Source organism: Salmo trutta, chromosome 29 (assembly GCF_901001165.1).
Source record: "Salmo trutta chromosome 29, fSalTru1.1, whole genome shotgun sequence".
Classification (NCBI taxonomy): domain Eukaryota; kingdom Metazoa; phylum Chordata; class Actinopteri; order Salmoniformes; family Salmonidae; genus Salmo; species Salmo trutta.
Genome location: NC_042985.1, coordinates 13,061,121 through 13,133,209, shown reverse-complemented (window position 1 = coordinate 13,133,209; position 72,089 = coordinate 13,061,121). Strand labels below are relative to the sequence as shown.

General features: G+C 43.1%; 2 protein-coding genes and 1 pseudogene across 3 annotated transcripts; 1 reads left to right on the top strand and 2 right to left on the bottom strand.

Annotated features, from left to right (window-relative positions):
* Window positions 1-1,346, bottom strand: part of LOC115166954 (E3 ubiquitin-protein ligase RNF128 pseudogene) — a 2,010-nt pseudogene extending 664 nt beyond the window's left edge.
* A 19,404-nt stretch (window positions 1,347-20,750) lies between these two features.
* Window positions 20,751-39,865, top strand: LOC115166953 (sodium/potassium/calcium exchanger 5-like). The gene is made up of 9 exons (XM_029720925.1): window positions 20,751-21,197; window positions 21,540-21,719; window positions 21,858-21,941; window positions 22,181-22,284; window positions 25,443-25,543; window positions 26,607-26,878; window positions 27,326-27,532; window positions 37,197-37,298; window positions 38,814-39,865. Exons 1-9 carry the CDS (start codon window positions 21,038-21,040, stop codon window positions 39,134-39,136), a joined length of 1,533 nt encoding a protein of 510 aa, XP_029576785.1. The 5' UTR covers window positions 20,751-21,037; the 3' UTR covers window positions 39,137-39,865.
* A 1,065-nt stretch (window positions 39,866-40,930) lies between these two features.
* On the bottom strand, window positions 40,931-53,279 carry LOC115166952 (myelin expression factor 2). Of its 2 annotated transcripts, XM_029720923.1 has the most exons (17): window positions 53,107-53,192; window positions 51,357-51,751; window positions 50,478-50,530; window positions 49,510-49,517; window positions 48,143-48,236; window positions 47,626-47,823; window positions 47,135-47,288; window positions 44,511-44,560; window positions 44,118-44,178; window positions 43,814-43,915; window positions 43,445-43,489; window positions 43,279-43,338; window positions 42,621-42,725; window positions 42,181-42,240; window positions 41,812-41,960; window positions 41,492-41,543; window positions 40,931-41,322 (listed from the first exon to the last, which is right to left on the bottom strand). In XM_029720923.1, exons 1-17 carry the CDS (start codon window positions 53,190-53,192, stop codon window positions 41,159-41,161), a joined length of 1,836 nt encoding a protein of 611 aa, XP_029576783.1. In that variant the 3' UTR covers window positions 40,931-41,158. The 2 variants fall into 2 exon arrangements, with proteins under 2 accessions (XP_029576783.1, XP_029576784.1); XM_029720924.1 differs by lacking the exon at window positions 42,181-42,240 and having other exon boundaries at window positions 53,107-53,279.
* Window positions 53,280-72,089: the final 18,810 nt, after the last annotated feature.

The following is a 72,089-nucleotide window of genomic DNA, read 5'->3' as shown; positions in this document are numbered from 1 at the left end:
ATTATCCAGTGGTGTTGTTGTCGTTTATCCTCTGGTGGCCACGTTCCCCTGAGGGTGTGTCTCTCGCTGGAAGGCCATATTGTCATAGTGATGTGGTTGCCAGTCCTCGGTGGGGGGTTGGGGAGTCAGGGTGGGGGTCGGAAGGTGTTTGTCATTGAGAGGGACCTCATACAGCAGCTCTCTATCTGATCCTCCAGACACTGTGACGATAGGGACATCTGGTGGTGGGACAGAGGAACTACTGCTCTCCTCCTCCCCAGGCCCCTCCACTCCTAAGGCCTTCAGGATGTCAGCCTTACACATGGGGCAGGTCCTCTTGTCCAGCAGCCAGGGCTCGATACAGGCCTTGTGGAACAGATGACCACAGGTCAGGACGGTCACTACATCTCCTGGGCGGTATGACTCGATACACACGGCACAGGTGTGGCTGTCCAACTTCGTCTCCTCGTCCCCGCGCTTCAGTGTACGCACCTCCAGCCGACCAATCGCTTTCTTGGCCTGATTCCTCAGCCGCCTATCGGTGAGACGGATCACCCTGAGACTGTGCAGCCGGTGGGCGGAGACAAATCCGAAGTAGACAATGGAGGCGCCCGTCACAATGAAGAAGGCAATAGACAGGAAGTAGAGCCAATAGGTGTCTATCCAGGGCCCATGGGCTTTGCCCACCTCGATCACCATGGAGACGGCCACACCACTCCGCACAATGTTGGCGATCTCTACCCCCTGGAGGTTACCGATCATGATGGCCACGGTGCCAGTGGTGTCGTTGTGCGTCATGTAATCTGAGCTGTTACCGGTTCCATCCAGGTTATAGACCACTACGGCCGCCGCCCCCCTGGCCCACGCTGCCTTGATCTTCTCACTGAAGGTACAGTTTCCCCTCTTGACCAGAGCGATCCAGGACCCCTGGGTGGTGGTGTTGTGGTTGGAGGGGTAGGGGTCCAGGCTGCAGCCCTGGGGGTCTGAGACAGGGAGGACCACCATCCCGGCAGCGCTCTCCAGAGGGGAGGAACGCCCGTACACCCCACACTCACAGAACCTGGTCTCTGACTGGCTAGTGCTGCTGTCGTAGAAATGTACCCCCACGTACGCTGTCCAGAATATCATCGCTGTCGTAGACTGGACCAGCCCGGACAGACAGACAAAGAACAGGACAAACATCTCTGTCTGTTTAGCCATGGTCGCTCACTAACACCACCTCTTCGACCAGTCTCTCTTTGTTAGGACTTCTTCAGTCTTCTGTTTGTCTGCTGTTCTGTTCAGTTCCACAGTTGTTAGTTAGTTAGTTGTTCTCACTGCGTTCAGCGTCTCTCTACCTGTCTGTTTCTGCCTCTGCCTCTCTCTCTCTCTCTCTCTCTCTCTCTCTCTCTCTCTCTCTCTCTCTCTCTCTCTCTCTCTCTCTCTCTCGCTCTCTCGCTCTCTCTCTCTCTCTCTACCTGAGTTTGTGTGTTGATAGTAATCAGATAGTAGCCTGCTGTAACCCTGCCTCTCTCTGCGTCAGCTCTTCAGACTTATTATCTAAATGGACATTGGACTGTTGGGTAGAGACCAGCTATACAGCCAGGCAGAAGGGCTTGCGGTCTACATAGTACAAGTCAAAGGCCACAGGTTCCAGGTACCAGCTACGGTAAGGAACAGCACAGCACACAGCCATAAGGACATAAGCAAACAAAGAGATAACAACGCCATTAAGGAGAATTCCAAGGGAACTGTGACAAAGGGCGGTTGTGAAACTGTTAGTTTTAGATGTGTCACGCTGCTGAGAGGATACGCCCACAGTTAGAACAGAGGTTTTTATAACTAACTGTGGCACTTTATCCTCTTACTTCTCAGAATATATCATGTTGTTTCCATGAGTCACACAAACCAGGTGACAACACACTGAGTTTACTAAACATGCTCTTTCCATGACGTAGACTGACCAGGTGAATCCAGGTGAAAGCTGTGATCCAATATTAATGTCACTTGTTAAATCCACTTCAATCAGTGTAGATGAATGGGAGGAGACAGGTTAAAGAATGATTTTTAAGCCTTGAGACAATTCAGACATGGATTGTGTACGTTTGGGTCACGAACTGCAATGTTGCTGGATTTTTCACGCTCAACAGTTTCCCGTGTGTATCAAGAATGGTCCACCACCCAAAGGACATCCAGCCAACTGTGGTAAGCATTAGAGTCAACATGGGCCAGCATCCATGTGGAACGCTTACGACACCTTGTAGAGTCCATTCCCCGACAAATTAAGGCTTTTCTGAGGGCAAAACATGGGGGGTGTAACTCAGTATTAGGAATGTGTTCCTAATGTTTGGTATAGTCAGTGTATATGGCCATGTTTGTTTCTGTTTTTTTTCTCCCACAGTGTCACACACACAGACACACACACAAACACACACAAACACATAAACACACACCAGGGCTCAATGGAAGTTTACCCTATTACTTCTCAAAACCCAAGATTTGTTTACACACACACACACACACACACACACACACACACACACACACACACACACACACACACACACACACACACACACACACACACACACACACACACACACACACACACACACACACACAGGCATGAAGACAGTTTTGAATGCAGTTTCCATGAGTCAAACAAAAACGTAAGTGATAATAATAAATATGGTATGTTTTTAAACATGCTCAATGGGTGACATGTCTGGTGAGTATGCAGACCATGGAAGAACTGGGACATTTCCAACTTCCAGGAATTGTGTACAGATCCTTGCGACATTGGGCTGTGCATTATCATGCTGAAACATGAGGTGATGGTGGAGGATGAATGGCACGACAATGGGCCTCAGGATCTCGTTACAGTATCTCTGTGCATTCAAATTGCCATTGATAAAATGCAATTGTGTCCGTAGTTTATCCCTGCCCATACCATAAACCCACCGCCACTATGGGGCACTCTGTTCACAACAATGACATCAGCAAACAGCTCGCCCACACGATGCCATCTGCCCGGTACAGTTGAAACTGGGATTCATCAGATGAGCTTCCCTGAGACAGTTTCTGACAGTTTGTGCAGAAATTCTTTGGTTGTGTAAACACACAGTTTCATCAGCTGTCCGGGTGGCTGGTCTCAGACAATCCTGCAGGTGAAGATGCCGGATGTGGAGGTCCTGGGCTGGTGTGGTTACATGTGGTCTGCGGTTGTGAGGCCGGTTGGTCATACTGCCAAATTCTCTAAAATAACATTGGAGGCGGCTTATGGTAGAGAAATTAACATTACATTCTCTGGCAACAGCTCTGTTGGACATTCCTGCAGTCAGCCGCCAACTGCACACTCCCTCAAAACTTGAGACATCTGTGGCATTGTTGTGTGACACAACTGCACATTTTAGAGTGCCCTTTAATTGTCCCCAGCACAAGGTGCACCTGTGTAATGATCATGCTATTTAATCAGCTTCTTGATATGCCACACCTGTCAGGTGGATGAATTATCTTGGAGAAATAATATTTTTTGTGCGTATGGAACATTTCTGGGATGTTTTATTTCTATCAGGACTCAGGATATGACCCAGATGCAGACACGGGAGGCGGACGGTTCAGTTCTCAGATCATTTATTATAACACGGGGCGCAGGCAAAGGGCAGGTCGAGGACAGGCAGAGGTTCGTAACCAGATCCGAGTCCGACAGGTACTGGACGGCAGACAGGCTCAGGGTCACGGGCAGGCAGAAAGGTCAGAACCAGAAAAGCTAGAAACAAAAAACAAGAGAGCAGGGAAAACCAGGAAAAACGCTGCGATGACCTGACAATACAAGATGAACTGGCAACAAACAAACAGAAAGGGGGTGACAATTTCAGCTCATGAAACATGGGATCAAACTTTTTTGCATTTATATTTTTGTTCAGTTTAAAATATTTTTCTCCCAGAATTCGACACTATGAAGCACACGCACACACACAAGGTAGTATAAGTGGAGTATCTGTCTGTATGTAGTAGATGAACCTTTAGAGCTGAAAAGGTCTGAGGAACTGCCTGCATTCACACAAGCACCCTCTGTCTCAGTCACTTTGCGTGTGTGTGTGTGTGTGTGTGTGTGTGTGTGTGTGTGTGTGTGTGTGTGTGTGTGTGTGTGTGTGTGTGTGTGTGTGTGTGTGTGTGTGTGTGGCTTTAAATCTACTGATAATTAAAAAGGTTATAGGATTATACTCAGCTCCCTACATCCAATAAGAGGCTTCCATCTAGATGTTCTAAAAGACCTGAGATAGATGACCAGCTCATAGAGATGTCCACAGTGTCAGAATAAAACACTGTTCTGCATCTCTCTCTATCCATCTATCCATCTATCTACCTATCATCCCTCCCTTCCTCCATCCCTCCCTCTATCCAGCCCTCCATCTATCCCTCCCTTCCTCCATCTATACCTCCCTCCCTCCCTCCATCTATCCCTCCATCTATCCCTTCCTCCATCCATCCCTCCCTCAATCTATCCATTCCTCTATCCATCCTTGATAGTCATACTGGCTCCTGTTGCCTCTAACTCTAATGAATGACATATTAGCTTAATTGCGGTGAGCTAAGGGGCTGGAGGGAGTGGAGGGGAAGAGAGGAAAAGGGCAGGGGGCTGGAGAGAGTGGAGGGAAGAGAGGAAAAGGTCAGGGGGCTGGAGAGAGTGGAGGGGAAGAGAGGAAAAGGGCAGGGGGCTGGAGAGAGTGGAGGGAAGAGAGGGAAAGGGCAGGGGGCTGGAGAGAGTGGAGGGGAAGAGAGGGAAAGGGCAGGGGGCTGGAGAGAGTGGAGGGAAGAGAGGGAAAGGGCAGGGGGCTGGAGAGAGTGGAGGGAAGAGAGGGAAAGGGCAGGGGGCTGGAGAGAGTGGAGGGGAAGAGAGGGAAAGGGCAGGGGGCTGGAGAGAGTGGAGGGAAGAGAGGAAAAGGGCAGGGGGCTGGAGAGAGTGGAGGGAAGAGAGGGAAAGGGCAGGGGGCTGGAGAGAGTGGAGGGAAGAGAGGGAAGGGCAGGGGGCTGGAGAGAGTGGAGGGAAGAGAGGAAAAGGGCAGGGGGCTGGAGAGAGTGGAGGGGAAGAGAGGGAAAGGGCAGGGGGCTGGAGAGAGTGGAGGGGAAGAGAGGAAAAGGTCAGGGGGCTGGAGAGAGTGGAGGGAAGAGAGGGAAAGGGCAGGGGGCTGGAGAGAGTGGAGGGAAGAGAGGAAAAGGTCAGGGGCTGGAGAGAGTGGAGGGAAGAGAGGGAAAGGGCAGGGGGCTGGAGAGAGTGGAGGGGAAGAGAGGGAAAGGGCAGGGGGCTGGAGAGAGTGGAGGGAAGAGAGGAAAAGGTCAGGGGGCTGGAGAGAGTGGAGGGGAGAGAGGGAAAGGGCAGGGGGCTGGAGAGAGTGGAGGGAAGAGAGGGAAAGGGCAGGGGGCTGGAGAGAGTGGAGGGAAGAGAGGGAAAGGGCAGGGGGCTGGAGAGAGTGGAGGGGAAGAGAGGGAAAGGGCAGGGGGCTGGAGAGAGTGGAGGGAAGAGAGGGAAAGGGCAGGGGGCTGGAGAGAGTGGAGGGGAAGAGAGGGAAAGGGCAGGGGGCTGGAGAGAGTGGAGGGAAGAGAGGGAAAGGGCAGGGGGCTGGAGAGAGTGGAGGGAAGAGAGGGAAAGGGCAGGGGGCTGGAGAGAGTGGAGGGAAGAGAGGGAAAGGGCAGGGGGCTGGAGAGAGTGGAGGGAAGAGAGGAAAAGGGCAGGGGGCTGGAGAGAGTGGAGGGGAAGAGAGGGAAAGGGCAGGGGGCTGGAGAGAGTGGAGGGGAAGAGAGGGAAAGGGCAGGGGGCTGGAGAGAGTGGAGGGAAGAGAGGGAAAGGGCAGGGGGCTGGAGAGAGTGGAGGGAAGAGAGGGAAAGGGCAGGGGGCTGGAGAGAGTGGAGGGAAGAGAGGGAAAAGGGCAGGGGGCTGGAGAGAGTGGAGGGGAAGAGAGGGAAAGGGCAGGGGGCTGGAGAGAGTGGAGGGGAAGAGAGGGAAAGGGCAGGGGGCTGGAGAGAGTGGAGGGAAGAGAGGGAAAGGGCAGGGGCTGGAGAGAGTGGAGGGGAAGAGAGGAAAAGGGCAGGGGGCTGGAGAGAGTGGAGGGAAGAGAGGGAAAGGGCAGGGGGCTGGAGAGAGTGGAGGGGAAGAGAGGGAAAGGGCAGGGGGCTGGAGAGAGTGGAGGGAAGAGAGGGAAAGGGCAGGGGGCTGGAGAGAGTGGAGGGGAAGAGAGGGAAAGGGCAGGGGGCTGGAGAGAGTGGAGGGAAGAGAGGGAAAGGGCAGGGGGCTGGAGAGAGTGGAGGGAAGAGAGGAAAAGGGCAGGGGGCTGGAGAGAGTGGAGGGAAGAGAGGAAAAGGTCAGGGGGCTGGAGAGAGTGGAGGGAAGAGAGGGAAAGGGCAGGGGGCTGGAGAGAGTGGAGGGGAAGAGAGGGAAAGGGCAGGGGGCTGGAGAGAGTGGAGGGGAAGAGAGGGAAAGGGCAGGGGGCTGGAGAGAGTGGAGGGAAGAGAGGGAAAGGGCAGGGGGCTGGAGAGAGTGGAGGGAAGAGAGGGAAAGGGCAGGGGGCTGGAGAGAGTGGAGGGAAGAGAGGGAAAGGGCAGGGGGCTGGAGAGAGTGGAGGGAAGAGAGGAAAAGGGCAGGGGGCTGGAGAGAGTGGAGGGAAGAGAGGAAAAGGTCAGGGGGCTGGAGAGAGTGGAGGGGAAGAGAGGGAAAGGGCAGGGGGCTGGAGAGAGTGGAGGGAAGAGAGGGAAAGGGCAGGGGGCTGGAGAGAGTGGAGGGAAGAGAGGAAAAGGGCAGGGGGCTGGAGAGAGTGGAGGGGAAGAGAGGGAAAGGGCAGGGGGCTGGAGAGAGTGGAGGGAAGAGAGGGAAAGGGTTTCTTTCTGAAACCATCACATGGGGGCGCCACAACCCAAGATGGTGATAGCCTACCACAGCTGTAGAACCAACGTGCAGAACTGTTAGTAACCTGCAACAGGTATGTATGCCTGACGTCATTTTCCACCCAATTCTGATGTCGTAACGTAGGCCTACGGACCCAGTGTGGATCCGCATTAAATGACGTGCAGCTTATAAAGAGTTCATAAAGCCTTAGTAAACACTACATAAATGTGTTACAAATAATCTATAACCGTATGTCATGCTTTATAAAGGGTTCATAAATGTGGCATAACTGTGTGACATAATCACCAATGTCAAATGTGACATAATCCACAACGTCAAATATGACATAAACCTGTGCTTTGTAAAGGGTGGCATAAGCACTGCCTAATAAAGGCCTTATAAATCATATTAAATTGAGGCATTTACATTTTAGTCATTTAGCAGACACTCTTATCCAGAGCGACTTACAGTAGTGAATGCATACATTTCATTTCATGCATTTTTTTTTTGTACTGGCCCCCGTGGGAATCAAACCCACAACCCTGGCGTTGCACACACCATGCTGGTGTTGCAAACACCATGCTCTACCAACTGAGCCACAGGGAAGCCAAGCTTCACAAAGCATTTATTACCCTGTCATGCATCTTGGTAGAGCATTTAAACACCCATACGTAAAAATGCATTTTTGGATCTGACCTCAACTTCCCCCACAATGCTGTGCTGGAGGATGACACACACTCTAAAGTGCAGTCATGCACAGCAAAATAACATTGGTAGGGCCTTTTAAAATCTGTTTTTATTTTTTGCCTACTTCTGTTATTTTCCCAAATTCCATTTTCTTGGTTTTGTTTTTGCAGGTTTCACAATTTTTTCTGGTTTATCCCAGTTTTTTCACACTTTTTTATTAGAAAAGCAATCAAATTAAAGTTAGATTTTCTGTGTTCACAACAATGCTTAAACCACATCAGGGGATGACTTTTGAGGTCTGGCAAAAATCTAAGAGACGTAATTTTTTTTGTGTAGTCCTTCAGTGGGCATGCCCTGCACTGTTGTTTAGTTAGCAGGTTATCTGTAGTGCAGTAATCACAAGTGATGTGATTCGGCCGCCAATGGAATGGGTGGAATAAAAGGCCAGCAACACTGTATTATTCAGAGCCCCATGAAATGACACAATATATGCATTGTACAGATCCTACTGAGTATTCCCATCAATACATTTACTGCGCCACTCAGAATAGATCTTGCTCTAAACCACCATGTATTGGCTTAGAGCAAGTGATTCGCATTGGGGGCAATTATTTGACCTTGGAACATGTTTTAAAAGCCTATTTAATGCAAATGTCACTTAAATATGAACAAATATGAATCATTGTTAATGTTTAGACAATTATTTTGCTATATATATAATGAATGGTTGACACTTTTCTACTATTACTTGGGGCCTTTTATTTTGACATTTTCGAAATTCCGTAACCCGGAAGTACACACAGCACATATAAGCCTGGGATACCAACCATTGAAAGTTGACCTTGGTGGGAGTGACCATAGAATTCTATAGGAGTGACCTTACTGAGTAAAGTATTTGTCATGGTCACCACTTAACAGTCAAAAAGTCATAATTATGGCTAAACCCTGCCCATTTTCACAATGTATCTTGTTAAAATGTGCTATTAAACCTAACCCTAACTAATGATGGCCTAGTTTGATGTGTTGGTACACCAGACCTTCCAGCATTTAGGCAGAAGTGTCTTGAAATGAGATTAGGTGTCATGTGACTAACATGACATCACTTTAAAGCTTATATCATCCTTCAGCACAACATGTCACTCTTTATAAAGCACATGTTTATATCATATTCCACCACGTCACCCTTTATAAAGCACATGTTTATGTCATATTCCACCACGTCACCCTTTATAAAGCACATGTTTATGTCATATTCCACCACGTCACCCTTTATAAAGCACATGTTTATGTCATATTCCACCACATGTCACCCTTTATAAAGCACATGTTTATATCATATTCCACTACTTGTCACCCTTTATAAAGCACATGTTTATATCATATTCCACCACGTCACCCTTTATAAAGCACATGTTTATATCATATTCCACTACATGTCACCCTTTATAAAGCACATGTTTATATCATATTCCACCACGTCACCCTTTATAAAGCACATGTTTATATCATATTCCACTACATGTCACCCTTTATAAAGCACATGTTTATATCATATTCCACCACATGTCACCCTTTATAAAGCACATGTTTATATCATATTCCACCACATGTCACCCTTTATAAAGCACATGTTTATATCATATTCCACCACGTCACCCTTTATAAAGCACATGTTTATGTCATATTCCACCACGTCACCCTTTATAAAGCACATGTTTATGTCATATTCCACCACATGTCACCCTTTATAAAGCACATGTTTATATCATATTCCACCACATGTCACCCTTTATAAAGCACATGTTTATATCATATTCCACCACATGTCACCCTTTATAAAGCACATGTTTATATCATATTCCACCACGTCACCCTTTATAAAGCACATGTTTATATCATATTCCACCACATGTCACCCTTTATAAAGCACATGTTTATATCATATTCCACCACGTCACCCTTTATAAAGCACATGTTTATATCATATTCCACCACGTCACCCTTTATAAAGCACATGTTTATATCATATTCCACCACATGTCACCCTTTATAAAGCACATGTTTATATCATATTCCACTACATGTCACCCTTTATAAAGCACATGTTTATATCATATTCCACCACGTCACCCTTTATAAAGCACATGTTTATATCATATTCCACCACGTCACCCTTTATAAAGCACATGTTTATATCATATTCCACTACATGTCACCCTTTATAAAGCACATGTTTATATCATATTCCACCACGTCACCCTTTATAAAGCACATGTTTATATCATATTCCACTACATGTCACCCTTTATAAAGCACATGTTTATATCATATTCCACCACGTCACCCTTTATAAAGCACATGTTTATATCATATTCCACCACGTCACCCTTTATAAAGCACATGTTTATATCATATTCCACTACATGTCACCCTTTATAAAGCACATGTTTATATCATATTCCACCACGTCACCCTTTATAAAGCACATGTTTATATCATATTCCACCACGTCACCCTTTATAAAGCACATGTTTATATCATATTCCACCACGTCACCCTTTATAAAGCACATGTTTATATCATATTCCACCACGTCACCCTTTATAAAGCACATGTTTATATCATATTCCACTACATGTCACCCTTTATAAAGCACATGTTTATATCATATTCCACCACGTCACCCTTTATAAAGCACATGTTTATGTCATATTCCACCACGTCACCCTTTATAAAGCACATGTTTATATCATATTCCACTACATGTCACCCTTTATAAAGCACATGTTTATATCATATTCCACCACATGTCACCCTTTATAAAGCACATGTTTATATCATATTCCACCACGTCACCCTTTATAAAGCACATGTTTATATCATATTCCACCACAATTTCACCCTTTATAAAGCACATGTTTATATCATATTCGACCACGTCACCCTTTATAAAGCACATGTTTATATCATATTCCACTACATGTCACCCTTTATAAAGCACATGTTTATATCATATTCCACTACATGTCACCCTTTATAAAGCACATGTTTATATCATATTCCACTACATGTCACCCTTTATAAAGCACATGTTTATATCATATTCCACCACATGTCACCCTTTATAAAGCACATGTTTATATCATATTCCACCACGTCACCCTTTATAAAGCACATGTTTATATCATATTCCACTACATGTCACCCTTTATAAAGCACATGTTTATATCATATTCCACCACATGTCACCCTTTATAAAGCACATGTTTATATCATATTCCACCACATGTCACCCTTTATAAAGCACATGTTTATATCATATTCCACCACATGTCACCCTTTATAAAGCACATGTTTATATCATATTCCACTACTTGTCACCCTTTATAAAGCACATGTTTATATCATATTCCACCACGTCACCCTTTATAAAGCACATGTTTATATCATATTCCACCACGTCACCCTTTATAAAGCACATGTTTATATCATATTCCACTACATGTCACCCTTTATAAAGCACATGTTTATATCATATTCCACTACTTGTCACCCTTTATAAAGCACATGTTTATATCATATTCCACCACGTCACCCTTTATAAAGCACATGTTTATATCATATTCGACCACATGTCACCCTTTATAAAGCACATGTTTATATCATATTCGACCACATGTCACCCTTTATAAAGCACATGTTTATATCATATTCCACTACATGTCACCCTTTATAAAGCACATGTTTATATCATATTCGACCACAGGCAATTGGTAGCACCTTAATTGGGGGGAAAGGGCTGGAGCAGAATCAGTGGAATGTTATCAAATACATCCAACACATGGCTTCCATGTTTGATGCCATTCCATTTACTCAGTTCCAGCCATTATTATGCCGGCCTCCCCTCAGCTGCCTCCGCTGTTTCCACATAGTGGGTTACATCACATTTGACATTGGTGATTATGTCACACAGTTATGCCACATTTATGAACCCTTTAATAAAGCATGACATATGATTATAGAAGCTTTGTAACACATGTATGTAGCGCTTATGAAGGCATTGTGAAGGCTTTCTGTAGCCTTTATAAGCTGAACTTCATTTAAAGCCGGGCACTGTCGATGGAAGTTTACCTTCTTCCTTCTCAGAGCCCAAGATGTGTTTACACACACCATCACACCCACCCACCCCACCCACCCACCCACACACAGTGTTCAGCTATATTGTGGGTTAGAAATTAGACAGTGTAGTTTGTGGTCAAGAAAATAACAGAAACATTGCAAAGGCCTATATAAATAGTTTTTATAAATGGGTATGTTATTGTTCTGCCAACCAGTGAGTTAAATCATGACTACTTTGACTTGAGTAGAGCTTTATTCACAGGGACACAAATCTGTAAATTACATCAACACTGAAATGAAACAAAATGCCATCTCCATCTTACCATTTGAACACCACTTCTCTCTGGTGTGCGAGGCGTTCATTCTTTCATCTAGCGCACAATGCTCACACAGGCTTTGCATCACATGGAACGAAAGCGCATAAGGGGGAACTTTACCTAGCAGAGTCGTGTAGATGACCTGGAGCCAGTGGGTTTGGCGACGAGTATGAAGCGAGGGCCAGCCAACGAGAGCGTACAGGTTGCAGTGGTGGGTAGTATATGGGGCTTTGGTGACAAAATGGATGGCACTGTGATAGACTGCATCCAATTGTTTGAGTAGGGTATTGGAGGCTATTTTGTAAATGACATCGCCGAAGTCGAGGATCGGTAGGATGGTCAGTTTTACGAGGGTACGTTTGGCAGGATGAGTGAAAGATGCTTTGTTGCGAAATAGGAAGCCAATTCTAGATTTAACTTTGGATTGGAGATGTTTGATGTGAGTCTGGAAGGAGAGTTTACAGTCTAACCAGACTCCTAGGTATTTGTAGTTGTCCACATATTCTAAGTCAGAACCGTCCAGATGCTGGACGGGCGGGCAGGTGCAGGCAGCGATCGGTTGAAGAGCATGCATTTAGTTTTACTTGTATTTAAGAGCAGTTGGAGGCCAAGGAAGGAGAGTTGTGTGGCATTGAAGCTCGTCTGGAGGTTAGTTAACACAGTGTCCAAAGAAGGGCCAGAAGTATACAGAATGGTGTCGTCTGCGTAGAGGTGGATCAGAGAATCACCAGCAGCGAGAGCGACATCATTGATGTATACAGAGAAGAAAGTCGGCCCAAGAATTGAACCCTGTGGCACCCCCATAGAGACTGCCAGAGGCCCGGACAACAGGCCCTCCGATTTGACACACTGAACTCTATCAGAGAAGTAGTTGGTGAACCAGGCGAGGCAATCATTTGAGAAACCAAGGCTATTGAGTCTGCCGATGAGGATGTGGTGATTGACAGAGTCGAAAGCCTTGGCCAGGTCAATGAATACGGCTGCACAGTATTGTTTCTTATCGATGGCGGTTAAGATATCATTTAGGACCTTGAGAGTGGCTGAGGTGCACCCATGACAAGCTCTGAAACCAGATTGCATAGCGGAGAAGGTGCGGTGGGATTTGAAATGGTCGGTAATCTGTTTGTTGACTTGGCTTTCGAAGACTTGGCTTTACAGAGGCAGGGTAGGATAGATATAGGTCTGTAGCAGTTTGGGTGAAGAGTGTCCCCCCCTTTGAAGAGGGGGATGACCGCAGCTGCTTTCCAATCTTTGGGAATCTCAGACGACACTAAAGAGAGGTTGAACAGGCTAGTAATAGGGGTTGCAACAATTTCGGCAGATAATTTTAGAAAGAAAGGTTCCAGATTGTCTAGCCCGGCTGATTTGTAGGGGTCCAGATTTTTCAGCTCTTTCAGAACATCAGCTGACTGGATTTGGGAGAAGGAGAAATGGGGAAGGCTTGGACGAGTTGCTGTAGGGGGTGCAGTGCTGTTGACCGGGGAAGGGGTAGCCAGGTGGAAAGCATGGCCAGCCGTAGAAAAATGCTTATTGAAATTCTCAATTAAAGTGGATTTATCGGTGGTGATAGAGTTTCCTATCCTCAGTGCAGTGGGCAGTTGGGAGGTGGTGCTCTTATTCTCCATGGACTTTACAGTGTCCCAGAACTTTTTTGAGTTTGTGTTGCAGGAAGCAAATTTCTGCTTGAAAAAGCTAGCCTTGGCTTTTCTAACTGCCTGTGTATATTGGTTTCTAACTTCCCTGAAAAGTTGCATATCACGGGGGCTGTTCGATGCTAATACAGAACGCCACAGGATGTTTTTGTGTTGGTTAAGGGCAGTCAGGTCTGGAGAAAACCAAGGGCTATATCTGTTCCTGGTTCTACATTTTTTAAATGGGGCATGCTTATTTAAGATGGTGAGGAAGGCATTTTAAAAAATAACCTGGCATCCTCTACTAAAGGGATTAGGTCAATATCCTTCCAGGATACCCAGGCCAGGTCGATTAGAATGGCCTGCTCGCTGAAGTGTTTCAGGGAGCTTTTGACAGGGATGAGTGGAGGTCATTTGACCGCTGACCCATTACGGATGCAGGCAATGAGGCAGTGATCGCTGAGATCTTGGTTGAAAACAGCAGAGGTGCATTTACAGGGCAAGTTGGTTAGGATGATATCTATGAGGGTGCCCGTGTTTACGGCTTTGGGGTTGTACCTGGTAGGTTCATTGATAATTTGTGTGAGATTGAGGGCATCAAGCTTAGATTGTAGGATGGCTGGGGTGTTAAGCATGTCCCAGTTTAGGTCACCTAGCAGCACGAGCTCTGAAGATAGATGGGGGGCAATCAGTTCACATATGGTGTCCAGAGCACAGCTGGGGGCAGAGGGTTGTCTATAGCAAGCGGCAACGGTGAGAGACTTGTTTTTAGAGAGGTGGATTTTTAAAGTAGAAGTTCAAATTGTTTGGGTACAGACCTGGATAGTAGGACATTACTCTGCAGCCTATCTCTGCAGTAGATTGCAACACCACCACCTTTGGCCATTCTATCTTTTCTGAAAATGTTGTAGTTAGGGATGGAGATTTCTGAGTTTTTGGTGGTCTTCCTAAGCCAGGATTCAGACACGGCTAGGACATCCGGGTTGGCGGAGTGAAGTAGTGAATAAAACAAACTTAGGGAGGAGGCTTCTAATGTTACCATGCATGATACCAAGGCTATTACAGTTACATAAGTCATCAAAAGAGAGCGCCTGGGGAATAGGAGTGGAGCAAGGCACTGCAGGGCCTGGATTCACATCTACATCGCCAGAGGAACAGAGGAGGAGTAGGATAAGGGTACGGCTAAAAGCTATGAGAATTGGTCTTCTAGGACGTCCGGAACAGAGAGTAAAAGGAGCAGGTTTCTGGGGGCAATAAAATAGCTTCAAGGTATAATGTACAGACAAAGGTATGGTAGGATGTGAATACAGTGGAGGTAAACCTAGGCATTGAGTGATGATGAGAGAGATATTGTCTCTAGAAACATCATTGAAACCAGGGGATGTCATCGCATGTGTGGGTGGTGGAACTGAAAGGTTGGATAAGGTATAATGAGCAGGGCTCAAGGTTCTACAGTGAAATAAGCCAATAAACACAAACTAGACCAGCAATGGACAAGGCATATTGACATTAAGGAGAGGCATGCTTAGCCGAGTGATCATAAGGGTCCAGTGACATACAGTGCCTTCGGAAAGAATTCAGACCCCTTGACTTTTTCTACATTTTGTTATGTTAAAACCTTATTCTAAAATGGATTAAATAAATAAAAAATCCTCACCAATCTACACACAATACCCCATAATGACAAAGCAAAAAAAGGTTTTAGAAATGCTTGCAAATTTATTACAAATAAAAACATAAATACCTTATAAGTATTCAGACCCTTTGCTATGAGACTCGAAAATGAGCTCAGGTGCATCCTGTTTCCATTGATCATCCTTGAGATATTTCTACAACTTGATTGGAGTCCACCTGTGGTAAATTCAATTAATTGGACATGATTTTAGACAGGCACACACCTGTCTATATAAGGTCCCAGAGTTGACAGTGCATGTCAGAGCAAAAATCAAGCCATGAAGTTGAAGGAATTGTCAGTGGAACTCTGAGACAGGATTGTGTTGAGGCACAGATCTGGGGAAGGGTACCAAAACATTTCTGCAGCATTGAAGGTCCCCAATAACACAGAGGCCTCCATCATTCTTAAATGGTGAAGTTTGGAACCACCAAGACTCTTCTTAGAGCTGGCCACCTGGCCAAACTGATCAATTGGGGAGAAGGGCCTTGGTCAGGGAGGTGACCAAGAACCCGATGGTCACTCTGCCAGAGCTCTAGAGTTCTTCTGTGGAGATGGAAAAACCTTCCAGAAGGACAACCATCTCTGCAGCACTCCACCAATTGGGCCTTTATGGTAGAGTGGCCAGACAGAAGCCACTCCTCAATAAAAGGCACATGACATGTTTTTCAGCGGCAGGGACTGGGAGACTAGTCAGGATCGAGGCAAAGATGAATGGAGAAAAGTACAGAGATCCTTGATGAAAACCTGCTCCAGAGCGCTCAGGACCTCAGACTGGGGCAAAGATTCACCTTCCAACAGGACAACGACCCTAAGCACACAGCCAAGACAATGCAGGAGTGGCTTCGGGACAAGTCTCTGAATGTCCTTGAGTGGCCCAGCCAGAGCCCGGACTTGATCCCGATCGAACATCTCTGGAAAGACCTGAAAATAGCTGTGCAGCATCGCTCCCCATCCAACCTGACAGAGCTTGAGAGGATCTGCAGAGAAGAATGGGAGAAACTCCCCAAATACAGGTGTACCATGCTTGTAGTGTCATACGCCAAGAAGACTCGAGGCTGTAATCGCTGTCAAAGGTGCTTCAACAAAGTACTGAGTAAAGGGTCTGAATACTTACATAAATGTGATATTCATTTTTTATTTTTTTATACATTTGTAAAACTTAAAAAAAATAGTTTTTGCTTTGTCATTATGGCGTAGTGTGTGTAGAGGCAACAAAAACAATTTAATCCGTTTTAGAATAAGGCTGTAACGTAACAAATTGTGGAAAGTCAATGGGTCTGATTACTTTCCGAATGCACTGTAGAAACTAGCTCCCTGGTATACAGAAAATACACGAGCTCTGAAGCAAGCTTCCAGAAAATTGGAACGGAAATGGCGCCACACCAAACTGGAAGTCTTCCGACTAGCTTGGAAAGACAGTACCGTGCAGTATCGAAGAGCCCTCACTGCTGCACGATCATCCTATTTTTCCAACTTAATTGAGGAAAATAAGAACAATCCGAAATGTATTTTTGATACTGTCGCAAAGCTAACTAAAAAGCAGCATTCGCAAATGGAGGATGGCTTTCACTTCAGCAATAATACATTTATGAACTTCTTTGAGGAAAAGATCATGATCATTAGAAAGCAAATTACGGACTCCTCTTTAAATCTGCGTATTCCTCCAAAGCTCCATTGTCCTGAGTCTGCACAACTCTGCCAGGACCTAGGATCAAGGGAGATACTAAAGTGTTTTAGTACTATATCTCTTGACACAATGATGAAAATAATCATGGCCTCTAAACCCTCAAGCTGCATACTGGACCCTATTCCAACTAAACTACTGAAAGAGCTGCTTCCTGTGCTCGGCCCTCCTATGTTGAACATAATAAACGGCTCTCTATCCACCGGATGTGTACCAAGCTCACTAAAAGTGGCAGTAATAAAGCCTCTCTTGAAAAAGCCGAATCTTGACCCAGAAATTATAAAAAACTATCGGCCTATATCGAATCTTCCATTCCTCTCAAAAAAAATTGAAAAGACTGTTGCGCAGCAACTCACTGTCTTCCTGAAGACAAACAATGTATACGAAACGCTTCAGTCTGGTTTTAGACCCCATCATAGCACTGAGACTGCACTTGTGAAGGTGGTAAATGACCTTTTAATGACGTCAGACCGAGGCTCTGCATCTGTCCTCGTGCTCCTAGATCTTAGTGCTGCTTTTGATACCATCGACCACCACATTCTTTTGGAGAGATTGGAAACCCAAATTGGTCTACATGGACAAGTTCTGGCCTGGTTTGTCTCTGTGAATGGTTTGTCCTCTGACAAATCAATTGTAAATTTCGGTGTTCCTCAAGGTTCCGTTTTAGGACCACTATTGTTTTCACTATATATTTTACCTCTTGGGGATGTCATTCGAAAACATAATGTTAAATTTCACTGCTATGCGGATGACACACAGCTGTACATTTCAATGAAACATGGTGAAGCCCCAAAACTGCCCTCGCTAGAAGCCTGTGTTCCAGACATAAAGAAGTGGATGGCTGCAAACTTTCTACTTTTAAACTCGGACAAAACAGAGATGCTTGTTCTAGGTCCCAAGAAACAAAGAGATCTTCTGTTGAATCTGACAATTCATCTGGATGGTTGTACAGTCGTCTCAAATAAAACTGTGAAGGACCTCGGCGTTACTCTGGACCCTGATCTCTCTTTTGAAGAACATATCAAGACTGTTTCAAGGACAGCTTTTTTCCATCTACGTAACATTGCTTTTGTTACTTCTAGGCTGGACTACTGCAATGCTCTACTTTCCGGCTACCCGGATAAAGCACTAAACAAACTTCAGTTAGTGCTAAATACGGCTGCTAGAATCCTGACTAGAACCAAAAAATGTGATCATATTACTCCAGTGCTAGCCTCCCTACACTGGCTTCCTGTTAAGGCAAGGGCTGATTTCAAGGTTTTACTGCTAACCTACAAAGCATTACATGGGCTTGCTCCTACCTATCTTTCCGATTTGGTCCTGCCGTACATACCTACACGTACGCTACGGTCACAAGACGCAGGCTTCCTAATTGTCCCTAGAATTTCTAAGCAAACGGCTGGTGGTAGGGCTTTCTCCTATAGAGCTCAATTTTTATGGAATGGTCTGCCTACCCATGTGAGAGACACAGACTCAGTCTCAACCTTTAAGTCTTTACTGAAGACTTATCTCTTCAGTAGGTCCTATGATTAAGTATAGTCTGGCCCAGGAGTGTGAAGGTGAAGGTTCCCCTCTCTCCACTGGGATTCTCTGCCTCTAACCCTGTTACAGGGGCTGAGTCACTGGCTTACTGGTGTTCTTCCATGCCGTCCATGGGAGGGGTGCGTCACTTGAGTGGGTTGAGTCACTGACGTGGTCTTCCTGTCTGGGTTGGCGCCCCCCCTTGGGTGCCATGGTCATTTATGAACATTTTAACATCTTGACCATGTTCTGTTATAATATCCACCCGGCACAGCCAGAAGAGGACTGGCCACCCCTCATAGCCTGGTTCCTCTCTAGGTTTCTTCCTAGGGTTTTGGCCTTTTGAGGGAGTTTTTCCTAGGGAGTTTATCCTAGCCACCGTGCTTCTTTCACATGCATTGCTTGCTGTTTGGGGTTTTAGGCTGGGTTTCTGTACAGCACTTTGAGATATCAGCTGATGTACGAAGGGCTATATAAATCAATTTGATTTGATTTGATTTGACTGTATTACAAAATTGGCCATTTTCATATATTTCCACATATGTCTATATATTTAAATATATGGTGTGGAAATACATTTTGACGATATGCTGTGGTAGCTAGTAAAACATATTGCAAAATATACTTGAGAAATATATGTTACCATGTATTTTAATGAATGGAAAATGTTACTTTTACTTTAGATACTGTAGCTAGGCTACATTAAAATTCAACGCATACAACTACAAAGTTCAGCAGTAAATCGCAATAGCAGGCTGTGGTATACTTTGACAAGTTTGAAATGACAACTGAGAGTTTTCAACCATCTTTATTTTGTTCTCAAATAACTTGGCCCATTGTTGAATAGTGGCATCGGAATCACTGGAAGGTCGCATCTGAAACACAAAATATAATGTGACTTTCACATCTGTATTTGAAATTGATGTCTTTGAACATCAAATGTATACTTACAATGCAGATTCCTTCACCTCCAGTTCACAAGATGAACGTTATCATGTGGATAATGCAGAGACAGAGAGTTAGTGAAACAATTCCACACAAGATGATTAATAAATAAGGGGTAAATGTTCATTGAAGACGTTTTAATTGAATTGGGAACTAGCTAGCTAAATGATACAAAAGACTATTTCCATTGGCTGGGGTCTGTCCATAGGCAGCTAAGACTCAAGACCAGAAGGATCCACTGCAGCAGGGAAAGATATTATTATTTTTTGCCAGAAATAATCTAGTTCTATCAGACACCCAACCCTCACTAATGCTAGCTAAATTAGCTAGCCAACAAGCAACACATAACGTGGCTTGCCAATAACATTTAACAATAGCTTTGGCAATTAAATTATATCTAATACATACATGACATTAACTCTACTGAACTTAATTTTTCATAACAATTCTTACCTTGGTCAGTCACACTGCATGTTGTTGGTAATCTAAAGGAGCTAACGTTAGCTAGCTAGCTAGCTTTGTTAGCAATCTCGATGAAAACCCTTGCATGCAATTGAAGAAATTATCACCCACCAGGTTTAAAACATATTTAATTCAATGTTATGAATGTATAAATCAAATAAAATGCCAATATCCACTAGAAAGCTCTGTGGCGGTGACAACTGCTCTCTTCTTCTGAATAATAAAATAAAAAATTGTAATGGCTGCTGGGGCCAGCCTGGGGTGAGGGCTCGCGAACATTTGAAATTGTGATTGACAGCTCAGAAGAAAAATATATTTTAATACATTTTAAAATATTTGTACAGATATGTTCTACGTTCCAGTGTCTTTTTTAAATAAACACCTAATTTATTTGTACTATGTTTGATAAGTGGCAGGTAGGCTATACCTCAATAGCTGCAGAATGCATTGTCAACTATAACTCAATGATCCATGCAAACTACCACTTTGGGAACCTAATGCTAAGTTACTAGAGGTCAATAGAGACTCAACATTATCATCGGGGTAGAGAAGATTATGAGGTGTGTGTATTTTACACATATATAAAAAATATATATTTACATATATTTAATTTATTTATTTATATATTGTAAGAATACATGATAAAAACATTTCCCTAATATATTTCAATTTTATTGAAATACATTCCAATATATAATTGTTCTGTATGGGAGCCTAGGCCTATATGTGCACCATGAGTGAGGCCTTTCTAATAATATTAAATGACTAAATGTTTATTTCCAGGAAATCTCTTTCCTATCCTGAGACTTTTCTATGGTGGTCGAATCGAATGGGGGGGAGGAGGGAGAGAGTTACAGGAGGCTGGGGTGCCTTCAGCTAGAATAACTTCATCCCGTGATCTCTCTCTCTTTCTCTCTCTCGCTCTCTCTCTCTATCTCTCTCTCTCTGAACACAGGCCTTAAAATATGCTTTTCTCTCCCATGATCTCTCTTCAGCCCTAATAGAGTAGGGTAGTGGTAGTAGTGGTATATGTGAGTTAGGTTAGTTAGTTAGTAAGAGGCTTGTATGTTTACTGGCTTATTAGTGAACTCATGACGCACTGCAGCAGTAGTCAATGAAACTGTATTTTTTTTTACCGCTTTCTATTCTAAAACCATGTATAGAGACGGAGTGCTCCACAAGAAGAACAGAAAAGACTTTATACCTTATTTTCTAGGACTAGTTTTAGTTTTATATTGCACGGTCCATCTTGTGTCTTTCACTGCAGCAGCAGCTCAGGAGGACTCCCATTCCAACAGAGTGCGCCGGGCGCTGGGTGAGTGTTAATATCTCCCCATCAAGCCTGATAATTAATTATATCAAGCCAATAAATGGTGACAATGTTTTCGCAGCTAATGGCGGTGACTAATTGAGAACGAATCCCCATAACGTTCCTATGAAGAATAGACACAATGTTGCCACTGTGGTCACTCTGTAATGTTACAGACATTTATTCAAAAAGTCTAGAATTATGTTATTGTAGACTGTTACTTTCTTTTTTCACTTCAAAGGGTTAATTTTATTTTCTGACTTTCATACCTACATATGTATATTTTTTTACTGAGTTTGTAGTCTGTTACTTTCTGTAACTTAGACAACTCTGTGTGTGTTGTTTCAGAGAATGAGACAGAGTGTATTACAACGCAGTCATCTGAGTTTCCAGAGGGGTTCTTCACACTACAGGAGAGGAAGGATGGAGGACTCCTCATACACTTTATGATCATATTTTACATGCTGCTGGCAGTTGCTATAGTCTGTGACGACTACTTTCTACCTTCTCTAGAACTTATCAGTGACCGTAAGTCACTCTCTCTCTGTCTGTGTGTGTGTGTGTGTGTGTGTGTGTGTGTGTGCGTGCGTGCGTGTGTGCTTGTGTGTGTGTGTGTGAGCGTTTGTCTGTGTGTGAAATGGCAACATCTCTTGGTCTCCTTTCCAGGTCTGGGTCTATCTCAGGACGTAGCAGGAGCCACCTTTATGGCAGCAGGCAGCTCTGCTCCTGAAATGGTCACTGCCTTTCTGGGTACGTAAGGCATCTGAAACATATGCACAACATATAATTACTATGGTTTGCTGAGAATAACTGCAACTCACTACAATCATCATCATCATGTGTTAACAACTGTCTGTGTGTCTGTGTCTGTGTCTGTGTCTGTGTGTGTGTGTGTGTGTGTGTGTGTGTGTGTGTGTGTGTGTGTGTGTGTGTGTGTGTGTGTGTGTGTGTGTGTGTGTGTGTGTGTGTGTGTGTGTTGTCTTACCCAGGTGTGTTTGTGACAAAGGGAGACATTGGTGTGAGCACCATCGTAGGATCAGCTGTCTACAACCTCCTGGGGATCTGTGCTGCTTGTGGACTCCTGACCAAAGTGGTATGTGTACAGTACACACATTATGGGAAGCCTTACCTAACCATAAAGAGCTCAGTGGTATAATAATCATCCACTCCAGCCAGGGGCAGCTTTAGTAGGTTAAGGAGGGGAGATGATTGTGTAAACTGCACAGTGTGTGTGTGTGTGTGTCAGGCAAGTCCTGGCCGTTCTGCCGACCACGTTGAAATCAGGTTCATTTTCGGTTCTGAATGAAAGTTGAAAAGACTCAATTTCTAGACGTCTATGTTTAGGCCATACAGTGGGGGGGGGAAGTATTTGATCCCCTGCTGATTTTGTACGTTTGCCCACTGACAAAGAAAGGATCAGTCTATAATTTTAATGGTAGGTTTATTTGAACAGTGAGAGACAGAATAACAACAAAAATATCCAGAAAAACGCATGTCAGAAATGTTATAAATTGATTTGCATTTTAATGAGAGAATTAAGTATTTGACCCCCTCGCAATCAGAAAGATTTCTGGCTCCCAGGTGTCTTTTATACAGGTAACGAGCTGAGATTAGGAGCACACTCTCAAAGGGAGTGCTCCTAACCGCAGCTTGTTACTTGTAAAAAAGACACCTGTCCACAGAAGCAATCAATCAAGCAAATTCCAAACTCTCCACCATGGCCAAGACCAAAGAGCTCTCCAAGGATGTCAGGGACAAGATTGTAGACCTACACAAGGCTGGAATGGGCTACAAGACCATCGCCAAGCAGCTTGGTGAGAAGGTGACAACATTTGGTGCGATTATTCGCAAATGGAAGAAACAAAAGAACTGTCAATATCCCTCCATGCCCCAGGCCGATCTCACCTCGTGGAGTTGCAATGATCATGAGAACGGTGAGGAATCAGCCCAGAACTACACGGGAGGATCTTGTCAATGATCTCAAGGCAGCTGGGACCATAATAGTCACCAAGAAAACAATTGGCAACACACTACGCCGTGAAGGACTGAAATCCTGCAGCGCCTGCAAGGTCCCCATGCTCAAGAATACATATACATGCCCATCTGAAGTTTGCCAATGAACATCTGAATGACTCAGAGGACAACTGGTGAAAGAATTGTGGTCAGATGAGACCAAAATGGAGCTCTTTGACATCAACTCAACTCGCCATGTTTGGAGGACGAGGAATGCTGCCTATGACCCCAAGAACACCATCTCCATCGTCAAACATGAAGGTGGAAACATTATGCTTTGGGGGTGTTTTTCTGCTAAGGGGACAGGACAACTTCATCGCATCAAAGGGACGATGGACGGGGCCATGTACTGTCAAATCTTGGGTGAGAACCTCCTTCCCTCAGCCAGGGCATTGAAAATGGGTCGTGGATGGGTATTCCAGCATGACAATGATCCAAAACACACGGCCAAGGCAACAAAGGAGTGGCTCAAGAAGAAGCACATTAAGGTCCTGGAGTGGCCTAGCCAGTCTCCAGACCTTAATCCCATAGAAAATCTGTGGAGGGAGCTGAAGGTTCGAGTTGCCAAACGTCAGCCTCGAAACCTTAATGACTTGGAGAAGATCTGCGAAGAGGAGTGGGACAAAATCCCTCCTGAGATGTGTGCAAACTTGGGGGCCAGCTACAAGAAACGTCTGACCTCTGTGATTGCCAACAAGGGTTTTGCCACCAAGTACTAAGTCCTGTTTTGCAGAGGGGTCAAATACTTATTTCCCCCATTAAAATGCAAATCATTTTATAACATTTTTTACATGCGTTTTTCTGGATTTTTTTGTTGTTATTCTGTCTCTCACTTTTCAAATAAACCTACCATTAAAATTATAGACTGATCATTTCTTTGTAAGTGCGCAAACGTACAAAATCAGCAGGGGATCAAATACTTTTTTCCCCCACTGTATCAAGGCTGGTCCATACCAGACCAAATCTGAGCCAAGAATAAACATCTATGATTGGTTAAGATTTGGTCCAGACCGGATGGTCCGGACGAAAGTCCATGGACATGGAAATCAAGGTCAAAAGGCATCCGAAAGGCGTTGGCGTCAGTCCGTGCTTACTGCGGTATAGCCTACAGTGTCGCCTGAAATAAACTGTTCTGAATCCATGTGGTAGGCCCACCGATAGTAAATGCAGAAGTATTTTCTTTTTCGCTATGATCAGCTCATCAAAAATGTATGGATACAAACTTGAAACCACTGATAATGAGAGTTTGGCCTACGGATGAATCTCCTGGACAGCAGGTGTGAGTAAACTGATTGTCCAGACCATATTGTCCATTTTACTTTGACCTGTCCTGTTTTTAGGATATGTTGTTTGTTAACATGTCAGTGCAATTTTTATTTGAATGGGCGCCATTTAGGTTAAACTATTTGATTGGAGCAACCTGCATAGTGTAAGAAGTTTCTGTCTATTTACATTGTCATACATTTTATCTGCAGCCTGTAAGCTACAGGCAGGTAGCCAAGTAGTTAGTGTTGGGCCAGTAACCAAAAGGTTGCTGGATCGAATCCCTGAGCTGACAAGGTAAAAATCTGTTGTTCTGCCCCTGAGCAAGGCAGTTAACCCACTGTTCCCCGGGCGCCGAAGACGTGGATGTTGATTAAGGCAGCCCTCTGCACCTCTCTGATTCAGAAGGGTTTTGTTAAATGCGGAAGACACATTTCAGTTGAATACATTCAGTTGGACAACTGACTAGGTATCCCCCTTTCCCTTACAGAAAAGGCCACATATTCTTTCTACCATATCCTATGTGTGCTAAATGATTTGTCTGACAGAATGTTAGTAGATCGCTCCAGCAATGCATCTCTCCATCAGCACCCTGCAGAGGCACGCTGGCAATGGACAAGATAAATATTCTGCGTCCCTGCCTTTAACAAAGTAAACACTGTTTATCACAGCATCACGGCATCAGTGCTGACCTAAAAAGCCCATATTCAACTGGTTGAGAGAAATTGACATTGTTTTTGGGCAGAATTATGTGAGGTTTAATGTGTTGCTGGAGGTGCATCTAGTCAATCTGCCGCCATAGGCAGTCGCCTAATGAGCAGGCGGGCCCTGTGTGTGTGTGTTGGTGTGTGTGTGTTGGTGTGTGTGTATGTGTGTGTGTGTGTGTGTGTGTGTGTGTGTGTGTGTGTGTGTGTGTGTGTGTGTGTGTGTGTGTGTGTGTACTATAAGCTGTAAACAGTGTGTTTTCTGTCCTAGGTGGGTCGTCTGACCTGTTGGCCTCTGTTCAGGGACTGTCTAGCTTACGCCATCTCTATCTCTGCTGTTATAGCCATCATTTCAGACAACAAAGTCTACTGGTAAGTGTGTGTGTGTGTGTGTGTGTGTGTGTGTGTGTGTGTGTGTGTGTGTGTGTGTGTGTGTGTGTGTGTGTGTTCGGAGCTAGGGTTAGTTTCAGGGTTAGGGTTAGGAGCTAGGATTAAGGTTAAGGTTAGGTTTTGGTGTGTGTGTGTGTGTGTGTGTGTGTGTGTGTGTGTGTGTGTGTGTGTGTGTGTGTGTGTGTGTGTGTGTGTGTGTGTGTGTGTGTGTGTGTGTGTGTGTGGACATGTTTAACTATACTTATGGGGACCAGAAGTCTCCACAAGAATTGTAAACAAACAAACATTTGACAAACTGGGGGACATTTTGTTGGTCCCCACAAGGTCAAATGCTATTTCTAGGAGGTTTAGAGTTAAGGTTAGAATTAGTGTTAGGTTTAGGTTTAGTGTTAGGGTTAAGGTTAGGTTTTCGGGTTAAGGTTATGGTTTGGGTGTGTGTGTGTGTGTGTGTGTGTGTGTGTGTGTGTGTGTGTGTGTGTGTGTGTGTGTGTGTGTGTGTGTGTGTGTGTGTGTGTGTGTGTGTGTGTGTGAAGTGTAGGTGAGGTGTAGCTAGTGCCTTCTGTGTGTGTAGGGAGTGCCTTCTGTGTGTTTGCAACAGTATAACTTTTCCAGGACAGCGGAAGTTTTACATGTCATTGAGAATTTATTGTCTTTTACAATAAAGTTAAAGTGCCCTGTGTGTACTGGTAAGTATCTGTGTTCAACTCCACTTCCTCAATCTCAGCATGCAGTAACACTTTATAGCCCAGCGGTGTGATACTAATCATCAACAATCCTCCTGGGTACACAACCCTCCTATTTTATTACTGCCGGTTACAGAGCCATAAACCAATCTGATCTAATATACATGTACAAGTGATTGTATTAGTTTTTATTAGCATTTAACTCTCCTCTTCCCTCCTCTCTTCTCCTTTCCTCAAATCTCCTCCTCTCCCCTCCCCTCCCCTCTCCTCTCCTCTCCTCTCCTTCCCTCCCCACCCCTCTCCTCCCATTCCCCCCCATCCCCTCTCCTCCCCTCCCGTCTCCTCTCCTCCCCTCTCCCCAGGTATGATGCAGCCTGTCTGTTGCTGGTCTATGGGGTGTACATCGTAGTGTTGTGTTTTGACCTGAGGATCAGTGAGTGTGTTCTGAGCAGGTTCAGCCCCTGCTGTACTTGCCTGGGGAAAGGTTCCGGGGATCACAGGGAGACACAGCCATTGGTCCACACCACTCTGAGGGTCCACAGACGTTCTAGAAGCGACAGCGGAATCTTCCAGGATGATTCAGGATACTCACACATTTCCCTCAGTCTGCACGGCCTGAATGAGATACCAGAGGGTAGCTGACTCTATCTGTCACACACACACACACACCGCTTCTGCTATATGACACATTGATGCCATGCAGACTGGGGGGGGGGGGGTTGCGGAGGCAGAGAACAAATTGCAACATTTTTCCTGCCAAGCAACAACAACACAGCAAGAGGTGCCGCTAATCAAAACACAGATCTGAGAATCATACACACATATTTTCTCTTGAATGCTTTCTCTGGCTTCTACATAAAATGTCCCAATTTGTGTGAGAACTTATTCAAGTAAATCACACCTGTGTGTTTCATATGAGAACAGGGATTGACACCCCTTGTGTTTTCTTTCTCTCTCTCTCTCTGTGTGTGTGTGTGTGTGTGTGTGTGTGTGTGTGTGTGTGTGTGTGTGTGTGTGTGTGTGTGTGTGTGTGTGTGTGTGTGTGTGTGTGTGTGTGTGTGTGTGTGTGTGTGTGTTCCAGACCACAAGAGTGTGTTCTCGATGCCAGAGAACGACCTGAAGCGAATCCTGTGGGTGCTGTCCCTCCCGGCCATCGTGATTCTCTACCTGACGATTCCAGACTGCAGGAGACGGTTCTGGAAAAAATGGTTCATGTTCACCTTCTTTATGTCCGCTGTCTGGATCTCAGCCTTCACATACGTACTGGTCTGGATGGTCACTATCGTAGGTAAATATATATGTGTATATATACACTACCGTTCAAAAGTTTGGGGTCACTTAGAAATGTCCTTGTTTTTGAAAGAAAAGCACATTTTTGGTCCATTAAAATAACATCAAATTGATCAGAAATACAGTGTAGACATGTTAAGGTTGTAAATGACTATTGTAGCTGGAAACGGCAGATTTTATATACATTGGCGTACAGAGGCCCATTACCAACAACCATCACTACTGTGATCCAATGGCACGTTGTGTTAGCTAATCCAAGTTTATAATTTTAAAAGGTATAATTGATCATTAGAAAACCCTTTTGCAATTATGTTAGCACAGCTGAAAACTGGCCTTAAGACTAGTTGAGTATCTGGAGCATCAGCATTTGTGGGTTCGATTACAGGCTCAAAATGGCCAGAAACAAAGAACTTTCTTCTGAAACTCGTCAGTCTATTCTTGTTCTGAGAAATGAAGGCTATTCCATGCGAGAAATTGCCAATAAACTAAAGATCTCGTACAACGCTGTGTACTACTCCCGTCACAGAACAGTGCAAACTGGCTCTAAGTTCCTCTGTCCAGTGTCTGTGTTCTTTTGCCCATCTTAATCTTTTCTTTTTATTGGCCAGTCTGATATATAGCTTTTTCTTTGCAACTCTGCCTAGAAGGCCAGCATCCCGGAGTCACTATTCACTGTTAACATTGAGACTGATGTTGTGTCGTACTATTTAATGAAGCTGCCATTTTGTTATGTTACAGCCTTATTCTAAAATGTATCACATTTTTGTTTAATCCTCAGCAATCTACACACAATACCCCATAATGACAAAGCTAAAACAGTTGTTTTTTTTGCAAATTTATAAAAAATAAAAACAGAAATACCTTATTGACATAGGTATTCAGAACCTTTGCTATAAGACTCAAAATTGAGCTCAGGTGCATCCTGTTTCCATTGATCACAGTGGTAAATTCAATTGATTGGACATGATTTGGAAAGGCAAACACCTGTCTATATAAGGTCCCACAGTTGACAGTGCATGTCAGAGCAAAAACCAAGCCATGAGGTCAAAGGAATTGTGTCCAGGCACAGATCTGGGGAAGGGTACCAAAAAATGTCTGCAGCATTGAAGGTCCTCAAGAACACAGTGGCCTCCATCATTCTTAAATGGAAGAAGTTTGGAACCATCAAGACTTCCTAGAGCTGGCTGCCTGGCCAAAATGAGCAATCGGGGAGAAGGGCCTTGGTCTGTGAGGTGCTCTAGAGTTCCTCTGTGAAGATGGGAGAACCTTCCAGAAGGACAACCATCTCTGCAGCACTCCACCAATCAGGCCTTTATGCTAGAGTGGCCAGACGGAAGCCACTCCTCAGTAAAAGGCTCATGACAGCCCGCTTGGAGTTTGCCAAAAGGGACCTAAAGACTCTCAGACCATGAGAAACAAGATTCTGTGCTCTGATGAAACCAAGATTGAACTCTTTGGCCTGAAGGCCAAGTGTCACGTCTGGAGGAAACTTGGCACCATCCCTACAGGGAAGCATGGTGGTGGCAACATCATGCTGTGGGGGTGTTTTTCAGCGGCAGGGACTGGGAGACTAGTCAGGAGTGAGGCAAAGATAAATGGAGCAAAGTACAGAGAGGTCCTTGATGAAAACCTGCTCCAGAGCGCTCAGGACCTCAGACTAGGGCGAAGGTTCACCTTCTAACAGGACAATGACCCTAAGCACACAGCCAAGACAACGCAGGAGTGACTTCGGGACAAGTCTCTGAATGTCCTTGAGTGGCCTTGCCAGAGCCTGGACTTGAACCTGATCGAACATCTCTGGAGAGACCTGAAAATAGCTGTGCAGCAACGCTCCCTGCCCAACCTGGCAGAGCTTGAGAGGATCTGCAGAGAAGAATGGGAGAAACTCCCCAAATACAGGTGTGCCAAGCTTGTAGCATCATACCCAAGAAGACTCAAGGCTGTAATCGCTTCCAAAGGTGCTTCAACAAAGTACTGAGGAAAGGGTCTGAATACTTATGTGAATATGATATTTACATTTTTTTTAAATTATAAATTAGCAAAAATGTCTAAAAACCTGTTTTTGCTTTGTCATTATGGGGTATTGTGTGTAGATTGAGGAGGGGGAAAAACGATTCAATACATTTTTGAATAATGCTGTATGTAACCTAACAAAATGTTGAAAAGGTTAAGGGGTCTGAAAACTTTCCCAAGGCACTATCTATATATATATACACACACTGGTCTGGAGGGTCACTATCGTAAGTAAATATATCCTTATTGGTCTGGATGGTCACTAGGTAAGTCAGGCTCCTCTACATCAGTGTTACCATTGTCTGACGTCAGATAGAGTGACGATTCCCTCTACATTGTCTGGTTAAGGGATGAGCTTTGCGTAGGAGTGACGCCACCTGTCGGAAAACAATGTCATTTTTATCAATGCTTTTCACAATATATCCTCAATACACAATACATCATTCCTCAATATATTGCCTTAGGCCCTGTGTACACTCAGGTTGTACAACTGATGTACAGTACATTTGACACAATGTTTGTGTTGTCTGAACCGTTCTTGTGTCTCCACAACAATTGTGTAATTATTTCTGTGCAAATGTGTTGTACCTTAGTGGTATAACTTGTGTGTGTATGAGGTCTAAGTGCCTGCTTCCAGACTGCAGGTGTTATTGAGCAAAACATTTGCAGGTTTTACATGAAAAGAAGGAATCACATTAGTTTAAACCCTTTTCATGTGACTCAATCAGAGAGTTAAGGAAGTCCAAACGAGGAGGTTTAGAAAGTGTATGAGAACATGTCAGATGTTATAGTTGAGTCACATGCTGATTCCTGGGATTCCAGAGCAGAGCTGGGTCCTACAGGCTTAGTGGAGCTCCAATGGTCCGGTGGCCAGACACTAGCCAAGCCAGCACCAGGATTACACACATACACACACACACACACATGGATACACACACACACGCATGGATACACACACATACACACACACACGCATGGATACACACACACACACACACGCATGGATACACACACACACACACACGCATGGATACACACACACACGCATGGATACACACACACGCATGGATACACACACATACACACACACACGCATGGATACACACACATACACACACACACGCATGGATACACACACATGTGAACACATGCACACATGCAGATGCATGCAAATGAAGGCACACAAACGCAGGTACACTTAAACACATTAAACACAGACACAGACATAGACAGACGCACGTACACACACAACATGCACACATCCACAACGCGTGCACACACACACACACACACACACACACACACAGCAGTCGGATTACCGCCTGCTTCACCTCACACACTGCATGGCTGCCAGAAGACGTCATGTGAGCTTCGGGTGGGAGTAGCCTCTAGGCACAGATCTAGGATCAGCTATCCCCAAGCTTTACCATTACAGAGAAAACACAAAGAACTGACCTTACATCATGTTGTCATGTGACGTTGGTAGACATGAGAGTATAATGGGATTATTATGTTTTAACCTTCAGAACAGCTCACATGAGACAGAGAGAGAGAGAGAGAGAGAGAGAGAGAGAGAGAGAGATGGGGGAGAGAAAAAGAAGAGAGAGGGATGGGGAGAGAGAGGCAGAGCAAAAGAGACGGCCTTATGGGGAAGAGAGAGAGAGGGAGCGATAAAGAGAAACCAAGAAAGGGAGGGGGGATAGCAGAGAGAAAATAAAGAGTTCATCAATGGGGGCATTTGTGTGTATTTCCCTGTGGTGTTTCTCTGTCGTCTGAACTTTGTAATGTGACCAGTAAGACTTGGGATTTGTGAGGAGGTACAGGGGGGAAAGATGAAAGAAGGGATGGAGGGAGGGATGAGAGAGTGATAGGCTCCCGAGTGGCGCAGCGGTCTGCATCTCAGTGCTAGAGGCGTCACTACAGACCCTGGTTTGATTCCAAGCTGTATTACAACCGGCCGTGATTGGGAGTCCCATAGGGCGGTACACAATTGGCCCAGCGTTGTCTGGGTTAGGGTTTGGACGGGGTAGGCCGTCATTACAAATAAGAATTTGTTATTGACTGACTTTCCTAGTTAAATAAAGGTTAAATAAAATAAAATGGGGAAGGGACTCCTTTAAAGTAGTGTTTCTAAACCATTTTGCACTGTTGTCCACCTGAAGCCTTTCTTATTGTGTTTCCTGTGTTATCTCTACCTGTATCCTGTGTGTTATATATCTACCTGTATCCTGTGTGTTTCATCTACCTGTATCCTGTGTGTTATATCTACCTGTATCCTGTGTGTTATATCTACCTGTATCCTGTGTGTTATATATACCTGTATCCTGTGTGTTATATCTACCTGTATCCTGTGTGTTATATATACCTGTATCCTGTGTGTTATATCTAACTGCATCCTGTGTGTTATACCTACCTGTATCCTGTGTGTTATACCTACCTGTATCCTGTGTGTTATATCTACCTGTATCCTGTGTGTTATATATACCTGTATCCTGTGTGTTATATCTACCTGTATCCTGTGTGTTGTCTCTACCTGTATCCTGTGTGTTATATCTACCTGTATCCTGTGTGTTATATCTACCTGTATCCTGTGTGTTATATATACCTGTATCCTGTGTGTTATATCTACCTGTATCCTGTGTGTTATATATACCTGTATCCTGTGTTATCTCTACCTGTATCCTGTGTGTTATATATACCTGTATCCTGTGTGTTATATATACCAGTATCCTGTGTGTTATATATACCTGTATCCTGTGTGTTATCTCTACCTGTATCCTGTGTGTTATATCTACCTGTATCCTGTGTGTTATACCTACCTGTATCCTGTGTGTTATATCTACCTGTATCCTGTGTGTTATATATACCAGTATCCTGTGTGTTATATATACCTGTATCCTGTGTGTTATATATACCTGTATCCTGTGTGTTGTCTCTACCTGTATCCTGTGTGTTATATCTACCTGTATCCTGTGTGTTATACCTACCTGTATCCTGTGTGTTGTCTCTACCTGTATCCTGTGTGTTATATCCACCTGTATCCTGTGTGTTATACCTACCTGAATCATGTGTGTTATATATACCTGTATCCTGTGTGTTATATCTACCTGTATCCTGTGTGTTATATCTACCTGTATCCTGTGTGTTATATATACCTGTAGCCTGTGTGTTATATATACCTGTATCCTGTGTGTTATATATACCTGTATCCTGTGTGTTGTCTCTACCTGTATCCTGTGTGTTATATCTACCTGTATCCTGTGTGTTATACCTACCTGTATCCTGTGTGTTATATCTACCTGTATCCTGTGTGTTATATATACCTGTATCCTGTGTGTTATATCTACCTGTATCCTGTGTGTTTTATATACCTGTATCCTGTGTGTTCTATCTACCTGTATCCTGTGTGTTATACCTACCTGTATCCTGTGTGTTATACCTACCTGTATCATGTGTGTTATATATACCTGTATCCTGTGTGTTATACCTACCTGTATCCTGTGTGTTATATATACCTGTATCCTGTGTGTTATATATACCTGTATCCTGTGTGTTATATATACCTGTATCCTGTGTGTTGTCTCTACCTGTATCCTGTGTGTTATATCTACCTGTATCCTGTGTGTTATACCTACCTGTATCCTGTGTGTTGTCTCTACCTGTATCCTGTGTGTTATATCTACCTGTATCCTGTGTGTTATACCTACCTGTATCATGTGTGTTATATATACCTGTATCCTGTGTGTTATATCTACCTGTATCCTGTGTGTTATATCTACCTGTATCCTGTGTGTTATATATACCTGTATCCTGTGTGTTATATATACCTGTATCCTGTGTGTTGTCTCTACCTGTATCCTGTGTGTTATATCTACCTGTATCCTGTGTGTTATACCTACCTGTATCCTGTGTGTTATATCTACCTGTATCCTGTGTGTTATATATACCTGTATCCTGTGTGTTATATCTACCTGTATCCTGTGTGTTTTATATACCTGTATCCTGTGTGTTCTATCTACCTGTATCCTGTGTGTTATACCTACCTGTATCCTGTGTGTTATACCTACCTGTATCATGTGTGTTATATATACCTGTATCCTGTGTGTTATATCTACCTGTATCCTGTGTGTTATATATACCTGTATCCTGTGTGTTATATCTACCTGTATCCTGTGTGTTATATCTACCTGTATCCTGTGTGTTATATATACCTGTAGCCTGTGTGTTATACCTACCTGTATCCTGTGTGTTATATATACCTGTATCCTGTGTGTTATATATACCTGTATCCTGTGTGTTATATACCTGTATCCTGTGTGTTGTCTCTACCTGTATCCTGTGTGTTATATCTACCTGTATCCTGTGTGTTATACCTACCTGTATCCTGTGTGTTGTCTCTACCTGTATCCTGTGTGTTATATCTACCTGTATCCTGTGTGTTATACCTACCTGTATCATGTGTGTTATATATACCTGTATCCTGTGTGTTATATCTACCTGTATCCTGTGTGTTATATCTACCTGTATCCTGTGTGTTATATATACCTGTAGCCTGTGTGTTATATATACCTGTATCCTGTGTGTTATATATACCTGTATCCTGTGTGTTCTATCTACCTGTATCCTGTGTGTTATACCTACCTGTATCCTGTGTGTTATATCTACCTGTATCCTGTGTGTTATATATACCTGTATCCTGTGTGTTATATATACCTGTATCCTGTGTGTTATATCTACCTGTATCCTGTGTGTTATATATACCTGTATCCTGTGTGTTATATATACCTGTATCCTGTGTGTTATACCTACCTGTAACCTGTGTGTTATATCTACCTGTATCCTGTGTGTTTTATCTACCTGTATCCTGTGTGTTATATCTACCTGTATCCTGTGTGTTCTATCTACCTGTATCCTGTGTGTTATATATACCAGTATCCTGTGTGTTATATCTAACTGCATCCTGTGTGTTATACCTACCTGTATCATGTGTGTTATATCTACCTGTATCCTGTGTGTTATATATACCTGTATCCTGTGTGTTATATATACCTGTATCCTGTGTGTTATATATACCTGTATCCTGTGTGTTATATATACCTGTATCCTGTGTGTTATATCTACCTGTATCCTGTGTGTTGTCTCTACCTGTATCCTGTGTGTTATATCTACCTGTATCCTGTGTGTTATACCTACCTGTATCCTGTGTGTTATATCTAACTGCATCCTGTGTGTTATACCTACCTGTATCCTGTGTGTTATATCTACCTGTATCCTGTGTGTTATATCTACCTGTATCCTGTGTGTTATATATACCTGTAGCCTGTGTGTTATATATACCTGTATCCTGTGTGTTATATATACCTGTATCCTGTGTGTTATATATACCTGTATCCTGTGTGTTGTCTCTACCTGTATCCTGTGTGTTATATCTACCTGTATCCTGTGTGTTATACCTACCTGTATCCTGTGTGTTATATCTAACTGCATCCTGTGTGTTATACCTACCTGTATCCTGTGTGTTATATCTACCTGTATCCTGTGTGTTATACCTACCTGTATCATGTGTGTTATATATACCTGTATCCTGTGTGTTATATCTACCTGTATCCTGTGTGTTATATCTACCTGTATCCTGTGTGTTATATATACCTGTAACCTGTGTGTTATATATACCTGTATCCTGTGTGTTATATATACCTGTATCCTGTGTGTTCTATCTACCTGTATCCTGTGTGTTATACCTACCTGTATCCTGTGTGTTATATCTACCTGTATCCTGTGTGTTATATATACCTGTATCCTGTGTGTTATATATACCTGTATCCTGTGTGTTATATCTACCTGTAACCTGTGTGTTATATCTACCTGTATCCTGTGTGTTATACCTACCTGTATCCTGTGTGTTATACCTACCTGTATCCTGTGTGTTATATCTACCTGTATCCTGTGTGTTTTATATACCTGTATCCTGTGTGTTATATCTACCTGTATCCTGTGTGTTTTATATACCTGTATCCTGTGTGTTATATCTACCTGTATCCTGTGTGTTCTATATACCTGTATCCTGTGTGTTATATCTACCTGTATCCTGTGTGTTCTATCTACCTGTATCCTGTGTGTTATATATACCTGTATCCTGTGTGTTATATATACCTGTATCCTGTGTGTTTTATCTACCTGTATCCTGTGTGTTATATCTACCTGTATCCTGTGTGTTCTATCTACCTGTATCCTGTGTGTTATATATACCTGTATCCTGTGTGTTTTATCTACCTGTATCCTGTGTGTTATATCTAACTGCATCCTGTGTGTTATACCTACCTGTATCCTGTGTGTTATATCTACCTGTATCCTGTGTGTTATATATACCTGTATCCTGTGTGTTATATATACCTGTATCCTGTGTGTTATATCTACCTGTATCCTGTGTGTTATATATACCTGTATCCTGTGTGTTATATATACCTGTATCCTGTGTGTTATATCTACCTGTATCCTGTGTGTTATATATACCTGTATCCTGTGTGTTATACCTACCTGTATCCTGTGTGTTATATCTAACTTCATCCTGTGTGCTATACCTACCTGTATCCTGTGTGTTATATCTACCTGTATCCTGTGTGTTATATCTACCTGTATCCTGTGTGTTATATATACCTGTATCCTGTGTGTTCTATCTACCTGTATCCTGTGTGTTATATCTACCTGTATCCTGTGTGTTATATCTACCTGTATCCTGTGTGTTATATATACCTGTAGCCTGTGTGTTATATATACCTGTATCCTGTGTGTTATATCTACCTGTGCTCTCTATGTTAGGATAGACCCTGGGTGTCCCAGATACAGTGATGGGCCTGACTGTGATGTATGACATATCTGACCCTGTGTTGTATCTGACCCAGTGTTGTGTTCTATCTGACCCAGTGTTGTGTTCTATCTGACCCAGTGTTGCGTTCTATCTGACCCAGTGTTGTGTTCTATCTGACCCAGTGTTGTGTTCTATCTGACCCAGTGTTGTGTTCTATCTGACCCAGTGTTGCGTTCTATCTGACCCAGTGTTGTGTTCTATCTGACCCAGTGTTGTGTTCTATCTGACCCAGTGTTGCGTTCTATCTGACCCAGTGGTGCGTTCTATCTGACCCTGTGTTGTATTGTATCTGACCCTGTGTTGTGTTCTATCTGACTGTGTTGTGTTCTATCTGACCCAGTTCTGTGTTCTATCTGACCCTGTGTTGTGTTCTATCTGACCCTGTGTTGTGTTCTATCTGACCCTGTTTTGTGTTCTATCTGACCCTGTGTTGGGCTCTATCTGACCCTGTGTTGGGCTCTATCTGACCCTGTGTTGGGCTCTATCTGACCCTGTGTTGGGCTTTATCTGACCCTGTGTTGTGTTGTATCTGACCCAGTGTTGTGTTGTATCTGACCCAGTGTTGTGTTCTATCTGACCCTGTGTTGTGTTGTATCTGACCCAGTGTTGTGTTGTATCTGACCCAGTGTTGTGTTGTATCTGACCCTGTGTTGTGTTGTATCTGACCCTGTGTTATGTCTGAGACGTAACAGGAGAGACTCTGGGTATCCCAGACACAGTGATGGGCCTGACTCTATGTCCTGTGTATCTGACTGTGTGTTCTCTGTGTTGTATGTAACAGGAGAGACTCTGGGTATCCCAGACACAGTGATGGGCCTGACTCTGTTAGCTGCAGGGACCAGTATACCAGACACAGTGGCTAGTGTCATGGTCGCTAGAGAAGGTAACTACTACTGTAGCTCCATTTCTGATCCTTTCTGACCTTTAGTCCCCCTGAGATACATCTCTTTTCCAGGACAGTAGATACATAGAGACATATTACTTCAGAGCGAAATAGAGCCCACAGCTGCAACTTATTCCACTTGATGTCTCCCTTATCATAATCGTTCAAGTCATACTTAAGTCCCATCTCTCTCTTACACTATATACACAAAAGTATGTGGACACCCCGTTGCTGACAGGTGTATAAAATCGAGCACACTGCCATGCAATCTCCATAGACAAACACTGGCAGTAGAATGGCCCGTACTAAAGATCTTAATGACTTTCAACATGGCACCGTCATAGGATGCCACCTTTCCAAAAAGTCAGTTTGTCAAATTTATGCCCTGTTAGAGCTGCCCTGGTCAACTGTAAGTGCTGTTATTGTGAAGTGGAATGTCTATGAGCAAAAACGGCTCAGTCACGATGTGGTGGGCCACAGAAGCTCACAGAACTGGACCGCCGAGTGCTGAAGTGCCTAGTAAAAATTGTTTGTCCTCGGTTGCAACACTCACTACCTAGTTCCAAACTGCCTCTGGAAGCAACGTCAGCACAGGAACTGTTCGTCGGGAGCTTCATGAAATGGGTTTCCATGGCCGAGCAGCTGCACACAAGCCTAAGATTACCATGCGTAATGCGAAGCGTTGGCTGGAGTGGTGTAAAGCTCGCCACAATTGGACTCTGGAGCAGTGGAAACGCGTTCTCTGGAGTGATTAATTACGCTTCACCAGCTGGCAGTCCGACGGACAAATCTGGGTTTGGCGGATACCAGGAGAACGCTACCTGGCAGAATGCATAGTGCCAACTGTAAAGTTTGGTGGAGGAGGAATAATGGTCTGGGCTGTTTTTCATGGTTTGGGCTAGGCCCCTTAGTTCCAGAGAAAGGAAATCGTAACGCTACATCATACAATGACATTCTAGACAATTCTGTGCTTCCAACTTTGTGGCAACAGTTTGTGGAAGGCACTTTCCTGTTTCATCATGACAATGGCCCATGCACAAAGCGAGGTCCATACAGAAATGGTTGGTCAAGATCAGTGTGGAAGAACCTGACTGGCCTGCACAGAGCCCTGACCTCAACCCAATAGAACACCTTTGGGATGAATGGGAATGCCGACTGCGAGCCAAGCCTAATTGCCCAACATCAGTGTCCAACCTCATTAATGCTCATTGTTGAATGGAAGCAAGTCCTTGCAGCAATGTTCCAACATCTAGTGGAAAGCCTTCCCAGAAGAGTGGAGGCTGTTATAGCAGCAAAGGGGGGACCAACTCCATATTAATGCCTGACGAGCAGGTGTCCAAATACTTTTGGTCATGTAGTGTAGGTAAAACAGACATGTACAACATAGTGTTATGTCATTTTACTTGTCCCCTCTCTCCTCCCTTCGCTCCTCCGCTCTCTCCTCCCCTCTCTCTCCTCCTCTCTCCTCCCCCTGCTCCTCCTCTCTCTCCTCCCCTATCTCTTGCTCTGTTCCAGGTAAAGCCGACATGGCCATGTCCAACATCGTGGGTTCTAATGTGTTTGACATGCTGTGTCTGGGTCTTCCCTGGTTCATTAAGACAGTGTTTGTGGACACGGTCAACCCTGTGGAGGTCAACAGCACCGGTCTGGTTTTCATCTCCGCCACCCTCCTCCTCTCCATCGTCTTTCTCTTCGTGGCGGTCCATATAAACGGCTGGAAGCTGGACTGGAAGCTGGGGATCGTCTCTCTGTTCTGCTATGTTGTTTTTGCCACTCTGGCCATCCTCTACGAACTGGGCATCATAGGGAACAACCCTGTCAGACTGTGCGGCGACTGATACACTGATAAACACACAAAGACGTACAATAACACACACAGCGCTGCTGCAGGCCGCACTCATCAGACTGTGTTGTTGTTGAGTGCCAGAGATGGAGTCCACACCGCAGCCCTCCCCAGAACCAGACCACCCAGAACCAACCTCTTGACACTCAGACCATTTATACAGAACCCAGATAAAGGGCCCAGATTCAGAGTCTCAGAGTTAGAGTACTGATATAGGATCAGATTCAGAGTCTCAGAGTTAGAGTACTAATATAGGATCAGGTCCACCTTGTCCATGTCCTCTTATTCATTATGATATAAATCAGTGGTATTGGAAGTCGGGTCACGACCCCACTAGCAGTTGGGTTTGTGGACAGATTAGGAGTGTTGGATCACCAAATTCAAATACATTTTTAAAAGATAAAGGCTACATCTCAAATGACACCTTTCCCCAACTTAGGTCTCTGGCCAAAAGAAGTGCACTTAAATATATGTAGGGCAGGGGTATTCAACTCTTACCCTATGAGGTCTGGAGCCTGCTGGTTTTCTGTTCTACCTATTAATTGCAGCCATGCCTAAATCAGTTCCTGATTAGAAAAAATGCAGTGGATCTGGCTTCAATGTCCAGAGTTGAGTTTGAGATGCAGCCCCATGCAGACTCCATACTACCTGTGAGAATGACCCAGCAACAATGCCTTTCACCTCTGACCTCTAACTCAGGAAATAAAGCTGCTTTTTAATATTCTACTGGACTCCTCTGACCTTATCTTGTCATTACCAGAGAGGAAGAGGCAAAGTGAGAGGAATAACTGTCACCAGTAGGTGGCATTTACAGCATTTTTTTCACACAAGCCTAGTTTTTGTATGGAGGTCAATGATTGTCATATTTGGTCAACCAAAAAATGGAATGGCCTTCTTGCTACATGAGGTTAATTTGATCAAATAGTAGTTTCGCAATGCTTAGGTTATGAGTGTACTGACATAAGTAGGACACATGACTTCCCAGCAACTTTGTACAGGAGTTGTGCCTGTTCACACGTGTTTCTGCCCTCTCAATGGCTAGAATGGTCCCACCTGAGCTTGCCTCCTCCCGACTGCATTCCATTTTTAAAGACATCTTTCATTGTTAGAGCAGCCACTAGTCTGGTCAATATAATGGATAACATGTCATTACTCAATGCTGGTGAACGAGGAAGGGAAAGAGGAAGGTGAATGAGGGAGGGAAGGGGGCATTGTCCATGCAGAACAGATAAGCGTTTACAAGCAGCCTGTGTTGCTCAACAGTAAGGACAGTGAGGACAGGCTCGTAATGAGAAGAAACCCAAAAGTTTCCACTGGTCTTGACTGTCAGGACAGAGACGGAGCCCGAAACTGTTTAAGATAAAGACGAAGGCAATAAAGTATCCATTCAGTTGTCCACTTCTCATGAACACCATTTCAGTTGGTGCCCAGTTCCAGCTCGCAGAGCTGGTTTAAGACTCCCACAGTATATACTAACCAAAGACCCTATTACATTACTATGATACTAGCAAACTAAACATTTATGGACACTAGTTTCACATATTTTGTCAACGTGAGCCATTATATCAGTTAACTTCACTAGATGATTCTCCTATACCATTGTGGTCTGGTTACCTCCGGTGTAGAAAAGGTCTTTAGTTAGTGCTATTTTGGCTAGCTCCAGAGGACATTTTATTTATGGTGTTTTACCTGCAATTAACCTTTGTATTCAATTAAATACACCCACACAACCCTTCTGTGAACTGGCCAGAAGCCTTTGATCCCACAGTAACATTTACAACAAAGTTGAAAAATTAAAATGTTTATTCATTCAAATAAATTCATGACCCACAAAAATAAAATAAAAGGGGTTTACAAAAAAAATAAAAAAAAAAATACAGAAGATTAAAAGAAAAACAGATCTTATACACATCCAATAGTCACGGAAACGCGGATACGTGGAAAATGTGTTTTTAAAACAAAACAAAAGCAGTTGAGATGGAACGAGCGGTTGTCGTGACCGTGTATGTGTGTGACTCTAGGCGTTGCGGTCGATGCGGACGTCAACCTCGCGACCGCTGATCTTGGTTCCGTTCATCATCCCGCAGGCCTGGTTAGCGCTCTCTGGGGAGTCAAACCTGACCGTACCACAGCCCTTAGACTTTCCTCCCTCCATCTTAATCTCTGCAAACATCACCTGGCCTGGAGAGGGAGTAAGAAAGATGGGTGATGAGAGAGAAGAGGGGGAGAACGAGCAGTAGACAGTGTTTAAGCACTGACACTGCTAAAGCCATTTCATTACTACAGATCAAAGCTACATTCAATCCATCTGCAGGTTATTGAGTACAGTAGACTGATTGAAGAGGCTTACCACAGACACTGAACTTCTCCTTCAGTTTCTGCCAGGTCAGGTCATAGGGCAGCTACAACACAGAACATTAGAATTTTAGGCCCCTGTGTTCTAACTACATTAGGGGCATTTTCACAGAGCTAGATGACGCCTACTCCTCCGTCTAAAAGTGCTTCCAATTCACGCTACTTAATCTGTGTCCATGATGTAAATACCCAGCAGTACATAGTGGATTTGATCAGCCTTATTAAACATGTGTTAGGTGCTTTAATGTGCTTAAAAAGGGGAGCGCACATCATGTCATAATGCACATTTATACAGTATTTATTTATAAAACGTACATTTCTGACAAAGATCTGACATCCTCCCTTGCCTCTGTCAGACATGGCTCCTCCTCCGTAGCCCCCGAACCCTCGGCTCATGGCCATGCCCCCCCCCATACGGTCATAGCCAGAGCCCATCCGCTCCATGGACCGGCTGCCCATACCACCTAGTAGAGGACACAGGGAAAATGAGTGAGCACCACAGATCCAAATCCCTACCGTAATGGTATTCAGGGGTTGTGCAGGCTTTAGTTCCATCCCAGCACTCCCACACATCAAATCAAGGTCAAGCACAGTGAAACATTGGCAGTATGAAATGGGTGTGCTAACAGACAGTGAGAGCCACGAGAGAGACAGGGAGGGATGTTAATGTAATGTTCGCTGTACCTAATCCTACCCCAATGGGCCCCATGCCAAAACTGCTCATGTCTCCTCCATAACCTCCTCCTGATGGAGAGAACGCACGGCATCACACACACACACGTTACCACAACCTATCAGCACATCACAACACAAACAAGTTACAGCACACAAACATCTGTCAGTAACATGTTGGAGCCATAGGGCTGAATGCTAACTTGACCAGTGTTGTGTTACCCATACAGGAGTTGTGATTCAGCTCTTAGTACAGTCTACCTGCAGGTTCCAGTTCCAAGCTACAACATGCCCAGTCTAATGCCCACCACGGACCATGCTGTTAGTGGATGGATATATGACGACTATGGAATGGATTATACCTATTGAAGACTGACAGTGACAGGTGTGTGCGCGTGAGAGAAAGAGTGAGTGAGAAAGTGAGTAAGTGAGTGAGGGTGTAAACTACTCACCCATTCCTCCAAAGGAGTCTCCGAAGCCTCTGCTCATGGACATGTCACTGTGCCCAAAGTCTCTGTCCATCCCTCCTCCCATCCCCCCTGACCGGTAGGACATGTCTGGAGAGGGGGAAGTATAGAGAAGGAGAGAGAGAGGACGATGGCACAGTCAGAAAAATACTCAGTGGAAAGTTGACATTAAACTTCAGGAGCATTTAAACAGTTTGAGAGAATTATTTTGTCCTTAGTGGTGATGGGGGGGGGATCTATACAAGTTACATCGCAATATTATTTTGGATGATATTATAATGATACTTTGACTCCAAGTATCCATTTGTAAAAATATAGTATTTTGCTAGCTAGCGCTAGCCGGTTGTATCTGCACCAAACTTTCATCCTATAGCTTCTTCTCATCTTTTTACATAGTGAGTCAACATGTTTTCAGCACTTATACATTTCCCTGACCGATCAAAACTCATTTTCTCATGCCGTCTCATCTGTCTACAACAGACATATCATGAGCAATATGTTTTGTAACATCAAATCCCAGTATCGAATCGCAATGCATATATAGAATTGTGATATCTACATAAGATGGTATTGGCACCTAAGTATCGGTATAATATCGTATCGTGAGGCCCCTGGAAATTCCCAGCCCTAGGTGTGTCCTTACCTCCCATCCGTCCCATGTCTCTGGCTCCGAATCCCCCCATGCTGTCCATTCCACCGAACCCTCCAGGACACACAGGATTATTATATTAATGGATAGTCACAACAACCCATGTGTTGTCCAGTCATGTAACAGTGACACAGTAGAGATCTATTATCTAGGACCTTACCTCCTAGTCTGCTCATCCCTCCATACCCAGGTCCTCCCTCCATACCTGACAGACAAAATAACACACTTCACATCTCACACTGATTTGTTTTGTACTAAAGCTTATTCTACATTATCTCTAGACAACTTTCTACCCACTTCAGTGGTCGAGGGGGGGGGCGTCAGTATGTGATGTAAGTGCTTGGAGAAGGTCCAGGAACAACAGGCATCAGAGGGTTTAAAACAAACAGCTACTCTTCACAACCGGTAACTATCGTATGTATGAACCCACTGGCTCCTCCACTGACCTGCAGTCTCTGTGCGTGTGTGGTTTAAATAGTAACCGTGTGTTTGCTGGAGTATTATGGCGAGGTTAGGGGTCAGTACTAACCTGCAGGGCCCATGTTGCCCATTCCTCCTCCACCACTCAGTCGGTTGGCATTGATAGGTTGTCCTCCTGGTCCCAGGCCCAACCCAATCCCCCCCAGACCCCCTACACACAGAGAGTTGGAGTTTGTTTGACCACACAAACATAACATCCCTTATGTAATGCCTTGGTTCACTGGAGAAGAGAACACTGAGCCAACAAGGTGACAACATGACCCATTTCTGCTACAGATAATGCTGAAGTCAAGTCATTCTAACATTTAGGTGTGTTCTAGAGATAGTCAGAAAGGGACAGGATGTGTACTCACGTGGTAACTGAGGAGCTTTCTCCACCGGGTGGAAATCATCAGCTGGCATAGACTTGTCATCCTGAAACACACAGAAACAACATATCAAGAGGTGGTTGTCACACAACATATTACCACAGCAATATGTAACCTCTATTTTACCTTTATTTAACTAGGCAAGTCAGTTAAGAACAAGTTCTTATTTACAACGACGGTCTAAGAACAGTAGGTTAACTGCCTTGTTCAGGGGCAGAATGACAGATTTTTACCTTGTCAGCTCGGGGATTCGATCTTGCAACCAACGCTCTAACCACTAGGCTACCTGCCGCCCCAATGACCTTCCACACACATTAACTGTGCACAGTGTTAGAGGGTTTAGAAATCAGAAACATGCCAATAACAAAGCACACGTACCATCTTAACATGCATCTGTCTGTCAAACAGCATTTGGCCGTTGAACATGGCTAGAGAACAGAGTTAAGGAATGCATTCAATAAAAATAAAATGATCACATGCTTCCTAAACTAACAGTGAAATGCTTACTCATGGATCCTTTTCCAACAATGTAGACTTAAAGATAAAAATAGTGACATGAATAAATAGTGAATAATAATAACAGCCAGGACATGTATAGTGTTGAGAGTATTAGGCCAGTATAAAGAGAGTCTTCTTCTGCAGTATCAGTGTAGAGGGATACAGATTGAATCTGTAGCCTGTTGGAAGGTGGGTGTGTTCTGTGGTAGTATATAATATATATAAAGGATACAGATAGAATCTGCAGCCTGTTGGAAGGTGGGTGTGTTCTGTGGTAGTATATAATATATATAAAGGATACAGATAGAATCTGTAGCCTGTTGGAAGGTGGGTGTGTTCTGTGGTAGTATATAATATATAAAGGATACAGATAGAATCTGTAGCCTGTTGGAAGGTGGGTGTGTTCTGTGGTAGTATATAATATATAAAGGATACAGATTGAATCTGCAGCCTGTTGGAAGGTGGGTGTGTTCTGTGGTAGTATATAATATATAAAGGATACAGATAGAATCTGTAGCCTGTTGGAAGGTGGGTGTGTTCTGTGGTAGTATATAATATATAAAGGATACAGATTGAATCTGTAGCCTGTTGGAAGGTGGGTGTGTTCTGTGGTAGTATATAATATATAAAGGATACAGATTGAATCTGTAGCCTGTTGGAAGGTGGGTGTGTTCTGTGGTAGTATATAATATATAAAGGATACAGATTGAATCTGTAGCCTGTTGGAAGGTGGGTGTGTTCTGTGGTAGTATATAATATATAAAGGATACAGATAGAATCTGTAGCCTGTTGGAAGGTGGGTGTGTTCTGGATAAGAGCGTCTGCTAAATGACGTAAATGTAAATGGTAGTATATAATATACAGTGGGGAAAACAAGTATTTGATAACCTGCAAAACCGGCAGTGTTTCCTACATACAAAGCATGTAGAGGTCTGTAATTTTTTATCATAGGTACACTTCAACTGTGAGAGACGGAATCTAAAACAAAAATCCAGAAAATCACATTGTATGATTTTTAAGTAATTCATTTGCATTTTATTGCATGACATAAGTATTTGATCACCTACCAACCAGTAAGAATTCCGGCTCTCACAGACCTGTTAGTTTTTCTTTAAGAAGCCCTCCTGTTCTCCACTCATTACCTGTATTAACTGCACCTGTTTGAACTCATTACCTGTATAAAAGACACCTGTCCACACACTCAATCAAACAGACTCCAACCTCTCCACAATGGCCAAGACCAGAGAGCTGTGCAAGGACATCAGGAATAAAATTGTAGACCTGCACAAGGCTGGGATGGGCTACAGGACAATAGGCAAGCAGCTTGGTGAGAAGGCAACAACTGTTGGCGCAATTATTAGAAAATGGAAGAAGTTCAAGATGACGGTCAATCACCCTCGGTCTGGGGCTCCATGCAAGATCTCACCTCATGGGGCATCAATGATCATGAGGAAGGTGAGGGATCAGCCCAGAACTACACAGCAGGACCTGGTCAATGACCTGAAGAGAACTGGGACCACAGTTTCAAAGAAAACCATTTGCAGCACACACAAGGTCCCCCTGCTCAAGCCAGCGCATGTCCAGGCCCTTCTGAAGTTTGCCAATGACCATCTGGATGATCCAGAGGAGGAATGGGAGAAGGTCATGTGGTCTGATGAGACAAAAATAGAGCTTTTTGGTCTAAACTCCACTCGCCGTGTTTGGAGGAAGATGAAGGATGAGTACAACTCCAAGAACACCATCCCAACCGTGAAGCATGGAGGTGGAAACATCATTCTTTGGGGATGCTTTTCTGCAAAGGGGACAGGACGACTGCACCGTATTGAGGGGAGGATGGATGGAGCCATGTATCGCGAGATCTTGGCCAACAACCTTCTTCCCTCAGTAAGAGCATTGAAGATGGGTCGTGGCTGGGTCTTCCAGCATGACAACAACCCGAAACACACAGCCAGGGCAACTAAGGAGTGGCTCCGTAAGAAGCATCTCAAGGTCCTGGAGTGGCCTAGCCAGTCTCCAGACCTGAACCCAATAGAAAATCTTTGGAGGGAGCTGAAAATCCGTATTGCCCAGCGACAGCCCCGAAACCTGAAGGATCTGGAGAAGGTCTGTATGGAGGAGTGGGCCAAAATCCCTGCTGCAGTGTGTGCAAACCTGGTCAAGAACTACAGGAAACGTATGATCTCTAATTGCAAACAAAGGTTTCTGTACCAAATAATAAGTTCTGCTTTTCTGATGTATCAAATACTTACGTCATGAAATAAAATGCAAATTAATTACTTAAATCATACAATGTGATTTTCTGGATTTTTGTTTTAGATTCCATCTCTCACAGTTGAAGTGTACCTATGATAAAAATTACAGACCTCTACATGCTTTGTAAGTAGGAAAACCTGCAAAATTGGCAGTGTATCAAATACTTGTTCTCCCCACTGTATAAAGGATACAGAGAGAATCTGCAGCCTGTTGGAAGGTGGGTGTGTTCTGTGGTAGTATATAAAGGATACAGATAGCCTGTACAGCCTCCAGGGCCTGTTCGAAGGTAACAGTCCCCATCCCTCTGCTCTTCCCATCCTTATCCTCCTTCACGTCAGCCCTCTTCACTGTTCCTGCCATACCAAACACCTCCTTCAGCTTCTTCCAGCCCACCTTGAAGTCCAGCTGGGAGGAGACAGCACAGAGGGGAGGGACCGAGTTAGCATAGAAACAACCGTTACCACACAACACATCTAAAAAGACAGGAGGGGACGAGTTAGCAATAGCATAGAGAACAGTAAAACTAACAAGGTCAACATGGAACTTCAAGTTCTAGGAAGATGCAGTTGAGATTTAGAGCGCACCGCTCAAGTTGTCATCAATTGGTGAACAGGAATATTGGTAGGTTAACTTGGGACTTCAATACAGCAGATATAAATCTAGTAAGGAGAGATGGTCAGAGACAAAGGCACAGAGAAGAGAGACAGACGTCAGAGAGTATAGTGTGTATGCTTGTCCTCACGTTGGCTACAAACACAGTGGTCCCTAGGCGTCCGACCCGTAGAGAGCTGATGACCTCATGGGGGACGTTGGGGTTGTTAGCGATGGAAGGGGGTACACCTACACCACCTGGTCCCCCCTCCTGCCCCCTGCCTCCCCCTCCAGGGTAGATCCCCACTGTACGCTGCAGCACACGCCGAGCACGCTCCCCATCAGGATCCTGAAAGAGGGAAACAGATAACCCCTAAACTTTGACCTATTACTTCAACTCTGAGCTTTAGCCCTCCACATCAGGGTTCTGGGGCAGGGAAACAAGGGGTTAAAACACAGGTGGCCCCATCCTTTGACCTATAATTACAGCTCTAACCTTTGACGTTAACTAGTTCTCAGTGATTACAGTTAAGACAGAGATCAACATTACAAATCATGTTAATGTAACCACATTTCCAGCAGGCTGGATTAAAGTGCAGATTTAGCACACCACTGAGTTTAATCTCTCATCACCGTGTGGTGCCTACAGTGTGAAAACAGGTCCTTACCGCCATGATATTGAGGGGTCTTCCATTCAGATCATATTTGTTCATGACTTCTATGGCCTTCTTCACAAACTCCTCATCTTTGAACTCCACAACACTGCAGGACAGACAGTCAGTGGATGAAGATATGTATAACAATGACTCATTAAGTTAGGTGTGTCTGAAATGGACCCTATTCCCCATGTTATAGTACACTACTTTTGACCAGAACCGTATTAGTGAATGGGGAATACGGAGCCCTACACGAGGACGGAACCACGGAATTCAGACAAAACAAAATTCAAAAATGTATTGAACTTAGTAGGGAATCAATGTCTAAAAAAAGTTCCTGCAACTAAATGTCTAAAAATAAAATCCTGCAACTTTCTGAAGAGGCAACAAGAATTCCCACCACCTGTGCGTGCAGCTACCCCTTTATGTAGCCGTTAGCGACAATGCTAATAAACTCTTCTGGTAGATGGAAAGGCTTACCCAAAAATCTTCTACACTAAATGTTCACTACAAAGTATCCTATGCTTACCTGGCTGAATAATTATTTGCATAAATCCAGTGGGTATTTGTTTGGTAAACACTACCATCATGTGCACTACAAAAACAAAGCAAAAAAAAGCCTCTCGCTAGGTGCTGTGTATACTAAAAAAATTGACATTGAAGTGTTTTCCCCAGGTGTCAAAATTGGCCTCCTGAGATGGTTAAGGCATTGCGCGAAGACCTGAAAAAACAAACATGGAAAAACAAAAATGGAGAAAACTGAATTTGGGGAGAAGCAAAACGGAGTCACGCAGTAAAACTCATAGATTGTATAAGGCCCTAGGAATAGGGTGTCATTTGAGACACAGCCAGTGTCAGCCTGGTCTCAGACTAGACCTAACATATTACAAGTAAATCCGGGACGCTGAAATTAGTACGACTTGCCACTTTTTACATGAAACAGAAGTTTACTTAAGGCAAAAAACAAAATGGTGGTTGGTTGGGGTGGATATATAACGTCTAGCAACCCAAAGGTTGCATGTTCGAACCTCAAGGACAACTTCAGCAACTACTTACTACTTATTAGCTACTTAGCATGTTAGCTAAACCTAACCCGTTAACCTAACCCTAAACCTAGCTAATGTTAGCCACAAATTGGAATTCGTAACATATACACATTGCAAATTCGTAACATATTGTACAAATTGCAATACGTAACATAATACAAACTGCAATTCATAACATATGCAAATTGTAATTAACATTTCATACAAAATTCACACATACCATACGAAATGTAAAATGTCATTAAAGGGAGTGTGTCAGATTTACGTACAGAATCATACAAAATGTACTGAGACCATGTTGCAAAGATAGACAGGTAAAGTTTGGTTCCTTACCCACATCCCTGTACAGATAACACCAGGGGATCCAGAGACAACACAGATCCATAACAGAGGGAATGAACAAAGACAGTGATTAGACTGACAACAGTTATCATTATTACACATTTGACATCATGCTATTAGTGGATTACATAATCCATCTTGAAGGTCCAGCTAACAGGCCTTGATGTGGGGAGTGTGTTTTGCTTGTATCCAAGGTAAAAAGTTAAGTGAATTTAAAAGACATTGACTTGGTTTGCTATAGACTTTTTTTTGTTCTCAGTGGAGATATAGTACCCTTACCGTCTTCTGTGGAATGAAAAGGACTCAGGATATACTTACAAATATGTCCGTTCTGTCTCTACGTTTGTTTAGGAGTATATACTAAACAGTCCGTTTATCAAACTACATATTACATTAAATGGCTGAATTGAATGCATTCACAACCTAGTTTGCAAATTCCTGGCTGCATCTTAATATTACAGATGAATAAACGATGGTGAGATTTTACTGTGAGCCGCTGGAGAAAGAAGAAAGTTACTTTATGCAAAATCTACAATATTTTAGAAATAATTAGTTTTGTTCATAAAGAGATAATTGTGCCATTGATCCAAATAAAAAGGTAACAATTTGAAGACAAAAGTAAAATGTCAATCAATAAGACATCAAAATCCCTTTGAGAAATGGTCAACTGCCAAACTTTGACACCAATTGAGAAAACTACAACAACTTAAAAACAAATGTGTACTAAGTTTCAGATGAATTCAAGTTAGTGTTCCAGAATCAACAAGAAGACATCCTCCATCACTCTACAGCCAACTAGGCTATAACAGGCTCTAGCTAGCAGCCACCAACATATCATCCCATAGACATACATGGATAACCCCTTGGATCAGTGCCTTACAGAACACTTGATAAATAAAGATATACTGCAGTGGAGGGCATTTAAAACCTCGTGCAGTGAGTTGGTCCACATCACTTACCCTTGACTTTCCTTCAGCATCCTTAAAGAGCTCCACGTATGTAACCTCACCAACTTCATGAGACATACAAAGGAAAAATACCAAGAGAACAAAAGGCATTTAAAATCACCAGTCGACTGTTGAACCACCACTCTCGCTCCAGGGCAGGCCGTTGCCTTGGTTATGCAGTTACGATGCTTCCCCATGATTGGTCAACAGTGAGCCCAGACCAACAGTCACCACACAACCCCCTTCCAATGCCTTCCTGGGCTCGACTGAGACAGACACACAGTCAGTCAACTACTGTCAACCTGGGAATTCAGATCACACTTCAGTATAGAAGAACAGTTTGGTCAACACGGTTCCTGTCAACATAGCAAGAAGTCACTACAGTTTAAAAGGTGTCCTTTCACCTTGAAAAAAATACTTTGTGAAGAGCTAAAGACCCAATAGTTCAGTGCACAGAAAGACAATGGTTTCATTCATACAAAACAATCATTTGTCACCTTAACACAGGTTCAACTGAATCAAGTGCTCAAGTAGTCAATACTACTACTTGTCTGAGGTTACATTTTGGAGCTGTAAGTCAATATCATAAAACCAATAGTAGCTAACTACATAACAACTTTAACAAGCACAGACATTTCAATTCAATCCAAGCTAAATTGGTGTCCACCCAGGAGTAAAAAATGAAATAAATCCAGAAATGTCTATTCTACTGACTTAATAATAACTGCAATAGAATAACATGTTGCCTCAAAAGAAGAAACTACGAGAAGATATGGCTAGGTCTATGTTCTGGTCACAAAGAGAGGACTGAGAAAGCTCCTGTTGAGCTGGAAAGAATAGGGATCATCTCTATAGGGAGAAGCAGCATGGCCCTGTGTGTGGATGGATTACCTTTCTCTCTCATCAGATCTTTAATAGCCTGCCACTTCGTGTCATAGGGGATATTGCTAATGAACACGCGGTTCCTGTGACCCCCTCCTCCGCCCTTCTTGTCCCCGGTGACCTGCTTCTCTTTGTAGGGGTGGAAGCGGTTCCCTTTGCGGCCTCCTCCGGACATCTTTTCTTTGAGCTCAGACTTGGTATTTGGGGCGGTTGCAGGGGCATCAGTAGGGTCATCTGCAAGGGTTTCGGCATCATTGATAGGGGCATCATCGATAGGGTCACCATCTAGAGGGGTATCATCATCACCAAGGACCTCATCTCCAAGGACCTCGTCATCACCCAGGCCTAGGTCCTCTTCTTCTGCAGGGGCATCTTCACCAAGAACCTCGTCTTCTTCTGGTTCTCTGAAGAAAACAGAAGAGTACAGTATTAATGGATGCAGCTAGCTTGTCTGTTGTAGGTAATGTAACCTAAACCTACATGGCATAGTAATTTCACCCATGTGCCAAATAACAAAGATGTGCACATAAGTTTATGCAACTTCAATCTCCCATAACTAACATGGGTTTATAGACACAAATGGCTAGTTAGCTACAAAGTCATCTTTTCACCCAACTGGAGGGTGGCGGAGAGGAAAGTTACTGTACGCAACTCTTGATTCAACTACAAATTGACTCCAAACTGTCAGCTCCGCACTGGCAATACATTACTATCAACTGTCTGTTGTTGGCTATCTAACTGTTCGCTAGCTAAATCTCCAATAAGGGACTGTGCACCTAAACCATATAAATCCTGTTAAATTACTAGAGGGGCCATGTTATACACCTTCAAAGTCCCAGAATGGAATGAAAATTGCAGCCATATTGGTCAGGGAGAAACCCAAACCGGTCTAATAGGAATGGATGGCAGTAGAGGTATAATCCAGATTTTACTTATGTAGTACAAGAAAAGGCATGTGACATATCAGAAATGCTGTAATATAATTGTCAAAATAAAATATTGCCATATATTATACAGTTCATATTAGTTTTATACAAATGTTCTGTATAAAGAGACTAATTGTAATGAGGTATATATATATATATATATATATATATATACACACACACACACAAAACAGACCTTAATGTCTAAAAGTTTGTTTTCTTGGAAAGCAATATTTGTAACGTTACTTGTTGTATTGATAACTTGTCTAAGTCCCATCATCAACTGATTTCAACCAGTTTATGGCTGTAGATTGACCGCATTGTTTGAATGGAATGTCGGCATTCCCAAAAAATATGGAATCATTCCTCTAAAACTGGCTAACATACAGTAAGGATACATTTCTCAAATTCATTATTTACACAATGTCTTTTCACAGTACTGGCAAACAATGTTTGACCAACTCCCTGCCCAAAATGGCTGACCTTTATCCGCCAAACGGTTCATGTACGTTCTAGTATGATAATTCTATGAGTTAAACGCACTAACGTTAGCTAGCTACACATGGCTGGATGGATAAAAGTCATTTAGTTATCTGCATAACTACCTAGTAAAATATCGATATATTACACAAATCTAAAAACAAATTTGACGATCAATGAAGACGACAATAACCAACAAGTTAGTTAGTTAACTAGCAAGCAAAGTGACAACTAGATAGCAAGCCGTAGCTAGTTTTGATGCTAGCTTTAATGCTAGGCTAACGTTAGCTAGCCTCCATCTTGCCTGTGAGTGCAGAACAGATTGTGTCAGAAAAATACGATATTTTAGTTACATTTTCAGGCCATTCGTGCCATCCTGAGATGTTCCATCTGTTTCAGCCTCAACGGGTTCAATAATTTCCTGGACAATATCTGCCATATTTGTCGGTTTGCAGAGAAAGCTAATTCAATCGAGAGATGCGCCTCCGCTAACACTGCGCAGTTTAAAATTAATGACGCTCCAGGCCTCCACCAACGCGAGAAAATGCGAGAATTTGGCCTGGTTGTCTTTCATAGCCTAAAGACTAAACACCGGTAGGTTTCCCACAAACAATTTATATATTTCTACAGTTTCGATTTGGTTTTAGTCATTTCAATATATATATATATATATATAGTACCAATCAAAAGTTTGGACAGTAATTTCAAAAAATATTTAACTAGGCAAGTCAAGTTGTTCAGGGACAGAAGTACAGATTTTTACTTTGTCAGCTCAGGGATTCGATCCAGCAACCTTTCAATTACTGGCCCATCATTCTAACCACTAGGCTACCTGCCGCCCCATTCAAGGGTTTTTCTTCATTTTTACTATTTTCTACATTATAGAAGTAGTGAAGACATCAAAATGAAATATGAAATAACACATATGGAATCATGTAGTAACCAAAAGTGTGTTTAACAAATCAAAATATATTTTATATTCTTCAAAGTAGCCACCCTTTGCCTTGATGAAAGCTTTGCACACTCTTGGCATTCTCTCAACCAGCTTCACATGGAATGCTTTTCCAACAGTCTTGAAGGAGCTCCCAGATATGCTGAGCACTTGTTGGCTGCTTTTCCTTCACTCTGCGGTCCAACTAATCCCAAATCCTCTCAATTGGGTTGAGGTCAGGTTATTGTGGAGGCCAGGTCATCTGATGCAGCACTCCATCACTCTCCTTGGTCAAATAGCCCTTATACAGCCTGGAGGTGTGTTGGGTCATTGTCCTGTTGAAAAACAAATGATAGTCCCACTAAGCGCAAACCACACCTCCATGCTTCACGGTGGGAACCATACATGCAGAGATTATCTGTCCACCTACTCTGCATCTCACAAAGACACAACGGTTGGAACCAAAAATCTCAAATTTGGACTCATCAGACCAAAAGACAGATTTCCACCGGTCTAATGTCGATTGCTCGTGTTTCTTGGCCCAATCAAGTCTCTTCTTCTTATTGGTTTCCTTTAGTAGTGGTTTCTTTGGAGCAATTAAACCACGAAGGCCTGATTCACACAGTCTCCTCTGAACAGTTGATGTTGAAATGTGTCTGTTACTTGTGACGCATTTATTTGGGCTACTATTTCTGAGGCTGGTAACTCTAATGAACTTATCCTCTGCAGCAGAGGTAACTCTGGGTCTTCCTTTCCTGTGGTGGTCCTTGTGGGAGCCAATTTCATCATAGCGCAAGATGGTTTTTGCGACTGCACTTGAAGAAACTTTCAAAGTTCTTGAAATTTTCCGCATTGACTGACCTTCATGTCATGCCTGCTCCCACTCTCCCTCTCTGGCTTCTACGCCTTAGCTGGCTCGAGAGGTTTTCTTGCCTTGGTTGGTTCAGCAGGCTCCCATCCCACGTCATGCCTCAGCCAGTTCATCGGGCTCCCATGCCCCAGCCGGCTCGTCAAGCTCCCACGCCTCAGCCGGGATTGTCAGGCTCCCACGCCTCAGCCGACTCGTCAAGGTCCCACGCCTCTGCCGGCTCGTCGGACTCCCACGCCTCAGCCAACTCGCCGGACTGCCACGCCTCTGCCGGCTCATCGGGCTCCCACGCCTCATACGGCTCGTCGGGCTCCCACGCCTCACCCGGCTCGTCGGGCTGCCACGCCTCTGCCGGCTCGTCGTGCCCCCACGCCTCAGCCGGCTCGTCGGGCCGCCACGCCTCTGCCGGCTCGTCGGGCTGCCACGCCTCTGCCGGCTCGTGGAGCTCTCACGCCTCAGCCGGCTCGTCGAGCTCTCACGCCTCAGCCGGCTCGTCGAGCTCTCACGCCTCAGCCGGATTACCGGGCTCCCACGCCTCAGCCACCTCGCCAGGCTCCCACGCCTCAGCCGCCTCGCCTGGCTCCCATGCCTATGCTGGCTTGTTGGGCTCCTGCGCCCCAGCCGGCTTGTCCAGCGCCCATGCCTCGTCTGGCCCGTCAGGCTCGTCCAGGTGGGTCACCGGGTGGCGCCCCTAGAGGGGGTGTACTGTCATGCCTGCTTCCTCTCTGGCGCTCGAGGGCACCAGGTTGCCCTTCATTACGCACACCTGTCACCATCATTACACGCATCAGCGCTCACTGGACTCCTTGACTTTGTTGATTGCCCCAGCTATATCGGTCTGTCCTCCATTATTTCCCCATGTCAGCATTAATGTTGTTATGTTTTCTTGTCCAGACGCTGTTCTGTCCTGTTCCATGTCCGTTGTTAATTAAATGTTCACTCTCTGTACCTGCTTCTTGTCTACCAGCGTCAATCCTTATAATTCATGTCTTAAAGTAATGATGGACTGTCATTTATCTTTGCTTATTTGAGCTGTTCTTGACATAATATGGACTTGGTCTTTCACCAAATATGGCTAACTTCTGTATACCACCCCTACCTTGTCACAACACAACTGATTGGCTCAAACACATTAAGGAAAGAAATTCCACAAATTAACTTTTAAGAAGGCACACCTGTTAATTGAAATGCATTCCAGGTGACTACCTCATGAAGCTGGTTGAGAGAATGCCAAGAGTATGCAAAGCTGTCATCAAGGCAAAGGGTGCTTACTTTGAAGAATCTCAATATAAAATACATTTTGATTTGTTTAACGCTTTTTGGGTTACTACATGATTCCATATGTGTTATTTCATTGTTGATGTTTTCACTATTATTCTACAATGTAGAAAATAGTAAAAATAAAGAAAAACCCTTAAATAAGTAGGTGTGTCCAAACCTTTGACTGGTACTATATATATATATATATATATATATATATATATATATATATATATATATATATATATATATATTTATATATATAGATAGATATATATATTTATATATATAGATAGATATATATATTCATATATATATATATAGATAGATAGATATATATATATATATATTTATATATATATATATATATATATATATTTATTTATTTATATTTATATATATATATATTTATATATATATATATATATTTATATATATTTATTTATTTATATTTATATATATATATATATATATATATATATATATATATGTATATATATATATATATATATATATATATATAGGCTCACCCCTTGGGAGTAAGGCACACCCACTGGGGAGCCAGGCACAGCTAATTAGAATCAGCTTTTCCCAACAAAAGAGATTTATTACAGAAACAAACTCCTCAGTTTCATCAGCTGCCTGGGTGGCTGGTCTTCAGACAATCCCGCAGGTGAATAAAAACGGATGTGGAGGTCCTGAGCTGGCGTGGTTACACGTGGTCTGCTGTTGTGAGGCTAGTTGGACGCACTGCCAAATTCTCTAAAACAACGTTGGAGGTGTCTTATGGTAGAGAAATTAACATTAAATTCTCTGGCAACAGCTCTGGTGGGCATTCCTGTAGTCAGCATGCCAATTGCACGCTCCCTCAAAACGTGAGACATCTGTGGCATTGTGTTGTGTGACAAAATTGCACTTTTTTGTGACCTTTTATTGTCCCAAGCTCAAGGTGCACCTGTGTAATGATAATGCTGTTTAATCAGCTTCTAGATATGCCACACCTGTCAGAATGATGGATTATCATGGCGAAACGCTAACTAACAGGGATGTCAACATATTTGTGCACAAAATTTGATATATTAAATAAGCTTTGTGTGCGTATGGAACATTTCTGGAATCTTTAATTTCAGCTCATGAAACATGGGACCAACACTTCACATGTTGCATTTAGATTTTGTTCAGCGGCATTATGTTTGACACACCCGTTCTTTAGCTTCTCTGCATCTCTCTCACACTCTCTCTCTCTCTCTCTGTCTCTCTCTCGCTTTCTCTCTGAGGCCCTTTAACTTTGTCATTCATAACAGTCCAAAGAATCTCTTTCTTCTATGAGTTGATAACATATTTCCAATCAATATAACCATATGATTCATTAACTGAACATCAATAATGTAATAATGATTAGAAAAAAATTAGATTAAACATCTAGCCAGGTCCAAAGTGTCATGTTGAACAGCCAGAAGCCCAAATATATATCTGACCATGTGCTTGTTGCGTCAAGTTGATATCTTTGGGTTCTGAGAGGGAGCCAGAGATGTTTGGCAAGTGGATGTAGTTATCAGGTCCACAAACAAACGGGCACGCAGGGCACATGCCCTGGGGTTCCCTAACCTCCAGGGGGCCCACAACTCTTGTAGAATTGCAGGAAATTAGCTTTAAAACCGCATAATTTTCTCTCAGCGTAATGGCAAAATTTGAAGAATAGTATGAGATATAAAACAGCAAATTGTTTCCCCCTGTCCCATGGCAAAATCTGTAGAATTGCAGGAAATGTGCTTTAAAACTGCAACATGATCTCTCTGCCCCATGGTAAAATGGGTTGAAATGCAGGAAGTTAGCTGTTTTCTCCCAAATAATATGTTTTCCTAAAAAAAAAGGAGGTAGGTGCCCCAAATGTGGTAGTCCGGCCCTGATCAGGTACATTCAGTGACACTGACACTTCTCACTATTTGAGGTCTGCATATGACTTGTGTAATGTACCTTGTACATACACTAATAACAGTGAAGTGATGCCACTGAAGGCCTACTGTAGAATAATGTGAATGTAAGTGGTCAGAGAGGAGCATGAGGGGTGTGGCAGTACTTTGCAGATATAAAACCAGTAAGCCTAATAAAGATGTCTCAGCAACAGGGCTCTGATTGGAGAGAGTGCAGACTGCGTCTCTGTTCCTAATGTCTCTGTAAGTCAATAACCAAATAACCATTACCACAGGACTCTCTGTAATGACCCAACGGGACACAGGCCAGAGAATGATGTGATTACATTCATCATGAAAAACATCAGCCTGTCTCAAGGGAGACATAGAGAGAAAGAGAGTGAAAGAGAGAAGAGAAAGAGAGAAAGAGAGCAAATAGAGCAGATAGAGAGAAAGAAAGAGAGAAAGAGAGAGAGCAAATAGAGCAGAGAGAAAGGGAGAGAAAGATGTACCTGATCAAAAGGCTACATTAGCACTGAGCCAAAGATCAAAGCGCACTAATGAGTCTAGTAATGTGGGGCGGCAGGTAGCCTTGTGGTTAGAGCGTTGGGCCAGTAACCGAAAGGTGACAAGGTAAAAATCTGTTGTTCTACACCTGAGCAAAGAAGTTAACCCACTGTTCCCCGCACCTCTCTGATTCAGAGGGGTTGGGTTAAATGCGGAAGACACATTTCAGTGAAGACATTCGGTTGTACAACTGACTAGGTATCCCCCTTTCCCCTCCTTAATAATGTTCCCCTCTCCTGACATTCACTACATGATCAAAGGTATGTGGACACCTGCTTGTTGAACATCTCATTCCAAAATCATGGGCATCAATATGGAGTTGGTCCCCCCTTTGCTGCTATAACAGCCTCCACTCTTCTGGGAAGGCTTTCCACTAGATGTTAGAACATGGCTGAATGGAAGCAAGTCCCTGCAGCAACAGGAGCATTAGTGAGGTCCAGCACAGATGTTGGGTGATTAGGCCTGGCTCGCAGTCTGTGTTCCAATTCATCCCATAGGCTTTCAATTGGGTTGAGGTCAAGGCTCTGTTCCACACCAATCTCAACAAACCATTTCTGTATGGACCTTTCTTGTGCACAAGTGCATTGTCATGCTGAAACAGGAAAGGGCCTTCCACAAACTGTCACCACAAAGTTGGAAGCACAGAATCATCTAGAACAGGGGTTCTTAAACTTTTTCAGCCTGGGACCCAAATGAGAAATTCTGTGTTTTCCTGGCTACCAAGCTCAGGAAAATATGCAACTATACGTAAATATCGGAACATTTCATTGCCCTTATGCCTAAAAAAAATACAATTCATATTTTCATGTTTATTTTTTTCCCATTAAAATCACTCTTACATATCTGTCTAGGTTGGAACTGTTGCAGTTAAAATTCAATAAATAATTTCATTCTGAATTGGAATAAACGGATTGATCACATCACACAGATGTATAACAGAACACACACACACACACACACACACACACACACACACACACACACACACACACACACACACACACACACACACACACACACACAGGCTTTTTGATCGTTCAACCCTAAGTAACAGTACAAATAAAACACTCTGGCTTACTGTACATCTTACTGTATAAATTATTGTTGATAGAAAGTCTAGCTTGGAATCTGTTGCTCTTAAAATACATCTTTTTTTTTATTCTGAACTGGAATAAACTGATTGATCACCTAACACAGATGTAGATCAGAAAACAAGTTTGTTGAAGTTTTCAACAAGCATGTCTATTCTGGGCTTAGTTCTTGATTGCAACACTGAGGTCATGCTAGGCATTGAGTCTGTTCCTGTACTTGAGAACCCTGACTTGCATAGGTATGTGGTGCCAAACTGGATCAGAACATCTACTGCTTTCTCAATCAGGCAGGACACTGCTTCCTGCTGCAGATGATCAACCCAGAACTGTGTGTGTTTGTCTCAAAAAGCTTCTTGCTTCAATCAGTTTATTCCAGTTCAGAATAAAATGTATTACTTGTAACAGCTACAGTTCCAACCTAAACTTGTTTTCAGCAATCATTTCTACAGTAAAATGTACAGTAGGCCTGATAATTTAATCTGTACTGTTTCTAAGGGTTGCACTATCAGTAGCTAGTTAGCTTGCTTTGGCTAACGTTAGCTATTAGCTGTGTAACGTTACAAGGCCAGGGGATTGTTTGAAAGAAACTCACATCTACTACTATGAGAGATAGTACTCCCTTATTTCTGCTTATCATCACCTGTTATAAAATGACAATGCCTTGCTAATTGACTTACTTTTCCACTTTCGAAGCAGTTTCCTGAAGCATTCTACCCTGTTCTGAAATAACTCCCTGTGTTTAATGTTACCGTCATTTTGTGCCAGGATGTTTGGTCAGGACATGTGTTTTTATTAATTTGGTCGTGTCGAGAGACTCATTACTAAGCACTTCCCCACACAAAAGAGATTGTGGGCGCTCCTCGATTTTTCTCAAAGTTTGTATGAAAGAGACAAAAAGTCATCACTGTATTTGCATTTCATGACGATTGAGCTCAGTCAGAACTTGTGGCTAGCATGAGTCCATTTGATGACAACGGTGAGTGATGGCGAGTGGGAATAACAAGTCAGTGGCTTGAACGACAGCGCTGCAGCGTGTGGGTCGGGGCGTGATCTTCAAGAAATCTGCAGAAAAAAGATCCGGTAAACAGCGAAGCACATGGGCATCTCCCTCTACAACCTCTCCCCAAACTGAGCAGAGACCACTGATAAGCAGAGAGCGCACTGAACCGAGAGCGCCGTTGCACTTGGTCAAATTAATTCAATTAATGAAATAATTATACATTTACATCGCGACCTATACTTTAAGAAACGCTGGTCTAGAATGTCATTGTATGCTGTAGAGTTAAGATTTCTCTTCACTGGTCACATTGGCAGTAAACCTACCCTAACCAGAAACCGTGGATAGATGGCTGCCAATGTTTGTCTATGGAGATTGCATGGCCGTGTGCTCGATTTTCTATACCTGTCAGCAACGGGTGTAACTGAAATAGTCAAATCCACTCATTTGAATGGGTGTCCACGTACTTTTGTATATATAATGTATCTTCTACTTATTCTGAGATTAATCTCGTCATTGACAACCCAATATTTCCACTGCTGATAATATGCTATGTGTGCATGCACTATCTGCTCATTCTGCAAAGGTATCTGGCACGATCAAATCTCAATCTACTAATGTTCTACTGTAATTACTTAGGACTTTCATTATTATTATATTTCTTTAGGGGGTAGATCAGCTTTAATATTGCGGATAGATTGTAGCTTCCATCAATGTAATTGTTTGCATCTTTTCCAATCCCCCATCTTTTGGGGGGTAAATATATATATATATATATATATACACATACATACATACACAAACCCACATGTATATACATATATATAAACATACATACATACACATACATATATACATATATATTAAAAATATATATATTTTCCTTTATTATTTCCTGCAAACCCTACCACCCCTCCCCTAATTGGAGTAAACTAATAAACAATAACACTTAGGCTTCTACTTCCAGCTTATACATACATACTATGTTCATTTTACAGACACAATTTATTTTACAATAGTTATATTGTTTGTTTTTAGTCCTGGCCTTCATGTATTTCTGATGTCCATACAATTTCATTTCTATTTGCCATATATTTTTAACTGTGCTATTTCACAAAAGTTCTGAACCTAAATACATTTTACAGACACTGTATATTTTACAATTACTTTGGACTTTCCTGGAGTAGGCTACAATATGCAGTGTTATCAAAAAAATGACATCTTAAAACAGGAACAGCAGTAAAGGTTTGGTCACACAGATCGAGGATGTGAATACAGTTGCCTACTCAAGCCCCAAAGGTCATTTACTAGGTAAAAGTTGAGTGGGAGCAAATTCTCTTTTGTACAATAGCCCAATGACCTGGAAAAGAAAGGCAGAGCATGAATATATGCATACAGTGGCTTGCGAAAGTATTCACCCCCATTGGCATTTTTCCTATTTTGTTGTCTTACAACCTGGAATTAAAATAGATTTTCGGGGGGTTGTATCATTTCATTTACACAACATGCCTACCATTGTGAAACAAACAAGAAATAAGACAAAAAAACAGAAAACTTGAGCGTGCATACCTATTCACCCTCCCCCCCAAAGTCAATACTTTGTAGAGCCACCTTTTGCTGCAATTACAGCTGCAAGTCTCTTGGGGTATGTCTCTATAAGCTTGGCACATCTAGCCACTGGGATTTTTGCCCATTCTTCAAGGCAAAACTGCTCCAGATCCTTCAAGTTAGATGGGTTCCGCTGGTGTACAGCAAGCTTTAAGTCATACCACAGATTCTCAATTGGATTGAGGTCTGGGCTTTGACTAGGCCATTCCAAGACATTTAAATGTCTCCCCTTAAACCACTCGAGTGTAGCTTTAGCAGTATGCATAGGGTCATTGTCCTGCTGGAAGGTGAACCTCCGTCCCCGTCTCAAATCTCTGGAAGACTGAAACAGGTTTCCCTCAAGAATTTCCCTGTATTTAGCGCCATCCATCATTCCTTCAATTCTGACCAGTTTCCTAGTCCCTGCTGATGAAAAATGGGATGGTGTTCTCGGGTTAATGAGAGGTGTTGGGTTTGCACCAGACATAGCGTTTCCCTTGATAGCCAAAAGGCAACATTTTTGTCTCATCTGACCATAGTACCTTCTTCCACATGTTTGGGGAGTCTCCCACATGCCTTTTTGGCGAACACCAAACGTGTTTGCTTATTTTTTTCTTTAAGCAATGGCTTTTTTTCTAGCCACTCTAATGTAAAGCCCAGCTCTGTGGAGTGCACGGCTTAAAGTGGTCCTATGGACAGATACTCCAATCTCTGCTGTGGAGCTTTGCAGCTCCTTCAGGGTTATCTTTGGTCACTTTGTTGCCTCTCTGATTAATGCCCTCCTTGCCTGGTCCATGTGTTTTGGTGGGCGGCCCTCTCTTGGCAGGTTTGTTGTGGTGCCATATTCTTTCCATTTTTTAATAATGGATTTAATGGTGCTCAGTGGGATGTTCAAAGTTTCAGATATTTTTTTATAACCCAACCCTGATCTGTACTTCTCCACAACTTTGTCCCTGACCTGTTTGGAGAGCTCCTAGGTCTTCATAGTGCCGCTTGCTTGGGGATGCTCCTTGCTTAGTGGTGTTGCAGACTCTGGGGCCTTTCAGAACAGGTGTATCTATACTGAGATCATGTGACAGATCATGTGACACTTAGATTGCACACAGGTGGACTTTATTTAACTAATTGTGTGACGTCTGAAGGTAATTGGTTGCACTAGATCTTATTTATGGGCTTCATAGCAAAGGGGGTGAAAACAAACTTAAACTTTTCTTTTGTTGAATTTTTTGAAACAAGTTATTTCTTTCATTTCACTTCACCAATTTGGACTATTTTGTGTATGTCCATTACATGAAATCCAAATAAAAATCCATTTAAATTACAGGTTGTAATGCAAAAAAATAGGAAAACGCCAAGGGGGTGAATACATTTGCAAGGCACTGTAGTACTGTAAGAAGCAGCAGGTGATGCTGCAGAGATTGTTTTACAATTTATTATGTCAGTGACCCGCTGTCCAGCTCTCTCTGATAAAGACACTGAATTCAATTTCAATTCAAGGGGCTTTATTGGCATGGGAAACATATGTTTACATTGTCAAAGCAAGTGAAATAGATAATAAACAAAAGTTACACTCACAAAAGTTCCAAAATAATAAAGACATTTCATATGTCATATTATGTCATATACAGTGTTGTAATGATGTGCAAATAGTTAAAGTACAAAAGGAAAATAAATAAACATAAATATAGGTTGTATTTACAATGGTGTTTGTTCTTCACTGATTGCCCTTTTCTTGTGGCAACAGGTCACAAATCTTGCTGCTGTGATTGCACAGTGTGGTATTTCACCCAATAGATATGGGAGTTTATCAAAATTGGATTTGTTTTCGAATTATTTGTGGATCTGTGTAATCTGAGGGAAATATGTGTCTCTAATATGGTCATACATTTGGCAGGAGGTGAGGAAGTGCAGCTCAGTTTCCACCTCATTTTGTGGGCAGTGTGCACACAAAATGTCTTCTCTTGAGAGCCAGGTCTGCTTTCGGCGGCCTTTCTCAATAGCAAGGCTATGCTCACTGAGTCTGTACATAGTCAAAGACTTCCTTAATTTTGGTCAATCACAGTGGTCAGGTTTTCTGCCACTGTGTTTCGGGCCAAATAGCATTCTAGTTTTTTGTAAATTCTTTAAATGTATCAAGTAATTATCTTTTTGTTTTCTCATGATTTGGTTGGGTCTAATTGTGTTGCTGTCCTGGGGCTCTGTGGGGTCTGTTTGTGAACAGAGCCCCAGGACCAGCTTGCTTAGGGGACTCTTCTCCAGGTTAATTTCTCTGTAGGCGATGGCTTTATTATGGAATGTTTGGGAATCGCTTCCTTTTAGGTGGTTGTAGAATTTAACTTCTCTTTTCTGGCAGGTATCGGCCTAATTCTGCTCTGCAAGTATTATTTGGTGTTTTACGTTGTACACAGAGGATATTTCTATTGTCAAAGATTCACTTGAGGGTGAAGCACATTCCAGATGACGAATCTGATAACAGTGATTCTATTCTGACTAAACAAGCCACAGGGTTCTTTAAAAGCCCATCCCTCTATCCCTACATCCCCCTGTTCCTCCACCTTGCCATCCCATCATCAATTCATCTCTCCATCCCCGTCCCTCCATTCCTACATCCCACCATCCCTCTGTCATCAGGCAGCGTCTGGTAATGAGTGTTTAATTAGATGGGCTGTTTCAATTATCAGCCAGCCAACAGTAGCACCAATTACACTACATATTATACAACCCATTGGGGTGTCGGCATACCTACTGGGTGAATATGGCTTCATAGTGTAGCAGTATACCTACAGAGTGAATATGGCCTCATAGTGTAGCAGTATACCTACAGGGTGAATATGGCTTCATAGTGTAGCAGTATACCTACAGAGTGAATATGGCCTCATAGTGTAGCAGTATACCTACAGGGTGAATATGGCCTCATAGTGTAGCAGTATACCTACAGGGTGAATATGGCCTCATAGTGTAGCAGTATACCTACTGGGTGAATATGGCTTCATAGTGTAGCAGTATACCTACAGAGTGAATATGGCTTCATAGTGTAGCAGTATACCTACAGAGTGAATATGGCTTCATAGTGTAGCAGTATACCTACAGAGTGAATATGGCTTCATAGTGTAGCAGTATACCTACTGGGTGAATATGGCCTCATAGTGTAGCAGTATACCTACAGGGTGAATATGGCCTCATAGTGTAGCAGTATACCTACTGGGTGAATATGGCTTCATAGTGTAGCAGTATACCTACAGAGTGAATATGGCTTCATAGTGTAGCAGTATACCTACAGAGTGAATATGGCTTCATAGTGTAGCAGTATACCTACTGGGTGAATATGGCTTCATAGTGTAGCAGTATACCTACAGAGTGAATATGGCCTCATAGTGTAGCAGTATACCTACAGGGTGAATATGGCCTCATAGTGTAGCAGTATACCTACAGAGTGAATATGGCCTCATAGTGTAGCAGTATACCTACTGGGTGAATATGGCCTCATAGTGTAGCAGTATACCTACAGAGTGAATATGGCCTCATAGTGTAGCAGTATACCTACAGGGTGAATATGGCTTCATAGTGTAGCAGTATACCTACAGAGTGAATATGGCCTCATAGTGTAGCAGTATACCTACAGAGTGAATATGGCCTCATAATGTAGCAGTATACCTACAGAGTGAATATGGCCTCATAATGTAGCAGTATACCTACAGGGTGAATATGGCTTCATAGTGTAGCAGTATACCTACAGAGTGAATATGGCCTCATAGTGTAGCAGTATACCTACAGGGTGAATATGGCCTCATAGTGTAGCAGTATACCTACAGAGTGAATATGGCCTCATAGTGTAGCAGTATACCTACAGAGTGAATATGGCCTCATAGTGTAGCAGTATACCTACAGAGTGAATATGGCCTCATAGTGTAGCAGTATACCTACAGAGTGAATATGGCCTCATAGTGTAGCAGTATACCTACAGGGTGAATATGGCCTCATAGTGTAGCAGTATACCTACAGGGTGAATATGGCCTCATAGTGTAGCAGTATACCTACTGGGTGAATATGGCCTCATAGTGTAGCAGTATACCTACTGGGTGAATATGGCCTCATAGTGTAGCAGTATACCTACAGAGTGAATATGGCCTCATAGTGTAGCAGTATACCTACAGAGTGAATATGGCTTCATAGTGTAGCAGTATACCTACAGAGTGAATATGGCCTCATAGTGTAGCAGTATACCTACAGAGTGAATATGGCCTCATAGTGTAGCAGTATACCTACAGAGTGAATATGGCCTCATAGTGTAGCAGTATACCTACAGAGTGAATAGGGCCTCATAGTGTAGCAGTATACATACTGAGTGAATATGGCCTCATAGTGTAGCAGTATACCTACAGAGTGAATATGGCCTCATAATGTAGCAGTATACCTACTGGGTGAATATGGCCTCATAGTGTAGCAGTATACCTACAGAGTGAATATGGCCTCATAGTGTAGCAGTATACCTACAGAGTGAATATGGCTTCATAGTGTAGCAGTATACCTACAGAGTGAATATGGCCTCATAGTGTAGCAGTATACCTACAGAGTGAATATGGCCTCATAGTGTAGCAGTATACCTACAGAGTGAATATGGCCTCATAGTGTAGCAGTATACCTACAGAGTGAATATGGCCTCATAGTGTAGCAGTATACCTACAGAGTGAATATGGCCTCATAGTGTAGCAGTATACCTACAGAGTGAATATGGCTTCATAGTGTAGCAGTATACCTACAGAGTGAATATGGCCTCATAGTGTAGCAGTATACCTACAGAGTGAATATGGCCTCATAGTGTAGCAGTATACCTACAGAGTGAATATGGCCTCATAGTGTAGCAGTATACCTACAGGGTGAATATGGCCTCATAGTGTAGCAGTATACCTACAGGGTGAATATGGCTTCATAGTGTAGCAGTATACCTACAGAGTGAATATGGCCTCATAGTGTAGCAGTATACCTACAGAGTGAATATGGCCTCATAGTGTAGCAGTATACCTACAGAGTGAATATGGCCTCATAGTGTAGCAGTATACCTAGAGAGTGAATATGGCTTCATAGTGTAGCAGTATACCTACAGAGTGAATATGGCCTCATAGTGTAGCAGTATACCTACAGAGTGAATATGGCCTCATAGTGTAGCAGTATACCTACAGAGTGAATATGGCCTCATAGTGTAGCAGTATACCTACAGAGTGAATATGGCCTCATAGTGTAGCAGTATACCTACAGAGTGAATATGGCCTCATAGTGTAGCAGTATACCTACAGAGTGAATATGGCCTCATAATGTAGCAGTATACCTACTGGGTGAATATGGCCTCATAGTGTAGCAGTATACCTACAGAGTGAATATGGCCTCATAGTGTAGCAGTATACCTACAGAGTGAATATGGCTTCATAGTGTAGCAGTATACCTACAGAGTGAATATGGCCTCATAGTGTAGCAGTATACCTACAGAGTGAATATGGCCTCATAGTGTAGCAGTATACCTACAGAGTGAATATGGCCTCATAGTGTAGCAGTATACCTACAGAGTGAATATGGCCTCATAGTGTAGCAGTATACCTACAGAGTGAATATGGCCTCATAGTGTAGCAGTATACCTACAGAGTGAATATGGCTTCATAGTGTAGCAGTATACCTACAGAGTGAATATGGCCTCATAGTGTAGCAGTATACCTACAGAGTGAATATGGCCTCATAGTGTAGCAGTATACCTACAGAGTGAATATGGCCTCATAGTGTAGCAGTATACCTACAGGGTGAATATGGCCTCATAGTGTAGCAGTATACCTACAGGGTGAATATGGCTTCATAGTGTAGCAGTATACCTACAGAGTGAATATGGCCTCATAGTGTAGCAGTATACCTACAGAGTGAATATGGCCTCATAGTGTAGCAGTATACCTACAGAGTGAATATGGCTTCATAGTGTAGCAGTATACCTACAGGGTGAATATGGCCTCATAGTGTAGCAGTATACCTACAGAGTGAATATGGCTTCATAGTGTAGCAGTATACCTACAGAGTGAATATGGCTTCATAGTGTAGCAGTATACCTACAGAGTGAATATGGCCTCATAGTGTAGCAGTATACCTACAGAGTGAATATGGCCTCATAGTGTAGCAGTATACCTACAGAGTGAATATGGCCTCATAGTGTAGCAGTATACCTACAGGGTGAATATGGCCTCATAGTGTAGCAGTATACCTACAGGGTGAATATGGCCTCATAGTGTAGCAGTATACCTACTGGGTGAATATGGCCTCATAGTGTAGCAGTATACCTACTGGGTGAATATGGCCTCATAGTGTAGCAGTATACCTACAGAGTGAATATGGCCTCATAGTGTAGCAGTATACCTACAGAGTGAATATGGCTTCATAGTGTAGCAGTATACCTACAGAGTGAATATGGCCTCATAGTGTAGCACGAGTGAATATGCTCATAGTGTAGCAGTATACCTACAGAGTGAATATGGCCTCATAGTGTAGCAGTATACCTACAGAGTGAATATGGCCTCATAGTGTAGCAGTATACCTACAGAGTGAATATGGCCTCATAGTGTAGCAGTATACCTACAGAGTGAATATGGCCTCATAGTGTAGCAGTATACCTACAGAGTGAATATGGCCTCATAGTGTAGCAGTATACCTACAGAGTGAATATGGCCTCATAGTGTAGCAGTATACCTACAGAGTGAATATGGCCTCATAGTGTAGCAGTATACCTACAGAGTGAATATGGCCTCATAGTGTAGCAGTATACCTACAGAGTGAATATGGCCTCATAATGTAGCAGTATACCTACAGAGTGAATATGGCCTCATAGTGTAGCAGTATACCTACAGAGTGAATATGGCCTCATAGTGTAGCAGTATACCTACAGAGTGAATATGGCCTCATAGTGTAGCAGTATACCTACAGAGTGAATATGGCCTCATAGTGTAGCAGTATACCTACAGAGTGAATAGGCGTCATAGTGTAGCAGTATAGCTACAGAGTGAATATGGCCTTCATAGTGTAGCAGTATACCTACAGAGTGAATATGGCCTCATAGTGTAGCAGTATACCTACAGAGTGAATATGGCCTCATAGTGTAGCAGTATACCTACAGAGTGAATATGGCCTCATAGGTGTAGCAGTATACCTACAGAGGTGAATATGGCCTCATAGTGGTAGCAGTATACCTACAGGGTGAATATGGCTTCATAGTGTAGCAGTATACCTACAGAGTGAATATGGCCTCATAGTGTAGCAGTATACCTACAGAGTGAATATGGCCTCATAGTGTAGCAGTATACCTACAGAGTGAATATGGCCTCATAGTGTAGCAGTATACCTACAGAGTGAATATGGCCTCATAGTGTAGCAGTATACCTACAGAGTGAATATGGCTTCATAGTGTAGCAGTATACCTACAGAGTGAATATGGCTTCATAGTGTAGCAGTATACCTACAGAGTGAATATGGCCTCATAGTGTAGCAGTATACCTACAGAGTGAATATGGCCTCATAGTGTAGCAGTATACCTACAGAGTGAATATGGCCTCATAGTGTAGCAGTATACCTACAGAGTGAATATGGCCTCATAGTGTAGCAGTATACCTACAGAGTGAATATGGCCTCATAGTGTAGCAGTATACCTACAGGGTGAATATGGCCTCATAGTGTAGCAGTATACCTACAGAGTGAATATGGCCTCATAGTGTAGCAGTATACCTACAGAGTGAATATGGCCTCATAGTGTAGCAGTATACCTACAGAGTGAATATGGCCTCATAGTGTAGCAGTATACCTACAGAGTGAATATGGGCCTCATAGTGTAGCAGCATACCTACAGAGTGAATATGGCCTCATAGTCTAGCAGTATACCTACAGAGTGAATATGCCTCATAGTGTAGCAGTATACCTACAGAGTGAATATGGCCTCATAGTGTAGCAGTATACCTACAGAGTGAATATGGCTCAAGTGTAGCAGTATACCTACAGAGTGATATGGCCTCATAGTGTAGCAGTATACCTACAGAGTGAATATGGCCTCATAGTGTAGCAGTATACCTACAGAGTGAATATGGCCTCATAGCTGTAGCAGTATACCTACAGGGTGAATATGGCCTCATAGTGTAGCAGTATACCTACAGGGTGAATATGGCTTCATAGTGTAGCAGTATACCTACAGAGTGAATATGGCTCATAGTGTATCAGTATACCTACAGAGTGAATATGGCCTCATAGTGTAGCAGTATACCTACAGAGTGAATATGGCATTCATAGTGTAGCAGTATACCTACAGGGTGACTATGGCTCTATAGTGTCGCAGTATTACCTACCGGAGTGAATATGGCTCATAGTGTAGCAGTATACCTACAGAGTGAATATGGCTTCATAGTGTAGCAGTATACCTACAGAGTGAAATATGGCTCATAGTGTAGCAGTATACCTACAGAGGTGAATATGGCCTCATAGTGTAGCAGTATACCTACAGAGTGATATTGGCCTCATAGTGTAGCAGTTATACTACAGAGTGAATATGGCCTCATAGTGTAGCAGTATACCTACAGAGTGAATATGGCCTCATAGTGTAGCAGTATACCTACAGAGTGAATATGGCCTCATAGTGTAGCAGTATACCTACAGAGTGAATATGGCCTCATAGATGGGTAGCAGTATACCTACAGAGTGAATATGGCCTCATAGTCGTAGCAGTATACCTACAGAGTGAATATGGCCTCATAGTGTAGCAGTATACCTACAGAGTGAATATGGCTTCATAAGTGTAGCAGTATACCTACAGAGTGAATATGGCCTCATAGTGTAGCAGTATACCTACAGAGTGAATATGGGCCTCATAGTGTAGCAGTATACCTACAGAGGTGAATATGGCTTCATAGTGTAGCAGTATACCTACAGAGTGAATATGGCCTCATAAGTGTAGCAGTATACCTACAGAGTGAATATGGCCTCATAGTGGTAGCAGTATACCTACAGAGTGAATATGGCCTCATAGTGTAGCAGTATACCTACAGAGTGAATATGGCCTCATAGTGTAGCAGTATACCTACAGAGTGAATATGGCCTCATAGTGTAGCAGTATACCTACAGAGTGATATGGCCTCATAGTGTAGCAGTATACCTACAGGGTGAATATGGCTTCATAGTGTAGCAGTATACCTACAGAGTGAAATATGGCCTCATAGTGTAGCAGTATACCTACAGGGTGAATATGGCCTCATAGTGTAGCAGTAGTACCTACAGAGTGAATATGGCCTCATAGTGTAGCAGTAGACCTACAGAGTGAATATGGCCTCATCGTGTAGCAGTATACCTACAGAGTGAATATGGCCTCATAGTGTAGCAGTATACCTACAGGGTGAATATGGCTTCATAGTTTAGCAGTATACCTACCGAGTGAATAGGGCCTCATAGTGAATATGGCTTCATAGTGTAGCAGTATACCTACAGAGTGAATATGGCCTCATATGTAGCAGTATACCTACAGAGTGAATATGGCTTCATAGTGTAGCAGTATACCTACAGAGTGAAATATGGCCTCATAATGTAGCAGTATACCTACAGAGTGAATATGGCCTCATAGTGTAGCAGTAATACCTACAGAGTGAATATGGCCTCATAATGTAGCAGTATACCTACAGAGTGAATATGGCCTCATAGTGTAGCAGTATACCTACAGAGTGAATATGGCCTCATAGTGTAGCAGTATACCTACAGAGTGAATATGGCTTCATAGTGTAGCAGTATACCTACAGAGTGAATATGGCTTCATAGTGTAGCAGTATACCTACAGAGTGAATATGGCCTCATAGTGTAGCAGTATACCTACAGGGTGAATATGGCTTCATAGTGTAGCAGTATACCTACAGAGTGAATATGGCCTCATAATGTAGCAGTATACCTACAGAGTGAATATGGCCTCATAGTGTAGCAGTATACCTACAGGGTGAATATGGCCTCATAGTGTAGCAGTATACCTACAGAGTGAATATGGCCTCATAGTGTAGCAGTATACCTACAGAGTGAATATGGCCTCATAATGTAGCAGTATACCTACAGAGTGAATATGGCCTCATAGTG

What these genes read in the sequence shown, in the direction of transcription:
- LOC115166952 (XM_029720923.1), bottom strand. Translation starts at nt 53,192, where the DNA reads ATGGCAGATATTGTCCAGGAAATTATTGAACCCGTTGAGGCTGAAACA. An exon ending in GAAAGCTCCTCAGTTACCAC is followed by an intron (nt 43,916 to 44,117) that starts GTGAGTACACAT and finishes CTCTGTGTGTAG; the next exon opens with GGGGTCTGGGGGGGATTGGG. An exon ending in GGGCAACATGGGCCCTGCAG is followed by an intron (nt 43,490 to 43,813) that starts GTTAGTACTGAC and finishes TTTGTCTGTCAG; the next exon opens with GTATGGAGGGAGGACCTGGG.
- LOC115166953 (XM_029720925.1), top strand. Translation starts at nt 21,038, where the DNA reads ATGTATAGAGACGGAGTGCTCCACAAGAAGAACAGAAAAGACTTTATA. An exon ending in AATGGTCACTGCCTTTCTGG is followed by an intron (nt 21,942 to 22,180) that starts GTACGTAAGGCA and finishes TGTCTTACCCAG; the next exon opens with GTGTGTTTGTGACAAAGGGA. An exon ending in TCAGACAACAAAGTCTACTG is followed by an intron (nt 25,544 to 26,606) that starts GTAAGTGTGTGT and finishes CCCTCTCCCCAG; the next exon opens with GTATGATGCAGCCTGTCTGT.